This window comes from Anser anser, assembly GCF_964211835.1.
Source record: "Anser anser genome assembly, chromosome: 1".
Classification (NCBI taxonomy): Eukaryota; Metazoa; Chordata; class Aves; order Anseriformes; family Anatidae; genus Anser; species Anser anser.
The window spans coordinates 172228451-172300539 of NC_139720.1; the positions used below are offsets into that span (position 1 = coordinate 172228451).

The 72089-nt window shown below is 38.1% G+C and overlaps 1 long non-coding RNA gene across 3 annotated transcripts; it reads left to right on the forward strand.

Annotated features, from left to right (window-relative positions):
* The first annotated feature begins 29405 nt into the window (after nucleotides 1-29405).
* Nucleotides 29406-38613, forward strand: LOC310904413. Of its 3 annotated transcripts, none has more exons than XR_014588307.1 (6): nucleotides 29406-30053; nucleotides 30691-30859; nucleotides 31814-31884; nucleotides 35829-35982; nucleotides 36427-36518; nucleotides 37715-38613. It is a non-coding gene; the product is annotated as an uncharacterized lncRNA (long non-coding RNA). The 3 variants fall into 3 exon arrangements; XR_014588308.1 differs by lacking the exon at nucleotides 29406-30053 and adding an exon at nucleotides 30092-30356; XR_014588309.1 differs by lacking the exons at nucleotides 29406-30053; nucleotides 30691-30859 and adding an exon at nucleotides 31097-31257.
* The last annotated feature ends 33476 nt before the right edge of the window (nucleotides 38614-72089 follow it).

A 72089-nucleotide genomic window follows, 5' to 3' on the forward strand; every position in this document is an offset into this window, starting at 1 on the left:
GTGTTTAAGTGGCTGTCTGGTGAAATGATGGAAAAATCACAGGAATATAGTTCCTATAAATATGAGCAGTTATATAGATTGTGGAATGAGCTCAAGAAAGCAAAAGAGAGAATTAAAGGTCTTTTATGTTTTTGTTTTTAGAGTATCTTATAAAAGACTTTTTTTTTTTCATATAAGTTGTTCAAAAATCACTTCAGCACAGGTCTTATTAATCCTTATTTCTTTACAGAATAAATGAACCAATTTCAGTGTATTTATTTATTTTTTGACAAGAAGGCAAATAATTGATGCAAAGGTAGGATCAGATTTCTTGCAGACTTGTAATCTGAATGTGGTCCATGATTTTCTTCAGTGTATGCTTTACTTTATTTTAATCAAGTTTCCAATGCATTAGATTTAGTTTCACTTTATTCCAGGATTATGGAAAAACTATAAATAAATAAATAAATAAATAGAGCTGAAGGATATTGTTAAGGTCTAAAAAATGTAACCAAAAAAAAAAAAAAAAACAGCTTATGCTCACTTCTTCTACAGGAATTTGAAGTTACCACAACATCTTCTTTGGGGAGAGGCTAAGGAACCTTAAATCTTTTCTGTCTTTTTTTTTTTTTTTGTATTAAATTTAAAAGTATAATATTTTTGAAGACATACTATTCAAGTGAACCAATTCTACAGCTATGTTAAATTCTCCATGGTGAAAATAAAATCCATTGAAGCTGAAACCTTTACCCCCTTTTTCCTATTACAGATCAAAGGAAAGGATACCTTTTTATGTTTCCAATGCTTGTATTTTAACAAGAATTATAACCTCAATTTTAACACCTCTTTTTAAATGATTTGACCTAGTGCAGAAAACAGAAAACAATCAAAGCTTCTTCACTGTTTCTACTATCATTTCTTCATGTTGATATTTAGAATATTTTCATTGACAGTTCAAAAAATATTGGGATTAAATATAGCCATAAATCAAAGAGAGAATTTAGTTAAAGCAACAAAAGGAGGGCTTGATAACTAGGAAAAGAGACACCACATTAACTCCTCCCATTCCCCAAAATAAATGGCTAAAAATTATGAAAGTAGTAGGGACATTTTAACTGAAACATAACTAGGCAGGCAGGCAGGCAAAAGGCGGGGGGGGGGGGAAGGGGGAAGGAGAAAGAAAGAGAGAAAGAGGAAAGAGAGAGAGGAAAGAAACAGAGGAAGAGAGAGGAAGAGAGAAAGAGAGGAAGAGAGGAAGAGAGGAAGGAAGAGAGGAAGGAAGGAAAGGAAGGAAGGAAGGAAGGAAGGAAGGAAGGAAGGAAGGAAGGAAGGAAGGAAGGAAGGAAGGAAGGAAGGAAGGAAGGAAGGAAGGAAGGAAGGAAGGAAGGAAGGAAGGAAAGGGAGGGGAGGGAACAGGAGGGAAGGGAACGGGAGGGGAGGGCAGGGGAGGGGAGGGCAGGGGAGGGAAAGGAGGGGAGGGTTAAATCTCACCATATTTACCTGGCAGGTAGCAGCATGTAATGTATTGACAACTTTTTCTATACCAATGGATTAATGACTTCTCTTAAGCAAATATAACTGAAGACTTTCCTTTTAAACTGAATATGAGTTGGAGAAAATTTGCTGTGCTGGGGTCAGCTGAAGGGAAATTGCAAGCTACCTTTCAAGAATACCTTTGCAAAGCCGAGAGATTCTTCTCCCTTTTCTCTCTCCTTCCCTTCACCCTGGCTCTATATACTGTTTCCCTCAAGCTCTCTCTTATTTACATTTGTAGTCTCACTGAACCATGTGAACTAATTAAAACACTGGAAAACCTACCCGGTCAATTTAAAATAAAAAAATAAATAAAAGGGGGTGGGGAATATTTTTATGCTACATTACTGAGCTGAATCCATTCAGCAGAGAGTATGAGGAGGAGTGTGAGGAATTCCTGCTTATCTAACAGAAAAACAACCTAGCTGGGGTAGCAACAGACAAAGAGGAGAGCCAGGTATGAGCTAGCTGGGGAGGAGAATTATATAAGTTCAGGTGTAACATGCAATTTTAGCCTGTGGTATAATGAATAGAGAAAGATAATAATACACATAAAGATGTATAGGTCTTTTGCACTGGAAAAAATACTAAGTAGAGGAAGGAACTTTAACAAAGCTGCATGAAATAGTTTCAACCAAGTTTTGAGAGATGTTGGTAATATAGACTAAAATAGGATTAACATGTTGAGCTTAACTTGTATTTAACAAATAATTGCATATGTGGAAAAGAAGTTGAAAAGTACAAGGTAGTCTATAATTCTACTGACAGACAAAACTTAAAGTTTCTAAATAGTTGCATACTCCTAAAAAACAAAAACAGACAACCAAACAAACCAACCAAACAAACAAAACTGTTAGCAAAAATAAAATACAAAAAAAAAAATTGAAAAAAATCAATTTAATTTGCTAAATTAATATTATTTGCTAATGCAGGATTTTTGTAAAAACATTAACATAAACTTATTTTGTTTAGAAAGAATTACATTTAAAGGTGGATAGCGTAATGAGTTTTAGAAATAGTTTTCCTCCATATATTCTCTTTACACTTCTCTGACACCTGCTACTTTTTGCCATGAAAACAAGTGTTTGGGGCTTTTAATAGACTTCAGACATAAATATATGAATAGCATGGATTTTAGCTGAGCTGGGATCTGCAAGTTTTCATGTTTTTTTGTGATGTGAAAGACCATAGGTAATAGCCAATGAACTCTTAGGGGGAGCAGTTTATGATCTATACACTCTTCAAAGAGATCTATATCTTGTCCAACACCTGATGAATCTCATTTTAAAAGCTTTGAAAACTCCAGGTAAAGAGTTTAGAACTAAGATCCTTTCTTAATAATTAGCTATAAAAGGAAAGAAGTAAAATGAATAAAAATATGAAATAACAACTTGTTTAACAGATGGTACTACTAATTTGAAAGTTAGGAGCATACGGTAGCTCTCAACTGCCCCTCATTAGAAAAGACAGCCCTCATTTTAGACCTGAATCTCACACCAGCCCACTCAGACCTGCTGTTCTCACATATAATACTGTAAATTATTTACATCAGATAAGCTAAACCATGAAAACAGGACATGAAAAAAGGACATGAAAAAACTAATTTATTTGATAGAAAGACTGAATTTCCAAAACTGCATAGAACCCTGCAGTTTCTCTCTAGGCATGTAAGTGAGGGACAGATTTCCAAAAGAAATCAGAATTCACCAATTCCCATTACTCTTACTTTGAGGGATGTACACAGGGATCTGGTAACCTCTGATTGCATTTCGTGGGAGTGGGATTTAAATGTGCAGATACCTATGCCTGAGCTAATTACTACTGTATACTATGCACAATGGAAAGAGAAGGATATCTCTATGTCTACAAGTCAGCTGAACTGTTTTAGACTACTTCTTCAGGATGCTTTATCCTAGAAATACCTTTCTCTACAGTGAACAAGACATCTGTTGTGACTAGTTTAGATGAAAAAAAAAATTCACAGTGCAAACAAGCAAAACTAGATGAGGAGAATTCCAACATATATGACTATGTGGAAGCTGTGAGCATGTCTGAAAACCGGGCTTTCTTTTCCTTCTAGTAATCTATCCTAAATATATTTTTTCACGCTTGTCTAAAAAACATCATCTGTCTGTTCCTTATTTAATCATTTCATAATATATATATATATATATATAGTCTGATGCATCTTCTAACAAATTCAACAGAAAGGCTCCATGGAATTCAGGAGGAGTTCTGGGAAAAACTGTAGTATCTTTATAATATATTCACTTACTACACACACAGAATAGTCACCTGTCAGCAGTGATTACTACATTTGAAATTGAATTAAGACTGTGTATCAGCTTTCTAATTCATAAACATTCACAACTTCCTAAAATCATCATATTTTTTTTAGTCTGTCTCTTTACAAAATAAGGTTATATTTTTCTTATTTAAAATTTGAGCAAATTAGTCTTCTTGGACTTATGGCAGTAGGAAAATTTATGTAAAGTCATCATAAGATACTTTCCACTTTTGTGTATAGAGTTATGAGAATATGGCCTATTTCTTCAACAGGAGAAAAATGATTGAAGCCAGAAATTTGAAAAGTTATGCCTAAATAAGAGCATGCTTCAGGTTTTTAGAAATGAAACTGGATATGCAGTATAAAAGTTACAATAAGCTTAAAATTAAACTAGTCCTATGGTTGTGACAAAGCAACCAAGCATAATCTAAACATATAGATGAATGTACACACAAACTTTTTTTTTTGCTTTTTTTTCTTGTGTAGAAATCTAGTCAATAACATTGAATCAAGTATGCTGGAATTTTTAAGAGTGATATTTCATAGAATCATAGAGAATTGTAGAATGGTTTGAGTTGGAAGGGACCTTAAAGGTCATCTAATTCCAACCCCCCCTGCCATGAGCAGGGACACCTTCCAGGACACCTTCCACTAGACAGGTTGCTCAATACCCCATCCAGCCTGTCCCCAACTTCCAGGGATCGTGCACCCACATCTTCTCTGGGCAACCTGTTCCAGTGCCTCATCACCCTCATTGTGAAGAATTTCTTCCTAATATACAACCTAAATCTCTTTTAGTTTAAAGCTGTTACTCCTTATCCTATCACTACACTTCCTGACAAAGGGTCCCTCCCCATCTTTCCTCTAGGCCCCCTTTAGGTATTGGAAGGCTGCTAGAAGTTCTCTCTGGATTCTTCAGTTCTCTAGACTGAACAACCCCAAGTCTCTCAGCCTTTCTTTGTAGGACAAGTGCTCCATCTGACTATTGCTGTGGCCTTCCTCTCGACCTATTTTCTCCTATTCCTGTTTTGAAGCGCAATTTATCATGCATGGGCTGCAGCACGGGCTGTCAGTGTGAGGAGCTACCATCCTGTCTTGTACAGTGTTCATCTCCTCTGTTGCCAGAGCGCATCCAGCACTGCACTTTATCTGACTGTACTGTAAGAACTGAGCAGACTGATATATTTTCAAAATGACTTTTTCTTTCAGAAAATGCTTTGTGTCCACACTGTTCTTATATAGAAAGACATAAGTTTCAGTTAAAAGATGAAGATAAAAATTCTTAGGATATATTATAGAGTTGGTCCTTTCACCTTTAATAGCTTGATTCAAAGAGCAAGGTATTCATCTAATAATCAAAACAGATATTATTCATTTGCTTAGTGACATAGTGAAGCTGTTCAGTGCTTTCCATGACAAATATGAGTCCTCTGGCAAACTAAGATATTGTACTACATGGGCATATATAACATACCTAGCACTGATACTGTTGCAGCATATACTGCTAGGAGTCAAAACAACTGCAGTGGTAAAAAAAATATGGGATGCTGTAGAGATTAGCCTCAGGAAGCTGTAGGGATATAGTTGTGTTGTAAATTGCATAAGGATGGGGGAACACTGTGGGAACATTGCTGGGGTGATAAGGCAGGGGTGTGACTTAGTGAACACAAATCACCAATTTCCACACTTAATCCAATAAAAGAAGAGTGTAATAAGCATCTTACAGTACAAAAAGGTTAACCTAAATGACCTAAAACCTAAACCTAAATAACCTAAAAGTTAACCTAAATGAAAATTGCTACTTAATTCTTTATAATTTACACATTTTCCATACTATTCATATTATACTTTTTGCTTTTTTTTCCTTTTGTTTTCTATATAGTTCCAGTTATTTTTTCTAGTCACATCGGACTGTTATCTATTTGATTCTCTTCTATTTCACTCACATCTTCTTATAAGAATACCATTCTTCTCCCATGTTAATTTACTACATTTGGAATCAAATATTTGACCTTTTTGCACTTTTTTTTTTTGTATTTACACACTTTTTCAATTCTCTTATATATTTACACCTCTCTGCACCTTCTATTTTTCTAATAGCTTGATGATTTCTTACTTATGCATTCTTCCATTCACATTTTATCATCAATTGATTTTCTCTCTCCCATTCTATCTCTGGGTGCAGTAATATATGATGCACATTTTCTTCCCCAGCCAACTAACTTCTATCTTGTTCTTCTGTAGTGTTGCAATTACGTCAGAATCAAAATATTTTATTATTTTATAATTTTTAGCTATGTAATTATACATTTATATAATAATGTATATAGGAATATAAAAATATAAATAATTATATATTTTCATGTTTATATAATTATATATTTTATTTATAATTGAAATATTTGCTCCACTAACCTTTCTTTCTGTTCTATTTTCAGCATATACAGATAAAGTGCAAAATGCCTTTATATGAATGTTAGACATGGGGAAGAAAACAAAAAAAAAAAAAGAAGAAAGGAAAAAAAGATGTGTGGCAGTATCACAACAAAATGTGCTATAAAAGTATCATATAAATCCATTGTCAGAAATGAAAGAATAGAGAGGTTTTGTTTTGTTTTGTTTTGCTTCATTATATTTTTACTAAGTATGAGAAGAATCACAACATTCCAGAAAGTTGGGTGGTTCATGTGACAGGTTTTATTTGATAATGGATATAGAGCACAGAAGATGACCAAAAAAATAAAAACAACAACAACAAAAAAAGAGAGAAATAATTTAGCCAAGCAATTAAAAATAAATAAATTATGAGCATCTATTATGCTCTAAGTATTGCTCTCTTAGAAGTGCAGCAAATTTGTAACAAAGTTAGACCAATAAATTGGACATTTACTAATACCTCTTTGCTGCCACTGAAAATAACATCAACAAGCAATAGAGTCAGTGCTTGTAAAAAGAGAAGGAATATTGCTAACTAAAGCAATTCAAACTGCTTTTACATTGGTCATTCTGTAAAAGTGGTCTCAAACACACAGTGAAATCATGAAATATTTATATAGCTATTTTGTTATGAAGCCAAACCTATCCTTATGTACAAATTATAGAAAGAAGAGCACAGTGAAATTCAGAGGTAAAGAAAAAAAATAAGCATTGACAAAATTACTAGATATGCATGAAAGTAAAAGTTTTTAGCATTCTGTTGCTATGCTCCACAGGCAAATGACGAAAGTAAATTCTTGCTTATAACTGTTTTCTGAAATATTTATATTAATTATCAAGACTTCCCAAACAGTACTAGGAAAACAGTCTTTATCTAGTTAGTATTTACTGTAGAAAATTATTTTATTCAAAGACATTGTACTTTAAAATATAGGTCTGAAAAAGGAAGGATGGGTTGCATCATAAGATAAGAACATCCCTGTGGGGAAAAATAAATATCCATTTAATTCAGTATCCTGGCAGTTGCTTCACTGGCCAGTGGAGTGACTCTAATAAAAACAGAGCCTGTGTTCCTTCTACTCTTGCAACTTTCTGTAGTCACAAGCTTTGGGGCGTCCTGAGCTAAAGGGACATCCTGAGCATCTGGACCATCTCTGTATGTCCCAAAGTCATTGTCAAGGTAATTTGGATGATCATTGTTAAACCAAGCAGTGTTGAAAACCTTATTGTTTTTAAAGGTCATCTTAATTTTGTCACCTCGTGCATGTATAAACACCCTTTGTGACTTTTTAAGACATTCTTCTGGAAGTTTTTAGCTGTTCAGCCTTTGCTGTATGCCAAGGAGACTTACTTGGTTGTTTTATCTGGTAAATTATCCCCCCCTTTTTTTTTTTCCTTCTTTTTGTAATATTTAAGAGCTTTTTACTACAAGAACAAGAGAAATTCGCCAACTGCATAGGAAAAAAAACAACATTTATTTACAAACTATCTTTTACCATCAGAAGAGGATTCTGTGTTACATCCTTCATAACAAACTACTCCTATCTTGTTATTCTTTCTCATCATATTATCTTGTCTTATCCCTATGAGAACAGTTTGTTTCCTGTGTAGATCCATGTATGTTGTCCAGATACTGCAGCCATCTGGATTTGACACATTTTAGTGAAGTCTGTCACATAAATACAGTTTATGAAGTGTCTATCATGTCATTTCTGTTTTGTAGATGAACACTGAGCCAATGCAGAAAAATTACATGAATGAAATTCTGTTAGCATCTGAAGAATTCCATGCTCAGCTGCCTCCTGACAAATAATTCTTTAGCAAGATCACTGAATAAAACATGAAGAGTTTCTTCAGCTTGCTACTTTAAGACAAATAAGTCCTAAAATTTGGGGGAAGAAATATTGTAATCTTGAAAAAACAGTATTTCTATACTTCCAAAATGTTTGGCTGTAGTTGACCTATTTTTAAGTAAGCCACTTAACTAATTCTTGCATTGTCTGGTATATAATGTTTTAATTCCATATATACATATATATTTATATTCCATATATACATATAATTACATATAATTACAGATATGCTCATATATATTCATATAAGTACATATACATGCACATAGATGTAAACAAATGCATATCATCTGTATCTGTATTAATGTACATATATACATCTTTGTGTATATAAAATTTCCTCTTGGCTGTCGTATGATTCACTGAATCCCCAGCAATTGTATAAGCTAAAGTAGAATTGTCCAATTCCCTTCACTGAAGATAGATATAGTTGTGTCAGATATGGAGATGAGCAGGATGCCATTACTGTCAGACAGTGGCGGACTTGAGTTGTTGCCAGCAACACCACGGGCAAAGAAAGGACTGAAACAAGACCTGTTCTGCAAGCAACCTCCTCGCAAGAAAAGTCAGCAAGTTTTTTGCTGTCAGAAGCAGAAGAACTTCAGAATTCTAATATCTAGGAATAGAAGAACTTCAGAATTCTAATATCTAGGAGTTCACCGTGACTTTTTTTTTTTTTTCCAAGCAACACTGGTGTAAAATGAGATAATTAAGCCCACATAAATATTTCTCTTTACTATTATATTTGTCCACATATCCCACATATTTCAAGATTTAAGAGCCAATTATTTTCAGAAAGCTGTAATCCAAGAGGGGATTTTTGAGATACAATATTTATTAAAAGTGAATTTGTTACAATAGCATTACTTTTTAGTAATGAATATGCAATACAAACTCTTAACCACACACATATACATATACAATAATAAAAACACAGGCACATGCTGAGGGTAGAAAAGAGAATTTGTTAATTGCTTGTAGTTAAAAATGAGCTTGGGATATTCCATCTTGGGATATAACTGTATTCTTATCACAGGCATTCATTTTCCAAGAGTGGATCAAATGTAATAAAGACTTACAAAGGAACAAATGGTAAAATCAGATTCATAAAGTAAGTTACCTAAATAACCTAATAAATGACTTTGTGTCACTGGTGATATTCCATTGTAGTCTTTTTAATTAACTATCACATTCCTTTAAAGGCAATTATATTAAAAGTATTATTTCTCTGAGAACTACACAGAAAACACTGATCTGATTTTTTTCTTCATTCTTATTGTCACTCTGTTTCCAGTCAAATACAAGTCACCTGATAATGGAAAGAGAAGGTAGAACTGACTCCTTTGTATATGTTTTGCAGATATTGTATCTCATATATCAGTAACACAGATGTTTACCCAGATGTTTAATAAATATATGGTCCAGTCTATTAGTCTGTAAGTGTCTGGGCACAAGGTCTGTGTCCCATTCATCCATTTCTGTATTTTCCCTTTCTCACAATACATTCTGTGAATTCCTGTGAACTTCCTGTGAATAATTGCACTGCATAACTGAAAATTTATCTCAGCTCAAGCTAATTAAATCAACAGCAAGCCCTGTGCTTTGCACTAGCAATACTGCTGGTCATTGACTGACAGCAGTGGCTTTACGAAACACCACAGCATAAACCTTTGTATGGCAAGTTCTTTCTTTTTCCTTCCCTTCATCACAGGTGCTGATATTTTGGCTATATCTAGTGGGTGACAGTGATTCAGTCATGGTAATACCATGGAGTGTAAAAAGAAAGCAAAAAGGCATTGTCTGAGACCGAAAGCCCCTACTGAGACCTGTGGTGTCTAAACAAGTTTGCTGCAGCTAACTATTGGAAAAATTTAACCTTAACAACAAGAATAAAATGGTAAGTCTTAAAATCCCTTAGATAAATGCTTGTCCTGGTTTCAGTTAGGACAGAGTTACCTTTCCTCCTAGTAGCTGGTAGGGTGCTATGTTTTGGATTAGGATGAGAAGAGCGCTGATAACATGCTGATGTTTTAATTGTTGCAGAGCAGTGTTTACACCAAGCCAAGGACTTTTCGGCTTCTCGTTCTGTCCTGCCAGCGAGCAGGCTAGGGGTGCAGCAGGAGCTGGGAGGGGACAGACTCGGGACAGCTGACCCAAACTGGCCAAAGGGGTATTCCATACCATCTGACATCATGCTAAACTATATATATAGGGGTGGCTGGCCGGGGGGGGGGGGGGGGGGGGGGGGGGCAGCTGCTCGGGGATAGGCTGGGCATCGGTCAGCGGGTGGTGAGCAATTGCATCACTTGTTTCATACACATTATTATTAGCAATACTGTTATTATTGTTATTATTATTTTCCTGTCTTAATAAACTGTCTTTATCTCAACTCACAGGCTTCACTTTCCCGTTTCTCTCCCCCATCCCAGAGAGGGAGGGGGGAGGGTGAGCGAACGGCTGTGTGGTGTTTAGCTGCCGGCCTGGTTAAACCACAACAGTCCTTTTGGCGCCCAATGTGGGGCACGAAGGGTTGAGATAACAACAGATTTGACCAGAGTGTGTTAAACTAAAATTGGTATAAGTATTGGACCTGCTTAATAGTTGCTAGTCACAATGTTGATTGCCTTAATCTCAAGTCTGCTGTGCCTGTTTTCCAAATTGAGTTTTATGGTGCGTTACTTTCTGTATGTGCTCCCTGTCGTGCTGTTTATCCCTTCCAGGACCTGGTTTAAGATTGTTATGGTACTGTGCGGTGTAACGATGGCTTATGAAATGATGAGATTTCTGGTCATGACTCTAACCTGGTATTTGTACTCAGCACTGTCGTCGACTCTATACTTTGGAAACCATATCTCGGAAACTATTAGCAATTACACCTATTGCCTTTTTTCATCAGGGAGCCAGTCTGGAGGGGACAGGGGAAGATATTTTTTCCTACCTGTTCACTCTCCCTTTCTCCTTCACTACCCTCTTATCCCCTGAGCTAGTTACGATAGTTCTCCAAGATGCTGAATATCCTTGGGATACTCAGACGAGCATGTTCTTGTTGTTATGTCTCCTGAATGCACTTCAGGTTTTGTTTAAGGTTAAACAACTACTTCTCATCCGGAATCTTAAATCTTAAAGAACTAATCTCATCCGGAGATCTGTCTTGAGGCAGGATAGCTGCGAGTGGCAGGGAGTGTGGGAGGATATGGGTAGGTTTCTAGAGCAGTGGGCACCTCCAGTGTTTTGGACATTCACCCCTGAACAACTGCAAAATCCTAAAAAACTGGTAGAATGCTTGAAAAAAGGGTGTCATGACTCTGGCAGTTCCAAAGTGACACAAATCACTGTAGCGTGCTGGGGTCTGGCATGTGCCTATCGAGCTGCAATTGATGCTACTATCAACCTAGTGACAGACCCTGCAGCCACTCCAGCTCCTGCAGCCGTTCCAGTTCCTGCAGCAGTTCCAGTTCCAGCTGCTGCAACTGTTCCAGTTCCAGCTCCTGCAGCCACTCCAGTTCCAGCTTCTGCAGCCACTCCAGTTCCAGCTCCTGCAGCCGCTCCCACTCCTGTGTCTGGGTCAGAGAAATGAGCTGTAGCAGTGCAAGTTGACCCCGCAGAGGGTATTCCAACCCCTGTGGCAGACCCTGTGGCTGGGTCAGAGAAGCGAGCTGTAGCAGTGCAAGTTGCCCCTGTAGACAAGGTGAAAAAATGGTATAGAGACTCAGGTCGTTTAGAACGCAGACAGTCTTCTGCCAGGTCTAGGTATAGAGAAGACGAGGCTGGGCCATCAAATGTGCAGGAGGATGAAGATGAGGATGAGGATGTCGAAAAATCAACAGTAACTACCTGAACCCTATACCAGTGTGAGCTACGAGATGTGCGAAAAGATTTTGGTCGCTGTATAGGTGAGCAGCTTGTCACCTGGCTGCTCCGGTGCTGGGACACGGGAGCCAATTATGTGGAATTAGAGGGCAGGGAAGCCAGGCGGCTGGGATCCCTTGCTAGGGACGCAGGCATTGACAAAGCAATTGGAGATGGAGCACGATATCACAGCCTCTGGAGGCGTCTCCCGTCACCTGTGAAGGAAAGGTATCCCTTCAAGAACTTGTATGTCTACCAGGCAAGTGGACCACCATGGAGAAGGGAATTCAGTACCTGAGGGAATTAGCCGTATGGGAAGTAATTTATAAGGACCTAGACGCACAAATATCCACAGATCCAGATGAAGTCCAGTGTACACGACCCATGTGGCGGAAGTTTGTTTAGCTGCCAGCTGGGTTAAACCACAACAATGCTATATAAAGAATTGTAAGTGCCTATAAAGGCACTGTAATCATGATATTTTCCCCATAAATTTGAGGAATTCATTATCAATGAACTTTGAGTATGAAGTTCTAGAGATATAATGTATTGTTAGTCTTATATCGATATATTCAGAGGTTGCAAAGGAGAAATAAGAGAAAAATTGCATTCATTCCCAAATAGAACTACAGAAGAGATTTTTCATAGGCACAGAAAATTACTTTGAAATATGAAGTTTTCAAATTCAATTTTTTAACTGACAATAAAAATGTGACTCACGTAAAAATATTTTCTACCTAGAAATATTTGTATAGTAGCAATAATTAATAAGAATACATTATTTTATTTCTAATACATATATCTCCCAGGATCTTAAAACAAATGCAAGGTTTAACTTGAAAAAAAGTGTCTGAAAGAGAGAGAAGGCAACTAAGAGGATCAGGGTTATAAGGATCCTATCATTTCCAGCGGCCACAGATGTCTCAATAAATGTGAAATAATATTTCAGTAAAATAATCTGCATTAATCAATCAGGAGATAGTTTTCTCCTAAAATATTTTATTATAAACTGTCTAGTTTTAATGTCTACAGAAATAGCTCTGAATACTCCCAGAAAAATAAAAAGATGTCATTCCCAGAGCTTTTGAATATGTTTCAAGTTTCAGAGAAGAATGTACTTTCACCACAGTACTTGAATGTTTTTCCTCCAGGCGGAATTGTGGAGGTGGTTCCAGTCTCTGCATTCTCATACCACATCTCCACTGTTCCAGATGAGATGCATAGAAATTAAGAGCACATTATTCAAGTGATCACAATGGCCCTAATCTATTAATCCATAGGTAGCATGGATGTGGAAGCCATCCAACCAAAAAGACAAACACTTGACTAGTGTATAATAGAGAAGGAAGCAATTAGGCAAGGAGTTTGGAAAACTTTTTGTTTACTAAAATAGGGTCTGACAGTGGAGGAGAAATCAGTAGAAAGCTGGAGTGCACTAGAGCTAATAATAATAATAATATTTTTTTTTTTTAAAAAAGTGAAAAAAAAAAACAGAATAATGGATTGGCATCAAATATTTCATGAGTAAAGCAATGAGTTAAAACCACACACACAAACAAAGAAAAAACACTACAAATCCTTCAGACTGAGAAAATATTTGCCAAATAGAAAACTTTTCCATGTCTTCCTGCATAAATGGTCTATTTTTTGAAAATATATAAATAAATATATGGAAATGGGAAAGGAATGTCACTGGAAAAATGACATACTCAGAAAATGTACTACTCCCAAATATTTATGATCAGCCTATGCATAATTGCACAGAACTCCACGGTTCTTGTTAATCCAATTTTATTCGGATGATTAAGTATTTTGAAATAGCAAGGGAGATGCAGCAAAAGCAGACTATTGGTTATATTTTTGACATCTCTGTAAGAAAAGCAAGAACTGAAGGATAAAAGGACACCACAAAAGTTTGTGTGTGAAAAGATAGGAGGCTACTAATGCTTAGAGGGGGAGATCAAAAGGACAGAAGAAGTTGTACATACAGATTCAACTGTGGTGCAGAATCATAGGATGGCTTGGGTTGGAAGGGTCCTCAAAGATTATAGTTCCAACTCCCCTGTTATGAGTAGGGACGCTACCCACTAGATCAGGTTGCTCAGGGCCTCATCGAGCCTGGTCTTGAACACCTCCAGGGATGGGGCATCCACAACCTCTCTGGGCAACCTGTTCCAGTGCTTTCATTCTCTCAATGAAGAATTTCCAACTAACTGTCTCATCTAAATCTCCCCTCTTTTAGTTTAAAACCATTCCCTTTTCTTGTCATTATCTGATTGAGCAAGAGTTGCTCTTCATCTCTTTTATAAGCTCCCTTTAACTATTGAAAAGCTGCAATAATGTCACCCTGGAGCCGTTTCTTCTCCAGGCTGAGCAGCCCCAGCTCTCTCAGCCTTTCTTCATAGAAGAGGTGCTCCAGCCCTCTGATCAACTTCATGTCACTCCTCTGGATTCAGTCTAAGTGCGGTTAATGTCCTTCTTGTGCTGGGGACCCCAGATCTGGATGCAGTTCTACAGCTTGGGTCTTGCAAGAGCAGATCAGAGGGGGACAATCACCTCCCTCAACCTGCTGGTCACACTTCTTTTGATGCAGCCTAGAATGCAGTAGGTTTTCTGTGCTGCATGTGCACACCACTGGCTCATATCCACTTTTCATCCATTGCTCCTAGCAATGCTAAATCTTCAGCTGAGGATATGGTACCATTTGCTGCAACACCTGCAGGAAAGCCAATCTGATCTTCCCCCAAAGGAAGTTTCCTTGGGGTACCTGAGGACCACAAGGGAATCCAGAGGGAGACTTGCCACAGTACTTTGGTCCGTATAATGTTTTGTCTTACTGCTCCAGTGTTAATATACCAGCCTCTACTTAGCTCCCTGCAGGACTTAGAACATTTGCCTCAGATGGTTACTTTTTTCTCCCTCTGTCTTTATGGCAATCTTTAGGGAAATTAACTCAGACAAATATATTTTCTAGCATACTTTTCAGGGAACATGCTCCTCCTTCCTCTCCATCCCCTGCCTCCTTGCCTTTGCTTCAGTAACTATTAATACAGTTATATTGATGAAGCTAACTCTTACTTTTCATAAATTCCATCCCCTGGATTCCCCTATGTGCTGTCTGATGGAAATTTAGGCTACGTTACAGCACTGCTGGTGGGTTAGCATCTTGTTTTCTTGAGCAAAATTGCTACAATATCTCCAGTAAAACCCTTTGTCACAGCTGATGGAGGTAAGGGAGCAAGGGGAATACAAACATGCTGTAGTCTGCCTGAAGTGCAGAAACATCTGTTTGAGTCTTGAGTGGTTTGTTGGCTGAGTTCAGCAGGGGAGAATCTGGCAATTAATCTGAAGTGTCACTATATTCAATGGAAATTGTTGTAGAGGGATTCTGGGGACATAAAGGTAGCTCTGACAGCCAAAGATTGAATATGTTTTTGTGGTTTATTCATTCTTAAAGACTTTACTGCATTCAAATAGTAACCTTTTATTTAACTTTTTATTTAAGAATAAAGACTGCTTAGAGATATTCACCATAAATGGTGACTTATTTTATGGAAATAGATTTGTCAGGGTGGATAAGAAGATGCATACACCTAAAAATTCCTGTCTGTGGAAAAAGAGCTGTTATTAGTTCTTCTCTAAAGAAATCAAATAGAGATAATCAAATATACAATGCTTAGGGCAAAATGTGCCCTTTTGATACAAATTTCATTGAATTAATTGGTATACATAAACAAACAAACAAACAAAAAAGTAGATTTTTCCCTTTATGTTACTTTCCTTTCAATGATTTCACTTCTGCTCTTCTATCAGTTTGAAAACAAGACTCCACTCTGAGATCATCCTAAAGTCCCTGGACAAGTATAAAAACCTTCAAAATACTATTTTCAGGAGTATTGCCTAAACTGAAATCCAATAAATACTATGAAGTGCAGAAAATAATGTGTGGGTTATATATGAACAGAGCTTTCTCAGATTTCAGGTATATTGTTTTTCAGCTTGTTGTGTTTCAACCTGTTTTCAGGTTTGGAAGCTAGTATTTTATTTATGTCATTACAAAACAATGTTCCAAAAAACAGCTAGAACAGTAAAACTGATTTTGAAAGGTTTGGAACAGGCTTTAACAGACTTCCAGATTAGCTTAATTCCTGTTTTGTTTTTAATTTATATATATATGCATATATTTACCAATACTTTTGCTACTAAAGTTTACAGACTGGATTTTTCAACCAAGACATATACAAATTTGTCTTTTTACCCAGATTTGTAATAATCCTGAAAAATGCTGATTATAATGTGCTATTTTGATGGAGTGTATATTAATATCTGAGTTACTTATATTGCATTCTTATTCTATGAAGACTTTAAATTCCACCATGATATCACTGCAGAATTTTTTTTTCATTTTGTTTCTTCTGTCAAGAAATTCCAGAAGACTACAATTTCCTCTATCCAGTTACTTTGCAAAATCTTTTATGCTAATATAGTTAAAGCAATAATGATAAGCAGAAATCTCAACTTATTTGAAATGTTTAGGTGCCTGGAAAATGAGTGGAAGAAACTCTTTGTGGAATCCATTTAAAATTTGTGGAATAAGACCATTAAATTTTGCAGCTGGGAGAGTAAACATTTTTCATGTTTTATTTTCTATTTCAGTCCAGCTTGGATTGATATGTAGGTAACTTATCTACCAGCTGAAACATATTCCAGAAAAATAATTTGTGCAGAGTTCTTCTGAGAATTAATAGAAATTTACATTATGCAAACTTGTAATTTAATTTCAGATTTGTCCAAACCAACTTGTATAACAGATACTAAATTGTGGCCTGAAAACAGACATTAGTCGCGTTATAGGTGGTGTGGAATAAGAGTCATTTAGTAGAAAACTTAGAAGACTGAATCCTCTATTTCTTTCACACAGTTACAAGAAATAAAGATACTACATTTGTGTTGTCCTAAATTTTGAACATAAAGGAAATGAAATAGAGTAATTTGCAAACAAGAACTTATTCCCCTTGAAGAGAGACACTGGGTTGTGTCTTCTATTTTTTAGAAAAAGTGCCTTATGGATTATCTACTTATAACATAATTATCAGCTAATTTTAATGGAAAATGAAAACTATATTAAAAATACTTCCCCTAAGGAAATTCTTTACTAAATCATTCTTGAAATTGTTTTAAAATAGCATGAATTTCTTCTGCAACATGGTATTGGTTTGAAGTCATTGGATTTTCCTTGTGGCTACTTTAAAATCTCATTCATTACCATCCTAAATGAAGTTGTCAGTAGTTTAAATTATTAAACATTTGGGGAAAGCAGGGAGGGAGGGCAGGGGGAACAATATACCTGGCAGCCAACCAGGTCAGATATGCAACAGCCAGACAGACTCCAGAGCATAATGCCTTTATTGAGTTATTTTTAGCAGGCAGAGAAATTTGCAAAGCATCAGCCTTACATATCAATGTCCAAACACCAAGAAAACAAGGAAATGTATTTTAGAATCTGAAAACAGTTGTGGAAACGATGAGACAATGCATTTGTTCATATTCCAAATCTTCCTTCTAGCAAATTTATTCTCTCTCTCTCTCTCTCTCTTTTTTTTTTTTTTTTTTTTTAGGAAATATATGGTGTATGATCAACATGGAGAATTCTGGTAGACATCTGTAACTCTGTGTCTGATAATTATGAGGTAGCCCTGACTGAGTCATACTCAGATGTCATTACAAGTGCACTGATCATTAAAAGAAGGTTAAAAACTTTCAAGTGTTTTTGGATATATTTCCCTATTCGGATTGTGAGTCCATTCAGCTTGATACTTTACTCTCCTCTTGACTTCTTCATTGTGTCTATGCTTCCAGAAGTATGAAGTTTTCAAGGGCTTATCTTCTGTTTAAATAGGGATCTTTTAATTTACAGGGACAGCTTCTAAACCTGACATGTACCTCCCTGTTAGGGTAAACCCCAAAATTGACAGGTTTTACTAAGTCTAGCATGCCTCTGAAAGGTTTTATAAGACTAAAAGCCTCGGTACAATAGGAGCTGTACATTTGTCTGAAGGGTAAATCTTTCAGCTTGTACAGGTAACTACAAAAAAGAGGAAGGATTGTACATTTTACCTTCTGAAAGCAACAGATTTTTTTCTTTTGCTTTGTTTCTTGAATATCATTAATTTATCCATTTATCATTCATGATTTTTGTCACTCTTATTTATTTTTACTTATTCTTTTCCTAATAACTGTCCCTCCTTTTGATATAAACAGTATTCTTACTTTTATTAAACCTTTCTATATTGTTTTCCTTATCTTATTTCTGTAAACATTAAATGACTCAATGTCTCACTGTTTTATATGCCTCATTTGGATTTTGATCTACTCTAATTAAAGTCAGTAGAAATACTTCCAGAGGCTTTCACTGGATTCTGAATCAAGAAAGAATTGATTAATTAATTAATTAATTAATATATTAATGACATATCATTGAAATATCAGGTGCAAAAATGACTGAGAGTAGTGGTGTTTGGCAGGAATACTAAGCCTCTTTTGATATTGATAGATTTAAATCAACTTCTATAGCTTGAAATTTCATATTTAAAATTTGAATTTTCACATTTAAAATTGGAAACTCCTTTTGTTATGTGGAAGATGCATACAGACGTAAGTGTTTGATCAACTATCCTGAGAACATCTAAGGATAGTTATTTTCGGTCTTTAAAATGCAGAAAATAAAATATAAAAATAAAGTCCCCTATACTTTATATTTCCTTGGTTTGGAACAAAAATTAATGGATGTGTATATATGTATACAGTAAGAATATACTTGTATATACTTACATGATTTAGAAGCATTATTCTGCTGTGCCCACTATTTTTTTGACATAGCTTTTTAATTGTAGCTTATTAAAGTCTTCATCCTGGAATGCTTCTTCAAGCAAGGTCTCTGGGAATGTAGCTGCTCACATACCAGGGAGAGATCAAAACTTCCTACACATAATGGCTGCCTCTTTTACCCCCAGAAGTACAATTAAGATTAAATTCTCAATTATTAATAAATAAATAAATAAAAAACAACAACAAAACAAAACCCCAAACAAACAAACAAACAAAAGCCTTCCAGAGGCTGATCAATCTTGAATTTATTTTACATTCCTTCTTGGAAGCTAGCTGATAATTCTTGAAAAATTGGAACAGAGTATTCCACATTTCAAGACATATGACTTCTAAAAAACAAAGAGGTTAAATATCACTTATACAAATATAATTTAACCTGTGGACACCACCAGAGGACTTAAAATGGGATTAAATTTTTTTTATATATATATATATATAAATACATATATGAAACTTCCAAGGCTTTCCAAGCTATTACACCACCGTCCACTATTTTAAGATAAATAAGAATCTTTATTTAAGGGGGCAAGAACCTGCATGGATGAGCAAACACCTCATGGCAAAACTCAAACAGAGAAGAAAGTATATGAAATGTAGAAAAAAGGACAGGACACTTGGGAGGAATATAGGGACATTGTCAGAATATGCAGGGACATGACAAGGATAGACAAGGGACATTTGGAATTAAATCTGGCAAGGAATGTCATGGATAACAAGAAGGGCTTCTTCAAAAATATCAATAGCAAAATGAAAACTAGGGAAAATGTGGGCCCACTGCTGAATGCTGTGGATGCCCTGGTGATGAAGGATGCAGAGAAGGCAGAGTTACTGAATACTTTCTTTGCTTCAGTCTTCACTACTAAGATCAGCCCTCAGGAATCTCAGACCTTGGAGATAAGAGAAAAAGTATGAAGAAAGGAAGATTTTGCCTTGCTCGAGGAGGATCAGGTTAGAGATCATTCAGATAAACCTGACACACACAAATCCATGGGCCCAGACAGGATCCATGGAGAACAGGAGAGGTACCTGGGCACTGGAAGAAAGATAATGTCACTCCAGTCTTCAAAAAGGCCAAGAAGGAGGACCCAAGAAACCACAGGCCAGTCAGCCTCACTTCCGTCCCTGGAAAGGTGATGGAACAACTTGTCCTTGAGGTCATCTCCAAGCACGTGGAGAATAAGAAGATGATCAGGAGTAGTCAGCACAGCTTCACCAAGGGGAAATCATGCTTGATCAATCTGATAACCTTCTATGATGGGATGAGGGGACAGAAGTAGATGTTGTCTACCTTGACTTCAGCAAGGCTTTTGACACTGTCTCCTACAACATCCTCATATGTAAGCTCAAGAAATGTGGCTTGGATGAGCAGACAGTGAGGTGGATTGAGAATGTCTGGATGGCAGAGCTCAGTGTTGTGCTCAGCAATGTAGTCTAGTCGGAGGCCTGTAGCTATTGTTGTCCCCCAAGGGTAATGAATGGATACAGTCTTATTCAATATATTAATCAATGACCTGGATGATGGAATGAGGTGCACCCTCAGCAAGTTTGCTCATGACACAAAACTGGGAGGAGTGGCAGATTTACCAGAGGACTGTGTTGCCGTTCAGAGGGACCCTGACAGGCTGGAGAGCTGGGAGGAGAGGAATGTCATGAAGTTCGACAAAGGCAAGTGCAGAGTCCTGCACCTAGGGAGGAATAACCCCAAGCACTAGTACAGGCTGTGTGCTGACCTGCCAAAGAGCAGCTCTGTGGAGAAGGACCTGGGAGTCCTGGTGGACAGCAGGTTAACCATGAGTCAGGAATGTTCCTTTGTGGCAAAGAAGGCCGACGGTATCCTGGGGTTCATTAAGAACAGTGTTGCCAGCAGGTTGAGGGAGGTGATCCTCCCCCTCTACTCAGCCCTGGTGAGGCCACACCTGGAGTTTCATGTCCAGTTCTGGGCTCCCCAGTACAAGAGGGACATGAAGCTACTGAAGCGAGTCCAGCAGGGTTACTAACATGATTAGGTGATTGGAGCATCTCTCATACAAGGAGTGTATGAGAGAGCTGGGACTGCTTAGCTTGGAGAAGAGAAGATTGAGAGGGGATCTTATCAATGTCTTTTCAATGTATACAAATATCTGAGGGGAGGGTGTCAAGAGGATGGGGCCAGACACTTTGGTGGTGCCTGGTGACAGGGTGAGAAGCAATGAGCACAGACTGAAACATAGAAGGTTATATCTGAATATGAGAAAACACTTTTTTTCTGAGAAGGTGACAGCACTGGTACAGGTTGCCCAGAGAGGGTGTGGAGTCTCCTCTGGAGATATTCAAAACCCACCTGGGTGCAATTTTGTGCAACATGTTCTAGGTAACCTTACTTGGCAATCACAATCATTGGTCTTACACAACATATCAATACACATAGATGACCAATGAAGATGACAGGGAGAGAGAAAACTTCTTCAAATCTCGGTACATTATCTAATACAGAATGAGTCCTGATCTGCGTCTTTAGTAAAGCAACAAATTTCAAATTTGTCCCAGAAACAAAAGCAATTTACCAAAATTACTTTTGTTTGTTTGTTCCAATCTGTTTTGTTTTTCAAGATTTATGCAGGGTTTTATCCCAACACAAACCATACAGACATGAATTTTCATCATCTTAAGCTCCCTATAAGAAAATATTCACATATGTTTACATTTGAAATTATTATTTTTTAGCCATCATTTGATAAAATTGAAAATATGATTTCTGGAGTCCTCTCCTCTCCTCTCCTCTCCTCTCCTCTCCTCTCCTCTCCTCTCCTCTCCTCTCCTCTCCTCTCCTCTCCTCTCCTCTCCTCTCCTCTCCTCTCCTCTCCTCTCCTCTCCTCTCCTCTCCTCTCCTCTCCTCTCCTCTCCTCTCCTCTCCTCTCCTCTCCTCTCCTCTCCTCTCCTCTCCTCCCCTCCCCTCCCCTCCCCTCCCCTCCCCTCCCCTCCCCTCCTCTCCTTCTCCTTCTCCTTCTCCTTCTCCTTCTCCTTCTCCTTCTCCTTCTCCTTCTCCTTCTCCTTCTCCTTCTCCTTCTCCTTCTCCTTCTCCTTCTCCTTCTCCTTCTCCTTCTCCTTCTCCTTCTCCTTCTCCTTCTCCTTCTCCTTCTCCTTCTCCTTCTCCTTCTCCTTCTCCTTCTCCTTCTCCTTCTCCTTCTCCTTCTCCTTCTCCTTCTCCTTTCTTTCTTGCTTCCTTCCAAAAATTGTTCATTTTCTGTATAACCACTGAAAATATTTTCACCTACTTGTATTCTGAAGATGTTCTGTGGTAACAAAAAAAGAAAAAATCATTCTATGTTTCAACTTCACCACTCCATCGTCACTCTCTTCCACTGCTCCAGTGTGGAGTCCCTCCCACAGGATTCCATCCTTCCTGAACTGATCCTGCACAGGCTTTCCATGGACTGCAGTTCTTCAAGAACTGCTTCAGTATGGGTCTGTAGTACAGGGTAGAGTCCTTCAGAAATGGACTGCTCCAGCATTGGTCCCCCAAATGCAGCACCTTTTGCCAGACCACCTCTTCCCCTATGCACTTCTCTCCATTGGCTGCAGCTCCAGCCCAGGGCCTGCCCCTGTAGAGGCTCTCCATGGGCTGCAGCCTCCTCCAGGCCACATCCACTTGCTCCACCAAGGGCTCCTCCGTGGGCTGCAGTGTGGAGATCTGCTCCACCGTGGGACCCATGGGCTGCAGGAGGACAGCCTGCTCCACCAGGGGCCTCTCCACAGGCTGCGGGGGAACTTCTGATCCGGTGCCTGCAGCACCTCCTGCCCTCCTTCTGTACTGACCTTGGTGTCTGCAGGATTGTTTCTCTCACATTTTCTCACTCCTCTCACTTAGCTGCTGTTGTGCATCAGTTTTTTTCTCCCTTTCTTAAATCTGTTCCCACAGAGGCAGAAACATCATCTCTTACTGGCTCTAAGCCGGCTCTTATCTGACAAGGGACGGCTTCTGGACTATTTTCAATGAGGTGACCACTGAAACACTCCTCCCACTGCAAAAACCTTGCCATGTAAACCTAATGGAACAGCACAGATAGAGCAGCAATGCAAGGTAAGTTTTTCCAAAGTCAAATGTTTCTAGTATGAATCTCTGCACAGACAGCAGATTATTTCATGCCAGGTTAGCATAGTATAGACATACTTGATAAATGACATTTAGTTTTATGTGAAATTAACAATTTGATTAATTTATCTATACTTTCCCAAAATTAAGTATACTTGATACCTACCACAGAGCTCTTGTTTGCTGTTTTTAAAAAAATTATCGGTAATCACTGTATCTCAAAGTATACACTTTTGTATACAGCACAATATTAATATGTAAATTAAATAAACAAATAAATTCCATCTTCTGCAAAATATTCTGCTCTCAAATGTACAAAAAATGTGGCTCCTTGATGTCATATATGAATTACACTTTTCTTCAAATGAAAGCATGAATGAAACTAATGTGCTTATATTTTAATACATTTCCATCTGATATATTTCATCATTCAGTCTTGACTATCTTCAAACATAAAGAAACTTTGTCTAATAAAATGTTAGAAGTTGTAAAACAAGCATAATGTTGTCAGGTTTCAAGGTCCATTAAACAATAATAGTAAAAACAAATCTTTGTGATAATTCTCTCATCATGCTATAATGTTTACTTGTCTCTTTAGATGTTAACAGTAATTTTTGATCTTCTCAGTGGAACTCAGCTCAGTATCAGATGTTATTTTCCAGCTTAAAAGAAGCAAACAAACAAACAAACAAAAGCAAACAACAACAAAAAAAAACAGTAACAAAACCAAAATAAAGATATATTAAAAAAAAAATACAATGAAAAGATAATATTAGTGTTTTTATTACTCTTCTAGAGTTTAGGTTAAAGACCTTAGAACTACAATTAATTACTAGAAACAATCTGTCAGCAACTGGAAATGGATACATTTAATAAGAGGTTTTGTCAATACCCTTACTAGCCCTGGCAAGCATATTACTCCAAATACTTCAATTGGTTTAAAGTTTATAAAAAATATAGATTAGTAGAGGTTCCAAAATCTGATCAACAGAAAAAAAAAATATTTCAGATGATGCCTCTGAAAAGTACTGTCAAACACTACCAAAGTGGTTTCCTTTGGAAAACTTTCCCTCACTGTAAAGCAGTGGTTTATTTAAAGCTTGCCAGAAATTTTCAAATTTAATATATCAAAACTTTATTACTTTTTTCATAAAATCTTCTATCTATCCCTTAGTGAATTATCTGTATAATCTAATTAACCCAAGAGAGTTTCTATGGATTATTTTACATTTTTTAAAAAATGACATACTATGTTACCAGCTACCCTCTGCAGTTTGTTGACCCAGCTGGCAGATAAGCCCCTATCCAGTTGCTTGTTCACTCCCCTTAGCAGAGTGGGGGAGAGAATTGGAAGGGCAAAAGTGAGAACATTCCTGGGTCAAGAAAAGGACAATTTAACAAACAAAGGGAAAAAAATAAAATAACAAAATTGCAGAAGCAATCATATGGTATAAAGTATCCTTTTGTTCAGTTTCAGTCATCTGTCTTGGATGTGTCCCCTCTTGAGCTTCTCATGCACTCCCAGCCTCCTCCTTGTCAGGGCAGCAAGAGAAGAAGAAAATACCCTTGATTCTCTGTAGCCACTGCTTGACAATAGCTAAACCATTGGTATGCTACACAGTTTTCACTACAAATCCAAAACATAGCACTATATGCCTGCTATGAAGAAAGTCAACTCCAAAGCCATTCCCCATTCAAAATGATCAGGCATGCATTTCTGGGTCAACAAGGGATAATTTGCACCCTAAACTGAGAATTAAGCTCAGATGTATACCCTTGATTCAGTAGTGAAATATTTTATGTTGTCAAATGCTTAAAGAGACTTGTTTTGTTTCTTTTTCTACATATGGAAACATTATCATGAGAAAGAGACTATTTTTGCTATAACATTGCCAGGAGGCAAAGTTCTGCTTATTAACTATCAGCCACCATGCAATGGGAGTAAGTGTTAATAACTGTAAAAATCTCCTTTTGAGATGAGGGAGAATAAGTGTTTGTTGTTGTTGTTGTTGTTTTTCTCAGAAAATCTTAGTTTAATTAATTTTTAATGCATTTTGAACTATATATGTACTCAGAACATTAATAATCTTTTATGGAAATGTTGCCTTAAAATGAAAGAAACTTCTAAGTATGAAAGAATCATGGTTTATATTTCAAAAGTATTTTAAATTTTGGAATTTATCCATTTCCTTCTTCTAATCTCTGTACAGTCTAGTCAGTTTCTGTACATTCAAAATCATTAAAATAATCAATTTGGCATAATTATTTATATACATATATATATTTGGCATAATTATTTATGTTCATAAGTAGTTATTAATAAATTGCTAAGCACTCATCTTGCAGTCATTAGTAAAAAGTGTAATCCTCAAAAGAAACGTGCATATAACAGTCACAATTGCCTAGCACTTCATTAAGGGACTGGAAAACTGAATTTTAGGTAATGACCAAAGAGTCTATTCATCAGTTTTTGTTCTATGGGCACAGCTGGAATAGTTTTGGGACAATAAAAGATGGGGAAGACAGAATAAATGTCAAGACCAAGGTTGAAACATAAATTACCCCAAAGAGAGATTTAAATTAACCTGGCCTCTTATCTTGAATGTTTGGAGCAGAAGCAAGGAAGGATATAATTGCACTGGAGACTGACTACTTCTTATTTCCAGGAAAACATGAAAGTGACATAACATCTACAAAATCAGCAGATGATGTTGGAGTATTAACACCTAGATAAACACTAGTGATATTACTATTGCTATTGCTATTATTATTATTATTATTATTTTCTTGGTAAACACACTTTTGTTTTAAATGATTGGTTTTGCATTGTTCATGGTTTTTACTAATTTGAATGTAGAATGTAGAATGTAGATCAAGAAACGAGTTTAGTGTTTTTTTGTTTGTTTCTTTGTTTGTTTGTTTTATGGTAAGTTGCAAATAATTTACAATACCTCCTTCCTGCTCTTAAAAAAAATGGTCACAGTAAAATGATATTCCGTTGGCTGCATCTGTGACAGTGGTTCTTGCTGTGGTGTGTAGAAAAACAACCTCCTACAGCACCGCCATGTTAAAATACCATGGATGTGAAAGGGTGACACTTCTGCTTCAAACCAAACCAGAAACTGCTAAGCAGTACTTTTATGACACACACTGTATGAGGAGTCTAAAAGAACACAAAGAAGTCTATGTATAGGCAATGTTTATATAGGGGTATGAAGCAGCAAAAGAAAGGTGGGGTTGGTGAGGAAGAATGTATTTTTAAGGATTGTAACAATGTCTCTGTCTATAACATGTTTCTGTTAAGTCCTAATCAGTAGTGTATACTAGTTATCGTCTGTCTAGGAGTTTTATTTGTTTGTTTGTTTGTTTGTTTTGTCCATATTGAATTCTAAAATTACTCAGGAAGTATATGCACAGATATGCAATTGGATATCTGTGGATCTAAAAGTATGGTGTGACAGAAGAGCGGTATGATGCCAATAGGCAAGAATAACTACTATGGAGAAGTCAGCACTCTCCGTGGCAGTATGTTATCATTCTTTCCTCAGCAACAGAGAACAAGTCTGAACTATATATCCTACTGTAATCAGCAGATGACCCCAGCACCTGAAAGTGGTCCATAGCATTGGAGATTGCTTCTCTTCCATGAAACAGGGAAATGGTGTTGATCACTGTTGAAAAATAACAGAGAATTTAAAATTCATTAAAATAAAATTGTGTGAGCATGTCTGTACAAAAGGATTTTTCTGAGCAGATTCAACCCAGTGAATCACATCTAGTTTACAGTTACATTTACCACTCTTCCAGAAGTGGTCTTTTTCTTTCTAGTCTGCTCACAGATCATCTTGATTTTTTGATTCAGTGCATTTAGTGAAACAATAGGACGGGAAACATCAATAACATAAAGATGCCATAAAACAGAGACAAATGTATTTTGCTTCAAGCTTCAAGAATCCCATAGTGTATGGACCTGCTGAATATGAAGCTGGAGATTAAATCATCTTTCAGTCTGCCCCAAATTCCTGCCCTGCTTGAGATCAAATCATCACTTCTTGAAATTTCTCATCACACATCAAAGCATAAGCGTAAACCATCTGGCTTTCACTATCGTGTGTTCTTCCTCTACTTCCCCTGCTGCAGTTTTGGGAAAAAACAAAAGCAAAGCACCTTCCATAAATGTATTATCCTCAGAAAACAAAACAAAACAAAACAATACACACACACACACACACAAAGAAAGAAAGAAAGAAAGAGAAAGAAAAATTAAAGAAATTAGGAACCTCCTTCTGTTTCATATCTATATTTCTACCTTGTGATTTTAGTTTACAACAGCCTGCTTGTAGGCAATTTTCCAAATCAGAAAGATGACACTAACAACAGACTGAAATTTCTAGTAAATCACCTCTTGTAAAAAGAAACGAAAACATATCAGATATTAAATTCTTACAAGTACACCAATATTTCACTGTTAGAAATCAATTTAGTTTGTATGATAGTGCCTAAATATAAATTTTCTGCATTTTCCACTAAAATGTTTATTACTACCCAACAATCCTGAATGTTTATGAAAATATTTTCTAAACCTGAGTACTATTTATGTCTTTTTCTGCCTTTGACATTAGTTAACTTCATTTCATGATTATTTGTGCAAGAAAAAAAAAAAAAAAAAAAGCCAAGAAAAAGCTAAAGTTCTGAGCCCAACAAGAAATGAGTTGCACAGGCTGTGCATCCTCTAGCCAGCAGTTTCAATTAACACAGCCAAGGGCAAAAGTAATATTTTGCAGTTAAAGCTGCAAAACTGATGGCTGTACACTTACAGTCAACACACCTGCAAATCTTTTCCCAAAGTGCCTGAGCTTCCATTTGGAAGTACAGTCATTACTCCGTGTTAATAATTAGCTACAAAGAATATGTTTTAATGGACTTAATTTAAAGTTGTGTTTGGTTTGTTTGTTTGCTTGTTTTAACACAGTTGATTTTTTTTTTCTCTCTTTCTATATATTTCCTTCCTGCTTGCCTGCCTTCCTTCCTGGCTGCCTTCCTGTATTCTTTCCTGCCTTTTTCTGTCTTTCCATGTTTCTGTCATTCCATACTCTCCCCACTTTCTCCTTCCTCACTTCCTTTTTAGTTTTTCTTGTCTCTGGCCTCCAGTGTTATGCTTGGAGTGATCAAATATCATTATTTGTTTCATGAAGTAAGTATAACACCCTCATATCCCCCCCCCCCCCCCCCCCCCCCCCCCCCAAGAAATGTCTGAACTGGTAACAGGTTAAATTAAGGGATAGAGCAAATCATTTTTATGTTTGATAGCTGTTGCTTATGTAAACAGTCCCTTAACATTTTTCACAGTGTATATAAAGAGTAGTGACAATTGAAAGACATGTTATGTTCAGTGTTTTACCACCTCAGTGCAAATTAAATAATAATAACATATTAAAAAAAAAAAAAAAAGCCTACTCTGCATGCAGAGTCAGTGATGCTGAATTTGAAACTGGAGAAACAGCTCAATTTTTTATTCACTTGTGATGGCTATTTTGCAGATTCTATACAGATTTGTTTTGTTTTGTTTTCTGTGTGTGATATTTACAGTTGCAGTTCAGTTTGTGGAGCTGCATGTGCCAGAAATGTGTTCGCTATTTAAATGTCAATTATATTACCCTTCACTATATCAGAAATATTAAATTTGGGATTGGGAGGGAGGGGTACAGATTTGTATGTGATAGGCTAGCTGTCTTATGCAAAGATCTCCATGGATACTGGAAGTTTTTTTTCAGGTCCAATAGATGAAAAATACTCATTCATACTGAAAATGTGAAACATGAAGGAACTCTTCTGTGAAGAAAGTCTGAGAGAGCTGCAACCCTTCACCATAGAATAGAGAAGGCTCAGGGAGATCAATGTATATAAATACTTGAAGAGAGAGTGCAAAGAGGATTAAGTCAGGCTGTTTTCAATGGTGCTCAGTGCCAGGACAAGAAGCAAGGGACACAAACTGGAACACCAGAGGCTCCATCTGAACATCAGGAAGCACTTCTTTACTGTGCAGGTGATGAAGCATTTTCTCTGGTTGCCCAGAGATGCAACGAAGTCTTCCTCGTTGGAGATCTTCAAAAGACATCTTGACATGTGTTGTGGTTTAACGTGGCTGGTAGCTCAGCACCACACAGCCATTTGTTCACCCTTTTCCCCCAGTGGGATGGGGGAAAAATTGAGAAGAAAAAAAAAATAAAAGCTTTTGAGTTGAGATAAAGATAGTTTATTAGGTCAGAAAAGAAATAATAATAATAATAATAATAATAGCAATAAAAATAATGTGTACAAAACAAGTGATGCACAATGCAACTGCTCACCACCTGCTGACTGATGTCCATTCTGCACCATCCCATCCCCAAGCAGTGGTCCTCCACACCCCAGCCAGCTACCCCATATTAATTGTTCAACATGACACTATATTGTATGGAATATCCCTTTGGTCAGATGGGGTCAACAGTCCTGGTTCTGTCCCATCCCAACTCCTTGTGCAACACCAGCCTTCTCACTGGCAGGGCAGAATGGGAAGCGGAAAAGTCCTTGGCTCTGTGTAAGTACTGTTCTGCAACAATTAAAACATCAGCATTGTTATCAACATTATTCTCATGCTAAATCCTAAACACAGCAACATAGCAGCTATTAGGAGGAAAATTAACTCTCTCTTAGACAAAAACAGGACAATATTGTTCTGGGGCAATATGCTGCAGATGTCCTTGATTAAGCAGTGGGGTTAGGCCAGATAACTTCCATTAGTCCCTTCCAACCTCAGCTGTTCCGTGGTTCTGGGACTCTGGGAAAATTGACTTCAGATAACTTTGTTTTAGTCTTTTCATTGTTTTTCTTGTTTGTTGTTTATTTGTTTTTCCTTCTGCATGCAGTACCAGGAGGTGCTGAAGCATTTCCTGCTGCTAATTTTGGAAACACCACTTGAATACTTTCAGTGTTATTTATTGTTCAATCTTACATGAACAATGACATAAAACTCCACTTTCTCCCCTAGTGTTAATTTTCTTTTTTTTTTTTTCTGTTCTTGTACTACTCTTAGCATAGTATTATTATTTTAAATACATAAAAAAAGTGCTTTTGTAACAAGATGGAATTGTGCTGCCAACCTTGTTATTAGTAGGTATGAACTGTCACAGCTCTGAGTACAAAATAGTTTAGAAAATGCACCACTTCAAGATGTACATGACAACCTTCCTTGACCCAGGAAAGCTTCTACATCGTTTATACAATACATTTGAAATGTCTTGTTGCAAATATATGGGGTCAATTGTCTTCCAGCCATAATTTTTTCTAGTTTCACTGTATTCAAGGAGGCTACAGTGGTTGAAACACTAGCCCAGAGACATCAGTTAGAAGCTTAAAAATATGTCTAGATTATATCTCTACTAATTATACTAATGATGGCTGGTTGATCTATTATGAGGTATGGAATTCTGAGAATTAACACGCAAGGAAATTTCATTGCATTATATTTCTCATTTATTTGTAAAGTATAATTTTATTTTATTGCTTTATGATTGTTCATAATAACTTGCAAATGTTCTGTAGTATATTTTGCAAAAGTAATGAAGTGTCAATAACATAGAAGTACAGTACTACATTTTGCCATTAAATCAGTATTAGAAAAATACTTCATTTTGAAAGTGAATTTTTAAAAATTATGGCTTTGTAAAATATAATATAAACCTTCCTGTTATTAATGAGAGAAACTTGTCTTTTCTCTTGTTGTTGTTGTTTTTTGGTCATCTAAACAACAGGATTACTCCTTTATCATATCTTGGCTACTGCAAAGAGAGTCAAATGGAGCTCATTGGAGGGAAGACCACAGAGGAGTGGTCAGAACACAACATAGCCCATATCCTTATAATTTTTTTTTCCTCTTGTTCTCAGTGTCACAAATGTTTGTAGACTTGGACATAAATTCAGGTAATCAACAGTTTGTGGAATAACAGTCAAAATAAGTCTAGACCTTGATAGGTTGCTTAGCCATTTACTAAATACAGCAAAATGCTGTAGCTACATAATGAAAAAACACTATGAAATGCTAAGTTTCTCATCTCAGGGAAAATTGATTAGTTAGTTAGTTTGTTTTGCTTGCTTGTTTTTGTTGTTGTTGTTGTTCTTTTGTTTCTTTTTTTTTTTTTTTTTTTTTTTAAGGGACAACTGGCATTATTCAGGACACCTGCCTCTGAGTTCATACCACCCAGGTTTAGAAATGTAATTAACTTATGTAAGTTAAGAGTGAAGATGTCCTAGCTTTCTGTTCAAGCTTTGCTTGTATTCCCCATTAAATCTTCCACTTCAACGCTTTGTTCTGAGTTAAGGTAACCTTAGTGAAGTTGATAGATATAATGTCTCTCATTCAGATAAAGTGTGAAAAAACTTCCAGCTTGCCTACATCCTTTATAGAATAGACAGCTGAAATTGTAAGATCTTCTGCCTGTAAAAAGGTACACACAGGTCTTGAGTAAGAGTTATCTGTTGTTTTCCTGTACCTTACTAAAAAGAGAGGCTTACTGTGACTTGGTGATAAAACCAGACATATGGGACTGGCTGGATTAAAGCCCTGAATGTGAGGAAAAAATAGCAAGTTCCAAAGAAAATACAGAGGGAAGCAATATACAAGGATACAAAGCCACAAAGTATTGTTTTCGGGGTCACTTTAACACAGAGCATTTGGAACTAAGTGTCAGAGCTATGTGTAAAAAGCTATAAATTGTGAGAAAGGAAAATGGAAAGAGCAGTAGATATATATATATATTTTTTTCTTTTCTCATAGATTCTAGCTTTTTGTGCCCCTGGGTTCAGGGGAAGAAAATTTTGTATATTTTTTAAAATAATGTTGGGTCATCTGACTCTACAGCAGTGTTTCTTTTTCAGGTAAATACTCAAGAAGATCAATGACATTGCTTCATACTGGTTAGTCACTTAAATTTAAAAACAGCTTAGAGGTAAGCTGGAGACAGGACTGTTGTTTTTCTCCTTTTTCATAATATTCTTAACACTCAAGACTATAGAAATCTGGCTATCGGCTCTTCAGGAGGGACAGGCAGCACAGAAGGGGTGGTGGCGTGGCTCTCTACATTAGAGAATCTTTTGATGTTGTGGAACTCCAGGCTGGGAATGATAAGGTTGAATCCCTGTGGGTTAGGATCCGCGGGAAGGCCGGCAAGGCTAGCATCCTGGTGGGGGTCTGTTATAGACCGCCGAACCAGGATGAGGAGACGGATGAGGAGTTTTATAGGCAACTGACAGAAGTTGCAAAATCGTCGGCGCTTGTCCTCGTGGGGGACTTCAACTTCCCGGACATATCCTGGAAACACAACACGGCACAGAGAAAGCAGTCTAGGAGGTTTCTGGAGAGCGTGGGAGATAGCTTCCTGACGCAGCTGGTCAGTGAACCTACCAGGGGTGATGCCCCGCTAGACCTTCTCTTCACAAACAGAGAAGGACTGGTGGGAGATGTGGTGGTCGGAAGCTGTCTGGGGCAGAGTGACCACGAAATGGTAGAGTTCTCTATTCTTGGCGAGGCCAGGAAGGGGACCAGTAAAACTGCTGTCTTGGACTTCCGGAGGGCTGACTTTGAGCTGCTCAGGACGCTGGTTGGCCGAGTCCCTTGGGAGGCGGTTCTGAAGGGCAGAGGAGTCCAGGAAGGCTGGGCGCTCCTCAAGAAGGAAATCGTGATGGCACAGGAGCGGTCCGTCCCCACGTGCCCAAAGATGAGCCGGCGTGGAAGAAGACCGGCCTGGCTCAACAGAGAGTTGCGGCTGGAGCTTAGCAGAAAAAAGAGGGTTTATAATCTTTGGAAAAAAGGGCGGGCCACTGAGGAGGACTACAAGGATGTAGCGAGGCTGTGCAGGGAGAAAATTAGAAAGGCCAAAGCTCATCTGGAGCTCAATCTGGCTACTGCCGTTAAAGACAACAAAAAATCCTTTTACAAATACATCAACGCGAAACGGAGGACTAGGGAGAATCTCCATCCTTTACTGGATGCGAGGGGAAACCTAGTTACTAAGGATGAGGAAAAGGCTGAGGTGCTTAATGCCGCCTTTGCCTCAGTCTTTAGCGGCAATACCGGTTGTTCTCCGGACACCCAGTGCCCTGAGCTGGTGGAAGGGGATGGGGAGCTGGATGTGGCCTTCGCTATCCATGAGGAAATGGTTGGCGACCTGCTACGGAGCTTGGATGTGCGCAAGTCGATGGGGCCGGATGGGATCCACCCAAGGGTACTGAGAGAACTGGCGGAGGAGCTGGCTGAGCCGCTTTCCATCATTTATCGGCAGTCCTGGCTATCGGGGGAGGTCCCGGTTGACTGGCGGCTAGCCAATGTGACGCCTATCTATAAGAAGGGCCGCAGGGCAGACCCGGGGAACTATAGGCCTGTCAGTTTGACCTCAGTGCCGGGGAAGCTCATGGAGCAGATTATCTTGAGGGTCATCACGCGGCACTTGCAGGGCAAGCAGGCGATCAGGCCCAGTCAGCATGGGTTTATGAAAGGCAGGTCCTGCTTGACGAACCTGATCTCCTTCTATGACCAAGTGACGCGCTTGGTGGATGAGGGAAAGGCTGTGGACGTGGTCTACCTTGACCTCAGTAAGGCTTTTGACACCGTTCCCCACAACATTCTCCTCGAGAAACTGGCTGCTCGGGGCTTGGACTGGCGTACGCTTCGCTGGGTTAGAAACTGGCTGGATGGCCGGGCCCAGAGAGTTGTGGTGAATGGAGTCAAATCTGGTTGGAGGCCGGTCACTAGTGGAGTCCCCCAGGGCTCGGTACTGGGGCCGGTCCTCTTTAATATCTTTATTGATGATCTGGATGAGGGCGTCCAGTGCACCCTCAGTAAGTTTGCAGATGACACCAAGCTAAGTGCGTGTGTCGATCTGCTCGAGGGCAGGAAGGCTCTGCAGGAGGATCTGGATAGGCTGGAGCGATGGGCTGGGGTCAACTGCATGAAGTTCAACAAGGCCAAGTGCCGGGTCCTGCACCTGGGCTGCAACAACCCCAAGCAGAGCTACAGGCTGGGAGATGAGTGGCTGGAAAGCTGCCTGGCCGAGAAGGACCTGGGAGTATTGGTGGATAGTCGGCTGAATATGAGCCAGCAGTGTGCTCAGGTGGCCAAGAAGGCCAACGGCATCCTGGCCTGTATAAGAAGCAGTGTGGCCAGCAGGTCGAGGGAAGTGATTGTGCCCCTGTACTCGGCTCTGGTGAGGCCGCACCTCGAGTACTGTGTTCAGTTTTGGGCCCCTCGCTACAGGAAGGACATGGACGTGCTCGAGCGAGTCCAGAGAAGGGCGACCAAGCTGGTGAGGGGTCTGGAGAACAAGTCTTACGAGGAGCGGCTGAGGGAGCTGGGCTTGTTCAGCCTGGAGAAGAGGAGGCTCAGGGGCGACCTCATCGCTCTCTACAGTTACCTGAAAGGAGGCTGTAGAGAGGTGGGGGTTGGTCTATTCTCCCACGTGCCTGGTGACAGGACGAGGGGGAATGGGCTAAAGTTGCGACAGGGGAGTTTTAGGTTGGATGTTAGGAAGTACTTCTTTACCGAAAGGGTTATTAAGCATTGGAACGGGCTGCCCAGGGAGGTGGTGGAGTCACCATCCCTGGAGGTCTTTAAAAGACGTTTAGATGTAGAGCTTAGGGATATGGTTTAGTGGAGTACTTAGTGTTAGGTCGGAGGTTGGACTCGATGATCTTGAGGTCTCTTCCAACCTAGAGAAATCTGTGAATCTGTGAAATCGAAAAGTGTATCACTCCCTGGCAATAAGTTAGTGCCCCTCTTTGTCACGAAGACACTGAAGAGATGTTTGAAGGCCAGATTGCTTTAATGTAAGATATATAGTTTTATAGCAGATGTGTCAAGTATATTGAATTGTCTTATTGTGGTAGCATCATTATATTAGCATAAAAGAAAGGGGGAAAAAAAGCACTGAAGATTAATTAATGCTTTCTTTCCTGCCTTTTTATACATTAAACCAGAAAGAAACTTTTTTTTTTTTTTTTTTTTTTTTTTTTTTTTTGGTTTATGTGCAGAGAGAGAGAGAGAAAATATATAGGAAGACTATTAAATGCTTCACACACTGAGATATCTTCACTAAGATTCTGACCCAAAGTCAGTTTAAAACACCTAGAATGTTTCACTGATTTTGGTGGGATTTCCATCAAAACTTAGTTCTGAGACAGATGAACATCTGAAAAACAGATGAAGAAATTAAAGTTAGACCTATTACTTTTCCTGTTGTTGTTTTTGATTTTATTTTAAATTTTTACATGGTTGAAAAAAGAGGAGTAAAAAAAAATTCAATCTTGTATTAAATTTCCTTACGGATGAGAGTAAGCTTGGGACTAACTCGGCATATGTAATAAAACGAAGGTGGCAAATATATTTCTAAAATATGTGAAATTAAATCATAGAATTATCTTTATCTTAGTGTGCAATATGAAAGTAATATGAGATACATTATTAATAAAGGCAATGCAAAGCAACTAAGGACATGTTGTAGGCAGTGCCATGTAAATAATGACCACTTGAAATACATTGTTGGCTATGATTTGGAAAAGAACACAGACACAGAACAGAAAGATTTTAATAATTTCCACCAAAAATATATCCACATTTATATCTTTTAAAAAATCACATTGACTTATGTTTTCATCTCCTTTCGGTTATTTTGAAAACTTCAAATTTTTTTCTTTTTTTACTTTTTTTTCTTATAAATATGATATATAAACATCCAGTTACCATGACAATAACCTCATTAGAAACCTTGCTTAAATATTTGATTTTGTGAGTTAACTCTGCTAACTTTCAAGGGCACAGACTGACCTCGCATGCTGACTTGCCACATTCAGACTTGCCTTCTAACCTTCCACAATTTCATTTGTCCTGTTGCCTTTCCAGAAATACCACTGATAAATCACTGCTGCACAGTGTGTTGAAGAAAGCCGTCTTTTCTGCCATGTGTACCTGCTTGTATTCACCCTGATAAACAGTATATTAGACTGCTGTTACTTCTGTCTATTACATTATCTACTACATTTCTCAGGCTGGGGAGGTAAACATCCTTTTATTTATTTATTTACCTATTTGTTTATTTATTTATTTGTTTTTACTTAAGCTTTATGCATATAACTACTTGTCTTTTAAGACAGAGAACTGAAAGCAATGTAGGAATTAATGTAAACATGCATTACAGCAGGTGGAAGTATATGTATCAGGTGATATATGTCAATTATGGAAAACATTTGCTTCAGGGAAAAGAAAGAGCCATATCAAGTGGTCCATGCAGAAAATTTCCTTGATGGTGCTGGGTTGATTCTATATATGTGTATACACATGGTCTTGGTCATTTCTGCTGGAAAGAAGCTTTCAAGTTCTGTGGAGATGTATTATAACAATAAGTAGGCTTTTAAAGGTAACCACAGGCTTTTTGTTTGCTTGTTTGTTTTCTTTTCCCCTTTTTATTTATTTTATTTTGTTTAACCCTCCTGATCCATAGGATGAACTGGAATCTCTAACTCCTTTAGCTGACCTCCGGTGTGATGACCTTAGGCTCTCTTAAACTTCCATTGGAAAATAGTCATTTTCAAGGTGAGATTTCAGCTGATGTATTTCTGAGTACTATGTTAGAATGCTGCAGCAATTCACATCATTCTAATATAGTACTCAGAAATACACATGATGAAGATACTGCCCCCTTATTCTAAGCCTAGAGCAGAGTATGCACACAATAATTCCAGGGATCCAAATAGACTTGCATGTCCCTCACTACTTCTGGAAGCCTCCTTTTTCTTTTCTATGTCCCACATGTTTAGCAAAATATCATTAACATTCATTTGTCAATAAATAAGAAATCAATCTTTCTTTCACATCTTCCATTTTTGATCCTAGTGAAACCTTCTAAAAATGATAATACGACACTAATGGAGTTTTCCTGTTACCAGTTCAGGCTGGCATCTTATGCAGCACTTAAGTACCTGAATGCACATCCATTAGTCACCTTGAATTCATGTTGGATTTGTGTTCTCCATTAACCTACAAAGCATTCTCCTTTTTCCTCTGAACAAATGTTATTAAACAGAGTTTCAGAAAACATGCCTCAAATGCACTGTCCATAGTAACAGAGTCTGTACTCAGGTTCACAGTGGTAATATGAGATGTGAAAACCACAAACCATACATCTTTTATAAAAGTCACCTGCCTAAGAGCTAGGCAATAAGAATTTCTATATATGTGAAAAGATAAGAGCCATTGTGCCAAAAGAACTTGATATTTTTTAACCTAATTTATGTAAGTTATTAACCTAACTTATTATATATATATAACAACCTATGCCACCTATCCACTTTCACTGTAAGTAGAATGGAATGATAATGGACAAAATAAATTTAGTGTATAGAGGAAAGTGAATTGAAACATAAAATCTAACAAATATGAAAAGTATGAAAGAATTAATGTCTTTTTTTTTCCTTTTATAAGAATAAACCATAGTAAAAGGTGTCTTTCCCTCTGTAAGTGATAAATGCCAAACACATTATTTATTTTGTACCTTCTTCCTTCCACTTCAAAGTACCTTCTTCCTTCCCCTTTTACAAAATACTGCAGTAGCTGTTTCCCTCATTTTTTTCCTACTGCAATATCACTCTTCTGTTTTCTCACATCATTCCTTTTACATAGTAAGGATAATTATCATGTATGAATATAAATTATGTATGTATAACAAAAACCCCAAAGATTATGAGTAGAGGAAGACATCAATTCTGTATTTTTTTCTCGATGCTGGATAGGTGGCAAATATGAATTCATCTCAATATGTTAACTATAAAAGACTCTCATAGAAGACATCAGAGTATGACAAGAAGGCACTTCAGTCTCAAAAAAGACACCAAAAGAGCCATACAAGGATTAAATACTTTTTGAATATAAACAAGTTTATTACTGAAGTAACAATTATTGCATATATCAAAACAATTAAATAAAGGTTACAGTACAAATGCATCAAAGAAAAAGTTAACTTATTTTGGTGGAGTACTATGGTGAAAACACATTTTAATGGAGAATGTTTATCAGTTCCTGAGTTTTATTCTATGAAGTTGCTCTATCCCCCATGACAATTGCTGCTGAGTGTCATGAACATTTTGTGTGATATTCAAGCTGGAGAAAAAATATATGTGCAGAAACAGGTGCCTCTGTAAAATAACAAATTGCTTGTTATAAATCTTATAATAATATTTATGTATGTGCACATGCTGTATACATATGTACATGTGCATGTGCATATATTTGCAAATTTTAATACAAAGATCTTGATACTTTGAAAACAAATATGAAGATAGAGTACACCCTTCAAGTATTTACAATCTGCAAAGCAGACCAGAAATCCCTTCATCAGTGTGAGTAACTCACACATAACCAATCTCATTAGTCTTGGTAGAGATATCTGTATATGCAAATGGTACTCCAAGTGAGTCAAGACTTGTCTTCATGGCATTAAACATGTTCCTGTCTTGTCATCTGTGCTACATTTTAGAAGAGATGGAATTCATTTTTTTTCTTAGTCTTTGAAAAGAAAAAATAACATAACATTTAAAAAATAAATGTTATTGTCTCCATTGTCAAAACTTTTTCATTTAAGTCAATATGTTAAATACTTTTAATGTATAATATCATCATAAATAACATTGTTATGCTCATGACCAGCTGTTTTGTTTGTATTTTTGAATTCATAGTCCTTAGACAATATTGAGTTAGAAGAGATCTGTCGGGGAAATAAAAAAAAAAAAAGCTGAACATTTATTAAATTTCACTAATGAGGTGATATCAAAGGGAAACAAAAACAGATAATGTCCATCTTATTAGTATTTCTTCATAATTTAAGTGTCTCTGAATTAGGCTGGTGTTAGGAATGGAATTTGAAAGTCAGACCATTTAAGTTCACTAGTCCTAATTCTGTCTAATTACTGTGTGATTTGAAGTAGCTCACAGGACAGCTGTATTGAGTTCATATTTATAGAGCCAAGATAACGCTTTTCATGTACCATACAGGGTAATCATCACATTTTTACTATTTAGTCTGCATCAAATGCTTTGAGATCCTACATGAAAATAGCTATGTTTATAGAAATTTTGGAAATATTGGAAATTTTTGTGGTTTGGTGTTTATTAATTTTTTATTTATTCCTAATTTTGAGTTCAGGATTATCCCGTTATAGAATATGAAGCAACTATACAGTTATATGTTTCACAAATATTTGGAAGTTTGGATTTGAAAGAGCTTTACATAAGTATCCAACACTTAAAAAGATAAAAGATTTAAATAAGGTTTGAGAATAATACATATGTTATTGCTCATCTGTTTTGATCAGAAGAAAATTTCAGGAAATGAAAGAAAGCTCAGTTTTAAAGATTTCCCATATTTCTTCACAAGCTACAATTTTATTTTGAATAAAAATAAATAGTATAATATGAATAGTATTGTTTATATATTTTAGTATTTAGTATATATTTTAGTATTTTAGAGCAACTGTGATAACCAGTAACTGTCCAAAAACATTAGATTTGCGTTAAAGAAACCCCAATGATATTAGAGTATAATAAACATTTGCAACAGTAATTGAACAATTTGAAAATAAGGGTTACACAAAGAAAAGACCTTTCTCCTAATGCTGACTTTTAGTATTGTCTTTACTCTTCTCAAGATAAAAATGTGTTTCTGGTATTTACATTATAGTTCATAACTTGCATTCAGTTTGTACAAGTATAAGAGGGCTATAGTAACATTTATTAAGATAACTAATGAATATAAGGAAAAGTCATATCATTTCAGTATGATAGTACTTCAAAACAGCTATTTGGAAAACAAAATACACTGTTAATACCTATAACAATATCGTATTCCTTTAAATTGCTTTCAATGCAAAACTGATTTACTTTAAAATTATTTTTAAATAACAAGGTCAGTATAACAACAGTAAACTAAGAAAGAAATGTTTAAAGATTTTATTTAATACAAAAAAAAAGAATATCTGTGAGTATTCCCGTGCATTTTTTCCATTAATAAGTAAATAAATACTTTCTATAAAACATATTTCCTTGGGGAAAAAAAAAAAAATCACTTAAAGAAAGCAAAATAGCTTGGATCTGATCATTCCCATGTATATTTGAGATCTAAAGACTACTTCCCTCCTCTTGGGTAAAATGTTTCTGGAGTTCAGAAATCTGACAACATTCTCCCTGTCTTACTCATTAACACCTATGTTTTCTACCTAGGTAAAAAGTGTCTAATTACAGGTCTTCTAATAAAAATAAATAAACAAAGAAACAAATAAATAAATAGAAAGCACAAACAGTCATTCTATTCTTCTTTTGAAATCATTGGGATATAAAGGAACCTCCAGAAGCTTTGCAGGGTAAAATCTGCATTACCTTCTGGAGGTATTAAGCCCAGTCCATTGACTGCTAATATAATAATACTCCTAAATTTGCATGCCATAAATATGCATACAAAGTTAGATAAGATTAGTCTAGACCTACTTTGCCTTTTATGTCATCACTCCAATCCATTCCATTGTTGTTGCTTTTCTTTTTCTTTTTCTTTTTCTTTCTTTTCTTTTTCTTTCTCTTTCTTTCTTTCTTTCTTTCTTTCTTTCTTTCTTTCTTTTTCTTTCTTTCTTTCTTTCTTTCTTTCTTTCTTTCTTTCTTTCTTTCTTTCTTTCTTTCTTTCTTTCTTTCTTTCTTTCTCTTTCTTTCTTTTTCTTCCTTCCTTCCTTCCTTCCTTCCTTCCTTCCTTCCTTCCTTCCTTCCTTCCTTCCTTCCTTCCTTCCTTCCTTCCTTCCTTCCTTCCTTCCTTCCTTCCTTCCTTCCCTCCCTCCCTCCCTCCCTCCCTCCTTCCTTCCTTCCTTCCTTCCTTCCTTCCTTCCTTCCTTCCTTCTCTTTCTTCGTTTCTTCCTTTCTCTTTCTTTCTTTCTCTTTCTCTCTCTCTCTCTCTCTCTCTCTCTTTTTAATAAAATGATATCAATCATATAGAACATTCAATAAAGATTCCTAGCTCTGTTATATTGGGAGTATCAGGACTCTATGGACTGTTATTGCACAGACTGCAACCAAAACCCAAACGAGTTTGTTTATGCTACAAAAATATTCACAAAAATTATTATTTCCAACTGTCAGTCCTAAAATGCTAACTTTCATATATTATCCTTTTAATCACATTTCAACAAATTCCATCAATTTGCATTTTTATTTCCAAGTGTATTGTTTTTTGACTACTGTACAATGACAATTATTCCCACCACATTGGTAGGGAAATGGTTTGAAACATTTAAAGACCTGAAGCATCTTTAATCATGATGCTAAGCATCAGCACATGTTTTATTAACTCTGCATTTGAGGGGGCTGTATCCATCTGTAGTGGGATAGAACTGGAAAAGAAATATCACATCTAAGATACCTGTTCAGCAATCAACTCTACATGAATATAACCTCAAGAAATTCCACCGAAGTCAATGGTACCCTTGTGTTAGTTAACTGAAACACCTTAAGTATGCTCATAATTAAGTATATTTATACTAAGCTTGTCTACTGGACCAAGACCAGATACTCCACCACTTTAGGGATCAAGGTCATAATGAGTCTATGACAGGAAACCTAAAAACCTTTGTTACCCTATGTTTATCTGCAAGGCAAATGAAATGGAGAGAATGGCAATGCACATCAAAGCCTCAGCAAGTCTTTCTTCTTTGGAATTTGCCAAATAGTTCTTCTTTAAAAGAAGCTTTTAAAAGATCTTCCGTCTCTTTCTTATAGAAACTAAAAGATTCAAAGCAATTTCCTGAGCAGCCTCCAGTTTTTGGATTGGCTGAACAATTTATATATATATCGCAATCAGAAATTTGAACTTTCTTGCTACCCATCATCTGTGATTATGGGCATGTTAAAATGGCAAGAATCTTCATACACAGTTGGCTAGACTTCTACCAGAAAGCTGTAAATTTATTTCTATGTGGCCTTTGAGAAAGCACTTTAATTGATTCTTCTTGCTTGTTGTTGTTTTCAAACATGCATCGCTGAAAGAGTTTTCTGGCTTTAACAATAAAAGTAATTGTTGAGTAGGAAAGGGGGAAATAAAAGATGAAGTCAAATTTTGTGGGGGAAAAATAGTATTGTGTTTGAGGTCATACTTTTAAAGAAATTGAATGTCAAGTATTTTAGTGCATGGTGAGCTCAAAACCAGAAAAGATAAAAAAAAAAAAAAAAAAAAAAACTTTGTCCATAGTGACACATTTGAAAACTCAATTACTATTATATAGCATTTGGGCTGAAAGGCTTACTAAAACACTGGGTTTAAGTGGTTTGCTTTTTTCTGTTAGCTTTTTTTTTTTTTTTTTTTAAGCACAGCAATTGACAAAAGGATGAATTGCTGAATCTTTGCCAAATCTATTAAAATCGTTGGTGGATTTTTAAACTTATGATCTGGACTTGGGCACATAAACAGTGGGACAGAAAGCCATTTATGGACCCATGGTATATGTGAATTAAATATTGTTTAGAAAAAGTGGAGAGATGAAAACCTCAATTCTACCATCCTTACAGAAAAAGAATTATAAAAATAAATAAATAAATAAACAGCAAAAAAGTGTTTATTACAATGACTATATGTGCATGTCTACAGACTGTAAATCAGTGTAAAATAGTTGAAGCTTCCATGTGTTCATGCAATTAGTTTTAGTTAAAAACATTATATGGTTGCATCAATTCAAACTTTAATTTAAAAAAGAAAAATATGTATGTATTTATCTTGATGAAAATTGCCTTGACTTCAGTCTCAGGAGAAATTTTTACAGATTTCATTTTTTTAAGTACAAGATTCCTACCAGTTCAGTTAGGCCAATAGCTGAAATTAAGGCTACTTCTGAGTATAAATAAGGAGCTTCACTTACACGCTACATATTTAGATTTTTTTTAAAGCAATTGCACTCTGAAACCTCAAAATACATCTATAATTATATAGACATCTATTATTATTATAAGCAGTGCTCATAAATCACACTTTATTCTACCTCACTTCTAATGTCACTTCAGGGAATAAATATCACACATTCAAGGGTCTATAATAAAGAATCACTAGCAATAAACAATTGTGTTCATTTAAAATCATCTGTCCACCTGGTTTCCCCTTGAATTTTATGTTGTTTTTATGTCTGCTTGACAAGTAAACTTCATTCCTTACAAATATGATCTGTTGAAAGAACAATTACTCCAACCTAGTCTTATAAACAAGAATACATAAAGTTATATCTCCTGGTCTGTAATTTATGAGAAAGAGGTTTACAAAGTAATGTTTGGCCTTCATACTCTGTACAGGCATGAGCTGTTTCAGGTACATATAAAAATAGTTAGATGTTGATACATAATAAATAATTTTCTGCTTTTATGCACCTTGCCTTGTATTCTTATTTAGTATTTCCATTTGTGCAAGAAGACCTTACTTGAGGTCAGGTCCCTATCATGTTTGTCTCTGTACAAACATGTACAAAGAGATAGTTCTTTGCTCAGGAGTTTATATTATAAACACATACAGAGTAAAGGCATACTTCCAGACAGAACAGCTTGTACCTTGGGCTAAGAAAACATCAACAGCAAAAGAAAACAGAAGCAAAGTCTGAGAGTGCATATTTCTGTCACTAGCAAATGCAATCATATTGAGAGCAATATGACTGTAACCTTTGCATCGAAGCCAAGATCATGTCTAAAGATGAGGACACAGAAAAAAAAATACTGCAGGGCAGATCCTCAGATGGCGTAAATTATTGTTTCTTTGATGAAGTAACTGAAATATGACTTTTCTTTTTTTTTTTTTTTTTTTTTTTTAATCAGCTGAGAGTCTGCCCCCAGTATTTTGGGTTTGAAATAGGAAGACAAACACTAATCACACTAGGAACTTCTCTGACTGAATGTTTCAGCATTATTGAATCTATCACAGGTACACAAAGCAAAACAGCATTGAAAAGCCCAAACACATCCCCCTTTTCTTTTCATTAGGAATAGCAGAAAGATCACACCCAGTGCATAGAAACACTTTGATGGTCTCTGTATGAGGTGGCCAAAATAAATCCTAAGGCTGCCTTAAACTTTGTTCAGCAGCATTTTTCTTATATGCTTGACTTAAAGTATGAGTTCCAGTGTAATCAACAGAATATTACTGTGTTTACAGGCTGGGGATATCTTTAGATGTTATGCTAAAATGGATCTTCTAGAAGGAACTTCAAAGCTGCTGCTAAAAGTTTAGAGATTGCCTAGCTTTCCCAATACAATGATAACCAACTAGTTACATTTCCATATCACAGAACTCTGCTGTTTATTTTGTGTATGCTTTACATTCAAGTGGAAGATTAAAGTAGGAATAATAAAGTAAAGACCTAAGAAAAGGCAACCGTACAAAGTTTGCCCAGTCAACCACCTTCATCAGAACCAGTGCCACAAAGAATGTATGAAGGGTGTTAGTAATTGGAGACTACTTGCTGAGAGGCATTGAGACACCCATTTGCCTTCCAGATAATCTCTTCAGAGAGGTCTGCTGCCTGCCTGGGGCCTGTATTCATGACATTACGAAGAGGCTACTAAACCTTCTAGGGCCAGAAGACTACCACTTATTCCTACTCTTTCACGTAGGATCAAATGAGGTTACAACAAAGAGATTCTGAAACATCAAAAGATCCCTTGGAAAGATGCTGAAGGGATCAGGAGCTCAAGTAGTGTTCTCCATCCTCCCAGTTGGAGTCTGGAACCCGAGAAAAAGGAGATGAATGGACCAAGTGAACTACTGACTGCGTGGCTGGTGCCATGCTCAAGGTTTTGGATTCTACAGCCTTGGACTCACTTTTGAGAGACCGGGCATGCTGATACTGGATAGTCCTCACCTGACCAGGTGGGGTAAGAGTGTTCTGGGTGATAAGCTGGCTATTTATCCCTGCTGGATATATACCCAGCAGGGGAATAGTTTGTACCTCTGATGGAAGTAAACCTGGGAACATTGCCACTTTAGGAAACAGAGAAATACTTGTGGATTGTCCCAAAGCAATTAAGAAGGATTCCTCTAAGAAGGTGATGTGACCAATAGACCAGCTGAAGTGCCTCAACACCCATGCACAAAACACGGGAAACAAGCAGGAAGAGTTAGAAACCATGGTGCATTTGGAAAACTATAACGTAATTGCTATCGCAGAAATGTAGTGGGATCCATCATATAACTGGAACACGAGTAGAGGGCTACAAGCTCTTCAGAAGAGATAGGGAGGGAAGGAGGGGCAGGGGTGTTGTCCTCTATGTTAGTGAATGGACTGGTTGTGAAGAAATGCCTCTGAGAAACAGCTACAGACAGGTTGAGAGCTTGTGGGTGAAAGTTAAGGACTCGATCAATAAAGGGCACCTTGTGGTTGGGGTCTACCATAGGCTGCCTGACCAAAGGGAGTTGACCAAGTTGAAGCCTTTTTGCTTCAACTACAAGTGTCACACTCGCATGCTGTGATCTTGATGGACTTCAGCCACCCGGATGTCTGCCGGAAAAGCTACCCAGCAGGCTGTAAGCAATCCAGGAGACTCTTAGAGTGCATTGAGGATAACTTCCTGGTCCAGGTATTAGACAAACCTACCAGAGGAAAAGCATTACTGGACCTAGTGCTTACCAGTACAGACACAGTCTGGGCTGCAGTGGCCATGCCATGGTGGCCATGCTCAGCACCCTCGAGTGGATCCCATCCGGCCCCATGGACTTGTGACAGTCCAGGTGGAGAAGCAGGTACCAGCAAACCTCCCCCTGCAAGGGAGGAGCTCTTTGGGAGCATCCCTCGAGAGATGCTGCCCAAAATACGTCCCATGCAACCTCCAGGAGGAAGCACGGTCTCCACTTCTCCCCATTTTCCTGTGGAGACCTTATAAAGCCTTACCAGTACCTAAAGTTGGCTGCAGGAAAGCTGGGGAGGGACTCTTTTTCAGAGCTGGGGGAACAGGACAAGGGGCACTGGCTGGAGACTGGCAGGGGGGAGGCTTAGGGGAGGCGTTGGGAAGAAATTCTTCCCTCTGGGGTCATTTTGCCATTGAAAAAAAAATATATATATACTGCTCTGACACTGATACTCCTCTGCTGATGACATTCTCCTCACGCTGGAGGGAAGCGCGGTGATTTCAATGCAAAAATGGAGTGAGTTGAAGTCTGGTCTCTGGGACAGATAATGCATAAACCAGAGTCGCCGCACAGAAACCCAGCCCTGCTGCTCGGCTGGACATGATGGAAGCTGCGGGGTCTCAGGAAGTAGTTCCACGTGAACTGTGAGGGGGTTCTTCTGCTCCTCATCCCAGACTTCCAGGTCGGGAGGCTGGTTACTCTGAGGATAAGTGGTCTGGCTAGTAAAGACAGATGGAAAGAAGACATTAAGAACCTCAGCCTTTTCCTTACCCTCAGTAGTCATGTTCTTCTTTGCGTCCATTACAGGATGGAGATTCTCCTTGGTCCTCCTCTTGCCATTAATATATTTGTTAAAACATTTTTTTATCCTTAACTATAGTGGCCTGGTTGAACTCATGCTGGGCTTTTGGATTTTCTCTCTGCATATGCTGGTTACTTCCTTGTACTTTCCCCGAGTTGCTTGCTCCTTCTTCCACTGGACATAAACTCTCTTTTTCTCCTGGACACTCAGCAAATTTTCCCTGTTTAGCCATTCTGGTCTTCTTCCCCGCCAGCTCATCTTATGGCACGCAGGGACAGCCTGCTTCTGCACCTTTAAAACTTCTTTCTTGAGGAGTGTCCAGACTTTCTGGACCCCTCTGCACTTCAGGACTGACTCCCAAGGGACCCTCCCTACTGTGTTCAGTGTCCTGAACTATTCAAAGTCTGCCCTCCGGAATTCCAAGGTAGCAGTTTTACTGACCCCTCTCCTGACTTCGCCAAGAACAGAAAACTACAATTTTGTGGTCACTCTGCCCAAGACAGCTCCCGACTACCACATCTCCCACCAGTCCTTCTCTGTTCATGAACTGCAGGTCTAGTGGGGCTCCCCCCCGGCAGGCTCACTAACTAGATGAGTCAGGAAACTATCTTCTACACACTCCAAGAAATTCCTAGACTGCTTCCTCAGGGCTGTATTGTATTGCCAACATATGTCTGGGAAGTTAAAGTCCCCCACAAGAACAAGTGCTGATGATTGTGTGACTTCCACCAGCTGCTTGCAGAATGCCTCATCCACCTCTTCATCCTGGTTTGGCGGTCTATAACAGACCTCCACCAGGATGTCCACCTTGTTGGCCAATCCCCTGATCCTTATCCACAGAGACTTGACCGTATCATTCCCAGCCATGATCTCAACAACATGGAAACATTCTCTAACATAGACAACCATGTCTCCAACCCTCCTTTGTTGCCTGTCCCTTCTGAAGAGCTTTTAGCCATCCATTTCAGAACTCCAGTCATCGGAGTGGTCCCACCACATTTCAGTGATGGAACTAGGTCATAGCTTGCCTGCCACACAGTGGTTTCCAGCTCCTCCTGTTTGTTGCCCATGCTGCGTACAATGGTGTAGATGCGCTTCAGTTGCTCCATTGCCCTTACCCCCAACCCTGGCATTGCTCTCCAAGGCTCATATTTATCCAGCCTCATTTCATCCCCATCCTCCTTTGTACCTAGCGTAAAGCCTTCTCAACAAGTCCTGCCAGCTTCTGGGCCAGGATCTGTTTCCCCCTTTGAGATAGGTGGGACCCATCTGTAGCTGGCCAGGTGCCAAGTACACTGCTCCATGGTCATAAATAAATAAATAAATAAATAAATAAATAAATAAATAAATAAATAAATAATCCTGCAATGGCACCAGCCTCTCAGCCATGTATTTATCATCTGGGCTTTCCAGGTCTGCTCAGTATCCCTCCCTGCCACTGAAAGGATAGAGGAAAACACCATCACTCCATCCACTAACTGACCCAATCACCTGAAGTCCCTTTTGATAGCCTTCAGGCTTCTCTTAGTGACTTCATTGCTGCCAGATTGAATTATCTATAAGGGTTAATAATCAGAGGGGTGAACCAGGCCAAGAAGTTTCCTGATAATGTCCCTGACCCGGGCCCCAGGTAAGCAGCAGACTTTCCTAAGGGTATGGACTGGAGGACGTATGGTGTCCTCTGTTTCCCTCAGAAGGGAGTCACCTATGACAATTACTTTTTCCTTCTTGGTGGAGGAAGTCCTGAGGTGTGTAGTCGACTTCCTTGCCCCAGACCACCTCCTGGGTGGACCTTCCCCCACATCCTCACCAACTCATTCCTCAAGTTCTAGAGGCTCAAACCTGTTGCATAAGGGCACCTGGGGAGGTGAGGTGGGTAGGGAGGGGGCTCATCTGCAATGCCAAGCAGGGATCTGTTTCCATTCCTCTTCATTTCTGAGTTCCCCTCCCTCTGCCTGACAGCTACAGGGCAGGGGATCCATCACTATTTGGGGTGTATCACCCCGGTGCCTTTTTCTCAAACATGGCAGGAAGTTTATCCACCTATTCATACTCCCTGATGGTTTTAATCTCTCCACCTCCTCCTTGAGCTCTGCCACCAGGCTGATCAGCTCCTCCACTTGCTCTCACCTCACGCAGGTGGTATCTCTGCCACCCTCCATTGACAGCAATAGGCTTAGGCACTCCCTGCAGCTAGAGACCAGAACAGACGTATTTTTAGGCAGGCACTTGGTCTGGGTTGCCACAGTCTTTTCGGCGACAGCCTTCTGCCTGGTGGAGACTGTGTCTAGATTTGCCATGTGGGAGGCAGAAAATAGGTGAGCTGGTCTCCAGAGTGGGGAGGGGTACTCTGCCCTCCCTGCACACCCTGCCATGCTGCGCTCCTGGTCACTCGTGATCCCCAGGGGCTGTCTTTGTACGACAGAGGAGGGGTGCTCCTAGCTCTGTTCAAGCCTCATCAGCTGCCCTTGCAAGGGCTGCCAGGTCCTGGTGGCTCCCTCGGTTGCCTCAAAGGGGCCGCCATGTAGGGAACCCCCCGCATGACTGACGTGCTCCCCCGCTCTGCTGCAGAATGCATCTGCCGTGAAGCCAATTGCCTTCTTCATTCACTGTCCTTGATTAACAATCTACCAAATTGTATTCATGAACATTATGAATACCAGAAAATTTCAGCCTCTAGTTTTTCATAGAATTTTCAGCAAAATTACGATACATATATGTATAAGTAATTATGCATGCGTATACATAGTAGATATTAATATTAACAGTATTTCTTTTCCTCAGCCCTCAGTATTCCTGAAATTTAACTTGATTTCTTTTCTAGATGAGTAGAAGAGGAAGGGAAGATCAATAAATTAATTAAAAAAAAAAAAGTTAATATACATGTATATTATATGAAATTATTTTCTAATATGTTCATACAATCTCAACTCACAGTTGTCCAGCCCCTGCAGCTCCACTGAACAAATGTCATCCCACATCTCTGAAATGTTCTGTTTATTACAATAGGGTACCTATCATCAGTCCGCAGAGGCAAATACACAGATAGACATTGCCACAGTTTTTCAAAAATGTATGTTCTAGAGCTATTCAAAGAACCATACCAAAACCCAAGCAATCAACCAACCAAACAACAACAACAGCAAGTAAAACTAGTGAAAAAAAAGTTAACATTTAGCTCAGTACTGCAATCATCATGCAGTAATAGTCCAAGGCATTGCTCCCAGGTTGTCCTGTCCCTGTGCTTGGCCCTAGAAGACAAGCTGGAATGGCCAAATTTAGCAGCCAAAATAGCTGGGTATGTATATGTTCCTTGCCACTCCATGGATGTTTCAGACAGATTGCACCTGAATGCCCATTGCCGTATCTCAGAGGCTGTGACTTTTGCTAGCAAATAAATGTCTCACTTAATTTCTTTCTTTTATTTTTTTCTTTGATATCATTCTTTCAGTCTACTGAAGTCCCAGAGTCCACAGGGCACAATCTATGCAGCTGTGAGTGACAACGACAGAATCAACTTCCAATTTACAAGAATGCTTCTCTTTTCCAGAACTAGCTTTCTTCTTCTGTTACCATGACATTCACGATTACTTGAACTGAAACTGCTTCCAACTTGAAACACATTGTCTTTTGTGAGAGATCTTCTCATTTCACTATAGCCAGTATTTGGTGACCTTAAAGACTTGCTGCAAAGCTCATCAGTTTGTTGAAGTTTTTGTTTTTGTTTTTTAATATATATATATATATATTTGATTGGCAGGACTGTTTGAAAAACTGATTAAAATTACCTACGAGTGGACTGAGGACCTGTTGTTTCCATGGAAAGATATTGCAGTGGACACAAAAGAAAAGGAAAGGGTGATTCCTAAACTTCTTTAACTTTCTTTTGTTGCTTTTTTCTTTTAAAAAGTTTAAGACACGTTTTAATGTATCTACAGAGTTTGGAATAGGCACTATGAACAAATCTAAACTAACAGACACCAGCATTTTAGAACAGCCTTATAAATGTCCATCTCAAAATGTCTTTGTTTTCTTGTCTTTGTCTTAACCAAGAGGTCTTTTTATCCTTGAATATTCTAAATTGAAATACTTCGACTTCAGAGTTTTAAATTAATATCACTTGACCTAGCAAGTCAGCCTCTTGCTTCATCAAAGACTTCACCCCTGTAGCAAAACAAGATGCCCGTATAGTCTCTTTCAGAAGAATAAAACTCCAAGACACAATTTCATGGTACAAGAGAGTAAGTGTAATTTTCAGTTCTGGGAGAAGAGACTTCTCAGATCATATTTACAGCTCCTTCTGATATATTTTCTTCTTTTTCTTGGGATTTTACAATCCCTGGTGCATTTTGCACTCTTAAAATAAGGAAAAGACTGTCTCCCTGAATTTATTCTCAAGTACGAGTGAACCATGTGAGTCAGTTTTGAAGGCTGTGTTCATCACAGTGTTATTTTAATCTTCTTCTGTTACTGTTTTGGGGAAGGATTACAGTTTTAATTTAACACCTACTTCTTTCTTATACTTGATTTCAATTCCAAACTCATCCAGGAAGAGTCTCCCTTACCCAAATATGTAATCGGATATCGGCTCCGGGGCAGACGCGTTCTGCAGCGGAGCGGGGGATCGAGACAGGCAGGGCTTTTTTTTTCAACATCGAGGCCACTTGAAGCAGCCAAGGGAGCCGCCAGGACCCAGCAGCCCTCACGAGGAAGGCTGATGAGGCGTAGGTGGAGCCAATAGTGCCCCCTCCCTGGCCTTTCATAAGCAGCTCCTAGGGAGTGCGAGCGACCAGGAGCGCAGAGAAAAGGGTGGGCAAACAGGGCGTGGCGTGTCAGAAGGGTGGGGCGTGGCAGTTCACGCAGGCAAGGCAAGCAGGGAGGTCCCCTTGCTGCTCTTTTGCAACGGTCTTTCTCTTTGGTAATTGTAACCTGCCTGCGAGGAACCTGGCCATGATAACAACCAGGCAGAAAACCATGGCCTCCACATTTCTTGAGGCCTCTCCAGCCACAGTCACCGATGTGGCTCCTCAGACGGAGGGCTCGGGAAAACACGCAGCCATCCAGGTCTTGGGCTGCAGGGTGTGCCCGAGTCTTCTGTTGGTATCTGACAGCAGCAGCAAGGGCTATGCCTGTGGGAGGTGTGCCCAGGTTGAAGAGCTGCTCAGCCAGGTAGTGGAGCTTTGGGAGGAGGTGAGCAGGCTCAGAAGCATCAGGGAGTCAGAGAGGGAAATTGACTGGTGGAGGTGTACTCTGCCCTCTCTGAGACAGACTCACGAGCCTGCCATAGTACAAATGTCTCCTGCTACGCAGAAGACAAAAGTTCCCTCATCCCACCAGGCAGCAGGAGGAGACCTAGGCCAAGGCGGGGAATGGAGGCAGGTTCCTGTTCAGGGTGGTAGGCGAGCCCTGTCCCTGCCCACCTCACCTTCCCATCTACCCTTATATAACAGGTATGAGGGTCTAGAACACGACAGTCAGAACAACGAAGTAGACGAAAGCCCGTCCTAGTTGGACAGGATGCCTAAGGCAAGGCAACCTACTCCCCGCATTGCTACATCAGCTGTCAAAAAAGAAAGAAGGGTTATTGTCAGGGGGGACTCCGTTCTGAAAGGGACAGAGGGCCCAATATGCCGACCGGACCCAACCCACAGGGAAGTCTGTTGTCTCCCTGGGGCTCGGGTGAGAGACTTTGCTAAGAAAGTCAAGCGCCTGGTATGGCCCACCGACTACTAGCTGCTACTGGTCTTTCAGGCTGGTAATGACGAGGTAGCAACGAGAAGTCTGAGAGTGATCAAAAGGGACTTTAGGGCTTTGGGGTGACTACTTAAAGGATCAGGGGCACAGGTTGTGTTTGCCTCTGTCCTTCCGATAGGGGGGATCGATGCTGACAAGCAGACTCATCACATTAACACATGGCTTCGGGACTGGTGCAATGGGCAGACTTTCAGGTTTTTCAATCACGGGAAGGTCTACGCGACACCAGGCCTTCTGGCACCAGATGGGATGTGTCTCTCTCAGAGAGGGGTGAGGATTTTTGCTCAGGAGTTGGCAGGGCTGATAGATGACAAACTCCCAACCGACCCTGGATGTGTGCAGGATTTTCTGCTCCACCTGGATCCATACAAGTCCATGGGTCCGGATTGGATTCATCCCAGGGTGCTTAAAGAGCTGGCTGATGTGATCGCGAGATCTCTCTCAATTATTTTTCAATGGTCTTGGGAATCTGGAGAACCCAACATGGGTTCATGAGGGGTAGGTCCTGCCTAACAAATTTGATTTCCTTTTATGATAAGATCACCCATCTAGTCGATCAAGGGAAACCAGCTGATGTGATCTTTTTGGACTTCAGCAAAGCTTTTGACACGGTTTCCCATAGGATCCTACTGGACAAAATGTCCAGCATACAGCTAAACAAAAACATCATACGATGGGTGAGCAATTGGCTGATGGGCAGGGCTCAAAGGGTTGTGGTAAATGGGGCCACATCTGGCTGGTGGATGGTCACTAGTGGGGTCCCTCAAGGCTCCATTTTAGGGCCAGTCGTCTTCAATGTTTTTATAAATGATTTGGATGTAGGACTAGAAGGTGTTTTGAGCAAATTTGCCAATGACACCAAACTTGGAGGAGTTGTAGACTCAGACGAGGGTGGAAAGGCCTTGCAGAGAGATCTGGACAGATTGGAGAGCTGGGCGATCACCAACCACATGAAGTTTAACAAAAGCAAGTGCCGGGTCCTGCACCTGGGACGGGGCAACCCTGGCTATACGTACAGACTGGGCAACAAGACGCTGGAGAGCAGCCCTGCAGAGAGGGATCTGGGGGTTGTGGTTGTGGTTGACAGCAAGTTGAATATGAGCCAGCAGTGTGCCCCGGCAGCCAGGAGGGCCAACTGTATCCTGGGATGCATCAAGCATGGCATTGCTAGTTGGTTGAGGGAAGTGATTGTCCCGCTCTACTCTGCGCTGGTGCAGCCTCACCTCGAGTACTGTGTGCAGTTCTGGGCACCACAGTACAAAAAGGACATTAAACTGTTGGAGAGTGTCCAGAGGAGGGCTAGAAAGGTGGTGAAGGGCCTAGAGGGGAAGACATATGAGGAGCGGCTGAGGTCACTTGGCCTGTTCAGCCTGGAGAAGAGGAGGCTGAGGGGGGACCTCATCGCGGTCTACAAGTTCCTTGCGAGGGGGAGTGGAGAGGCAGGTGACCTATTCTGCGTAATCACCAGTGACAGGACCCGCGGGAACAGTGTTAAGCTGAGGCAGGGGAAGTTTAGGCTAGACATCAGGAAGAGGTTCTTCACCGAGAGGGTGGTCACACACTGGAACAGGCTCCCCAGTGAAGTAGTCACTGCACCAAGCCTGTCTGAATTTAAGAAGAGATTGGACTGTGCACTTAGCCACATGGTCTAAACTTTTGGGTAGACCTGTGTGGTGCCAGGAGTTGGACTTGATGATCCTTATGGGTCCCTTCCAACTCGGGATATTCTATGATCTAATATCACTCTGTAATACACTATATTCAGATAAGAGATAAGGAATGCATAACAAAGGTAAATTTTTGAGACTTTTTAATAACCTAAGAGGAGTATCTTAAATATTTAGCATGATGCCAAATTTATCCAGTAGCATAGTAGCTTTGTATTTTCACTTTGCAGATTTATTTTGCAAAACTAAGGTCAATGTTAATCCTTCCCAGCTATCCATTGTTCCTCTAAAATATGTTTGCATAAAACCCCTTCTAGATTCTGCTCATCTTTCCATTATTTTGTCTTATTGAATTCAGAGAATAAAGGCAAATACTGTAACAGTAGTACACAGAGAACATGCAGCTAAAACTAAATCTCACCAGTTGTATGTGTCTTATCTAAGTGGAATAAATAGACCGGAAGTTCAAAGTTCCATCCGTCTGCATAAAAAGTTTTCAACTTCTTTTTCTTTTTTTTTTTTTTTTTTTTTTTTGTTTTGTTTTGTTTTTTAATTCCATAGTATCCTACCATAAATTTAATTGGGCATTAAACGTTAATCTTCAGTCAGTGAGAAATGACTGTTACATGGAAAAATTCTCCTCTCATTGAGGAAAGAAGTAAGAATTATCTTGACTTCAGAGGAAGGAAGGAAGATAAAGCATTAGAAATTCTGCAATCCTCACTTCAAAGTTTCACAAAGATTCATTTTTTCTATTCAAGGTTTCATGACCTGGATGGTTTTGTAATCAAGATATTATTTAGTAGCTGTATCATGATACTCATTTTAAATTCCTCCAAGGATTTAACCATGTGAAGTTTAGTAGAAGTCCACTGTGGGTGGTAATGACGTCTTGTGTCCAAAGAACAGGAATTTAACAGAGTAACCATGAATCAAGACAACATGCTCAGCTGTTGAAATTAAATTAGTTATGCAGGTAATCAATGGAGATGCAGCCTTTTATATCAAGCAGGCATGTGTTTCTTTTGTATCTTATTTCTAGTTTTATTATGAAGTTTTTGTGTAATGTTCTGCCATTTACTCTGTATTCCTTATCTTTAAATCACAGAATCACAGAATCGTAGGGGTTGGAAGGGACCTCAAAAGATCATAGGGTCCAACCCCCCTGCCAAAGCAGGTTTCTTAGAGCAGGCTGCCTAGGTAGGCATCCAGACGGGCCTCGAATATCTCCAGAGAAGAAGACTCCACAACCTCCCTGGGCAGCCTGTTCCAGTGCTCCGTCACCCTCACCGTGAAGAATTTCTTTCGCATGTTGTTGCAGAACTTTCTGTGCTCAGTTTTGTGGCCATTACCCCTTGTATTGTCCCCACAAACTACTGAAAAGAGGTTGGCCAAATCCCTCTGTCTCCCACACTTCAGGTATTTATACACATTGATAAGACTTCAAGTATTTATAAACATTGATAATAGTGTGGATAATATTTATTTCACATAAATACTGTGAAACTTTGTAACATTTGTAAGCTCATCGGAGAGTGAAAAGTGTGAACTATTATTTTTCATTATGCCATGAGATATTTTCATCTCGTTCTCTGATAATGTCATATGGCTGCCTAATAACTTTCTCTAGGTTGAAAGTCTGAATATATATCTTTACAGCTGTTTCAGCTGTAAGCTGTTAGAGCTTCTTACCAGCTGTTTCATGTAGAATCAATAAGAAGAAAAATCCTTCTAAATCTTTAATTATATATATATATATATTATTTTTTCTTCCAATGAAAAACATCTGAAAGCCAAAGTGAAATTTATGCATCAATATTAGGGAATAAAACAGATTTAGAGGTTGACACCTATTTCAAAAGCAGACAGTTCCAGACTCAGAAAATGTGAAGTACTTGAAATAGGTGTAGTACAGATAAATCTGAAGGAGAAGGAGAAGGAGAAGGAGAAGGAGAAGGAGAAGGAGAAGGAGAAGGAGAAGGAGAAGGAGAAGGAGAAGGAGAAGGAGAAGGAGAAGGAGAAGGAGAAGGAGAAGGAGAAGGAGAAGGAGAAGGAGAAAGAAGGAGAAGGAGAAGGAGAAGGAGAAGGAGAAAGAAGGAGAAGGAGAAGGAGAAGGAGAAGGAGAAGGAGAAGGAGAAGGAGAAGGAGAAGGAGAAGGAGAAGGAGAAGGAGAAGGAGAAGGAGAAGGAGAAGGAGAAGGAGAAGGAGAAAGAAGGAGAAGGAGAAGGAGAAGGAGAAGGAGAAGGAGAAGGAGAAGGAGAAGGAGAAGGAGAAGGAGAAGGAGAAGGAGAAGGAGAAGGAGAAGGAGAAGGAGAAGGAGAAGGAGAAGGAGAAGGAGAAGGAGAAGGAGAAGGAGAAGGAGAAGGAGAAGGAGAAGGAGAAAGAAGGAGAAGGAGAAGGAGAAGGAGAAGGAGAAGGAGAAGGAGAAGGAGAAGGAGAAGGAGAAGGAGAAGGAGAAGGAGAAGGAGAAGGAGAAGGAGAAGGAGAAGGAGAAGGAGAAAGAAGGAGAAGGAGAAGGAGAAGGAGAAGGAGAAGGAGAAGGAGAAGGAGAAGGAGAAGGAGAGAAAATACAGTGTAGATAGACAACAGAGAAAATACATCTAATTGCCTATTCATTTGCTATTTTTCCTTCCCTCCTTCTTGTATGGTAAAAGACTTTTAATGCCTTGTGCAGATCCAGGATATTCTGTCTATGGGTACTATTGCAGTGATCATCTCACTACTTAAATAAAAAATAATAACTCAAAATATATTTTAAATTAATAATTTATAACAACTCCCTTATTCTGTGAAGGATTTTAAAAAAGACTACTAACATAAAGAGGCTGTTCTACCATTGTACACAGTACATACAAAGTTGTTACTTTGAATTTGCATATCTAAAGCTTTAAAATTTAATTTGTTTTAATAAATAGATTCTGTACTGGTAGTTTGTACTGATAGATACTTATCTTCTCACCACACTGTTATCTTTTTAGATGGTCTGATTTGATGTTAACCTCAATTCCTTCCTTCCATACACTAGTATGTTTTCCCCTTTTTAAGATGTAGAATATTGTATATTTTTTAAACGGTTCTCATAATTATGATCAAGCAGGGTTTCTCTAAAACTGTAGTGCTATTTTTATATTGGTTCTAGGAACAGCATCCCAGGAGTGGGCTTGATCTTTGTCCGTTCATCATATACTCATATGGTAGCAAAAAGGTGTGGTGAAACTAGTCTCAAGTCACTATGCTTTTGTAGACCGCATTAAAGAAGAAACATACATGACATTTATGCTTTTGATATTTACTACATAGACATTGTGCAAGAAAGAATGATAGAATGATTGATAGAATGATTGATAGAATGATAGAATCATAGAATCATAGAATGGCTTGGGTTGGAAGGGACCTCAAAGATCATCTAGTTCCAACTCCCCTGCCACAGGCAGGGTTGCCACCCACTAGATCAGGTTGCTCAGGGCCTCATCTAACCCGGTCTGGAACACCTCCAGGGATGGAGCATCCAAAACTTCTCTGGGCAACCTGTTCTAGTGTTTCACTACCCTTTGAGTGAAGAATTTCCTCCTAACCTCTATTCTAAATCTCCCCTCTTTTAGTTTAAAACCATTCCCCCTTGTCCTGTCATTATCCAATTGTGCAAAGAGTTGTTTTGCATCTTTTTTGTATGCCCCCTTTAAGTACTGAAAAGCCGCAATGATGTCATCCCAGAGCTTCTTAAAGGCTGAACACCCACCTTGTCTTCTTAAAGGCTGAACAGCCCCAGCTCTCTCAGCCTTTCTCTGTAGGAGAGATGATCCAGCCCCTTGCCCGTCTTTGTTGCCCTCCTCTGGACCCATTCTAAAAGCTCCACATCCTTCTTGTGCTGGGGGCCCCAGGCCTGGATGCAATACTCCAGGTGGGGCATCACAAGGGCAGAGTAGAGATGGGACAGTTACCTCCCTTGACCTGCTGGCCACTCCTCTTTTGATGCAACCCAGGATGCAGTTTACCTTCTGGGATGCAATCACACACTGCTGGTTCATGTCAAGGTTTTCATCCACCAGGACCCCCAAGTCCTTCTCTTCAGGGCTACTCCCAATGAGTTCTTTTCCCAGTCTTGTACTCATGTCTGGGATTGCCCCAGCCCAGGTGTAGCACCTTGCACTTGGACTTGTTAAACCTCATTTGGTTCACGTGGGCCTTCTTCTCAAGCTTTCCCAAGTCCTTTTGGATGGCATCCCTTCCTTCTATTGTAACAACTGCACCACTCAGCTTGGTGTCATCTGCAAACTTGCTGAGGGTGTACTTGATCCCACTCTCTATGTCTTTGATAAAGATATTAAACAGTACAGGTCCCAGGACTGACCCCTGAGGTACACAACTTGTCCCCGGTCTCCACTTGGTATAGAGCCATTGACCATTACTCTCTGGGTGCGACCTTCAAGCCAAATCCTTATCCATTGAATGGTCCACCCATTAAATCCATCTCTCTCCAATTTAAAGACCAGGATGTCATGTGGGACCATGTCAAAGGCCTTGTAGAATTCCAGATAGATGACATCGGTCAGTCTTCCTTTGTCAAGCAGGCCACCAGATTGGTCAGGCATGTTTATCATTGGTGAAGTCATGCTGGCTGTCTCAGATCACCTCTTTGTCTTGCATGTGCCTTGACATTGCTTCCAGGAGGATCTTTTCCATGATCTTGTCAGACACAAAGGAATATGATTTAACCTGTTGGGCAGAGCTATATAAACTTTATTAATAATGTTTTTCTCAAAGCAACCAGGCAGAGTTAACCCAAGGTTCTTCTTCTGACAGACCTTGCTGTTCAGACAAAGACTATGCATATTCTTCTGTGGCACAGATATTCCTTTATTTCTGAGAAGAAAATACTTGCTCTATATGCTATAATTATATCTAAGTTACAATTTTCCTTTTAGCTTTCTTTTTTAGATCTTCATGTTTTTCTGAAAGCTTTATATTTCATGTTAACATTTGTTAGGAATGACATACACTTGCATCTAAACCTTTTTTGAAGAGAGTGATTCAAAATTATTTCCCTTAATATTTTCCATTCTAATAAGGATAGACTAAGGGTAGATGGGGGAGAGTTAAAAATCTACTTTATGCATTTAAAACAGGGTGCATAGAATCCTATTAGAATGGTATGGGAAAGAGAAGCAGAATGTTACCTGGAAAAAACAACTGATTAGAAACTTAAATTAGATTAAAATATATATTTATCATCCTCTTGAGAAAAGACATATTCTGAAAGTCTGTTGTACATCTGGCCTTAATATATACTACTCAAATGAAAAAATTTCGATGGAATCCAAAGAACTTTTCTCCAGACTCTTTTAGGTACAAATATATATATATATATATAAATAGTACAAAAAGATCTTAAACACTTATTTTGTAGTGCGCAAAAAGGATTGTTCTCTGAAACCTTGAGGTCTTCATCCAAAGGTGAATATTAGATGGATGCACTGAAAGAGCATCTCCTATAGTCCAGGAGAATTTCCTGCTTTTTCATATCTATGGTGCAATTAGGCTCAGTCATCTATTGAGGTCCTTCTAAAGATACATACCTTGGACTGACAATTTATATGCACAACTCTCACATTTGCAAACATGAATATATTCATATTTCAATTCAGTAGCTTAAACAGTAACATCTTGCACTATTTGAGAAAACCTACGGTATCTGAGGCAACCACCTGGATCTAGTAGATATGATTCAAGTATATCAGGAATTCCATGCGCTCCTGAAGTGGAAAGTAGGATACGGTCAGGATGAACTCTTTGAAACATTAAGATCCCTATTGACATGTTTATGGTTTTTTCTTCTTTATTGGAAAGAAAACAAACAAAAACAATTGAGAGACTAATAATCCTAGTAAAATATAAACTCATATAGTGAGAAATGGGAGACACATAATTAGACTGTCATATGTAAATATCAAACTAAACCTCAAAGTTATTACTTTGGTATAACATCGGTGTTATATATTAACTTACAATGTTTTGTTTGCTATTTTATTTTAAAATAAATAAAGAAATAAATCTTCATGACCTTCTGGCTGTAGCAGTTGTACGGCATTATAAATATTGATATTTATAAAATACTGGGTACATATGAAATTTTTGGTTTTTATATTCATTATCATTTCTCAGTCTAATAAGTAGATATTAGGCATAGACATCTTCACATGACTTTTAATTTCCTATTTACTTTAGTGAAACTGCATTTTTTACTAAATAAAGAGTTGGGAAGTTATTTTAGACACCTTCATTCCCTTGTCTTAAAAAAAAAAAAAAAAATCAGGACACGTTATCATCCTATTACTTAAAGAATTTCTGATATGTTGCAGCAATGTCTTTCACAGTCACACCTTGAAATGGTCATTCACGCTTTTGTTATCTCAAGATTAGATTACTGCAATTCCCTACTGGCTGCTTGCCCAACAGGATGCTTCATACACTCCAGCTGGTGCAGAAAACAGCTGCCAGGTTTTTGTTGTAAAAGGGACAATCCAAACATATTTCACCCTTTTTGAAATCTTTGCCCAGATTGTTGGCTAAACAACATATTGATTATCAAATAGTCCTTCCCATTTTGCAGCAGAAACATGATTTTCATCTAACACACTCTATCAGTATTGTATTTTATTTTAAGTCCATGCCTACAAAGCAAGATCCAATAAGGAAAACATTCAGGTTGTCCCAAGGTCAACTTACAAATTTTATTGAGGTCCTATGCAGTATCAGTTGCACTATTTTTTCCCACTTAGCATAAATGATCCTGAGTATTGGTATAGATTTTAGTAGAACTACTCATTTAACTAACCATAATGTCACCGGTTTTCACCAGTTGAGAATCTGGTCCTTGATTTCAATATCCTTTTTTATTACCTTTTATGTTTTATCAAACTAATTACAAAGAAACCATCAGTCCCAGGAAATAATCCTTAACTCTAAGCCATGTCCGTACAGTTCTAGCATTGGGTCTCCTGCACTGGGCTGTACTCACATCCTTACACATCCCTTAGCATAGATTTTCTCTGAGTCCACCATGAAGACCCAAATGTTCATTATTTATATATTTATTTATTTATTTTCTTTACTGCCTGGAATTTCAGTTAAAATGATAATGAAGACCATGTGGCCCCCAGAAGAGTAGCTTTTTTTGCAATATGAGACTGAGTGCACTGAAAATATGGCATGACTTGTAGTGACTGTGTAGTTGTGCAGGGGTAGTTAAAAGCACAAGACATGATATTTCAGCTAGATGGCTGAGAAGTACTTCTGGATCTGTGCATGTTTTATCCTGAACTTCTTCTAAGAAAAAGAATCTTAATTATGTCATTGACATCACAGTGGACCCCACTGGATGTGGATGCTGACATGCTGTCAGTTGTTGAAATGTTTTAGCTACTAAAATATACAGATTATGCACAAGAGGATTTTGTTTCTTTCTATTGTTAGTTTGTTTGTTTTAATAAGTTAGTTTATGAACTTTGTTGTTGTTCATTTTTGGCACTTTAAATAGGAGTAGTTGCATGGTCTGTAAATCTGATCTTATTGTTACTTTAAATTTCTGTGGCTCACTAAAACTGTCCTTTTTTTTTCATGATGATCTGCATTCCCCCAGTTAGTACGTGAAAAAGAAGAATAAATTTGGTACCCCTGCAAGCACTTCATTTTGTTTGTGGTGTGATTAGCCAGGAAGTCTTTTCAGGAGAAGATTATACTTGTTTGCTTCAAAACAGATTTTTAAAGAAAAAATCTCAGCAATAAATTAAAATGACAATTTTTACACAGTTCATTGCACAATTTTACAATATCTAGCACTGCAGGTTTACAGAATCTCAGATTCTGAATAGATATTCAGAAAAGGACAAAGCAGATTGTTGATTCTTTTCAACAAAGTATATGAAAATATATTAAAGAAATGACACCTACTGCTAATAGCATTCATTTCTCTAGGCAAATTACCAATATCAGAGTTTTATTTTCATCCCATGAAACTCCCATTCCATTTAATATTCACAATAAATTAGGCTGTGTTTTTCTTTAAAATTATTATAGTGATTTTGAATTATAGAAGTAGGCAGGCTTTTCACTATTTTCTTCATACTGGCAATAGAGTCTTCCCCCCGGCAAGAAAAAAGGAAATTTCTTTCTGATTCTTATTCTGGGCTTGGCTTTTTTGGGAAAGGGCGGGGGGGGGGGGGGGGGGGGGGGGGAGGAGGAAATAATAATGAGAGAGCCAATGTTTTTCTTTCTGAACATTCTTCTCAATAATTTAAGCCAAAATGTATTTTATTAGTAATGAAAGTAAAAAGTAGAATTTCTACTAAAAGGTAATAAATGATACTTAATTAGGCAAAGGAAAATATTTAATTGATAACATAAATTGAGAACAAAACATGGTAGGAAATTTTTATGCTTACCAGAAATTGTAAAAGTGGTATATATACTGTGTAATTTTTAAAACATTCTCTGTGTGTGCTTGTATGCATATGTGTGTACTAAAAACCTTACCTAGAGAATGCTGCAAATACAGTGTTTCTTTTTTTCTAGAACTATTTTAATAGAACTATTACATATGTACTCAATGCATTCCTAAATTCAACAAACATAAAATGCAATGAACATAGATGTTACTTTAACCTCATTTCACAAGTAAAAAGGTTCAAGCTGAAACATGTCTATAACATCAGTTTGTACATATATGTGTATGATTTGTGTATGTTTGTACATGTATGTGTATGAAGAATTCAGAAAACTAAAACCTTTTTGGAGGAGGAGCAACCTTTCTCTTAGTGGAAGGGGGCCTCATAGTTTTGGAGTTTTTCTTCCCAAGAAGAAAATTAAGAAAATTTTAATTAAAAGTGAGTTTAAAGAAATCAATTCAACCAGCAGAAGGCCAACTGCATTCTGGGCTGCATCAAAAGAGGAGTGGCCAGTAGATCAAGGGGGGTGATTGTCCTCTGCCCTTGTGAAGCCCCACTTAGAGTACTGACTCCAGGTCTGGGGCCCTCAGCACAAGAAGGATGTTAATCTGTTAGAGCAGGTCCAGAGAAGGACCACAAAGATGGACAAGGGGCTGGATCACCTCTCCTGCAGAGAAAGGCTGAGGGAGCTGGGGCTGTTCAGCCTACAGAAGAGAAGGCTCTGGGGTGACCTTATTGAAACCTTTCAGTACTTGAAGGGGGCTTAAAAAAATGATGAAGAGCAACTCTTTGCTCAATCAGATATTGACAGGATGAGGAAGAATAGTTTTAAACTAAAAGAGGGGAGATTTAGAATAGAGGTTAGGATTTAGAATAGAGGTTAGGTCTTCACTCAGATGGTAGTGAAGCACTAGAACAGGTTGCCCAGAGAGTTTGTGGATGCCCCATCCCTGGAAGTGTTCAAGACCAGGTTAGATGAGACCCTGAGCAACCTGATCTAGTGGGTGGTGTCCCTGCCTGTGGCAGGGGAGTTGGAACTAGATGATCTTTGAAGTCCCTTCCAACCCAAGCCATTCTATGATTCTTTGAACTATGGATTATTTACTATTTTCCACCTCACAATTAAATAATATATAGGACTATAACTGAAATTATGTCAGGTGCTCATCACCTTGCACTAGGCAACCTAATCCCATATTTACCTTTAATTGTGCTCTAAAACTATTATTTTCAATATTCTCAAACAGGCCTTCTGTGCCAAAGGAAGCTAACTAAAGAGTATCTAGATACTGCATATGTACAGAAGATTATTTAATAATACATGAAGATTGACTGAAGTCAATTTATTTACATTTTTATCTTTTATTATTTAGAATTTTTCAAACAAAAACAAGAACAGGGTTTATGAAGGCAAAAATAAGATGACATTATACTTACAGTCTTTCAAAGTAGAGTTTAAAATGCTGTGAATTAGCTGTGGCTACATTGGAACATCTGGAAAGCTGAAAGTCATACACTATTAAACAGTTCTATTAGTTGTATCAGCTATTAGACACGCACTTTGTTTTGTTGCACTGACCTTTTACCAGTACTCTTAGCTGTCTTTGTGATATTCCTTCATAAAGCAAATCACTTGTCAACAAAATGAAATTAAGGGAAGTACAATAGCGCTGACTTAAGCTTCATTTTAAGAATGAGGTGTTTTTTTTTGTTTTGTTTTTGTTTGGTTGGTTGGTTTGTTTTATTTTGGCAAAAGGAACCTTATATTTTTCACCATTTTATCTCTTTGAGCTATTAGTATTTTTAAGACATGCTGTTTACAATAAGCCTTTTGATTAGCTGAATGTAGCTAACAGAAAGTTTTGCTTGTTTCAAAACACATTGTGAAATACTCAGAATTTAAGTGCATTGATTTCTCACATCATGTAAAACTAAAGTTCTCGTCTTTCAGAAAACCAGTTTCTGGCCTTCTGCACCCACATAGAACTCAGCACCCCTGTATATAACGTAGCTGATCCACAGCAATGTAGTTTAGCTTTAAGCAGCAAACACTGAAGTCACCTTTTTTGGGTACATTTACTGTCTCCTGAGCTCAGTCAGAGATTTCATGCTATACTTCAGAGGATTTAAATTAACTCTTTGGCTGTTTGCTGAAAAAATGTTGTGCCTGCACCAACAGGTTCAACCACAAGTAGAGGTTCTGGACTGATCAATATCTGTAAAGAGTATGGAACAGGCATAGTGACTGCTGTGATATCCAGAAAGTTTCCAGGTATAGAGGTGTGAGAGTAAAGACCAGGATATAGGCTGTTAGTGTGCCCTCTGAGATAGGACTCATCCTTGGAAATGAAGCATACTTTTGAAAACACTCTGTATTAGTTGTTGATGACACACTCTCCTCTGTAAGTATGTTTCTGTATGACATATCAGAGATAAGGAATATGGAAGAAACTATTAGACACAAAGAGTGTTTCTCTACTGTTAATAATGATCTGGAATAAACTTTTATGTGGGAGATTTTGTAATGACACTCTTCTCATGATACAGCTATTTCTAACTATTCTTTTGTTGCAAGCATCCTTCTAAGAAGTAGGTACACATCACAGTGTCAAAACTTAAGGTCAGTATATCAACGTAGTGTTCATTAATTAAAATCAGCTGTATTAAATACAAGCTAAAATTGAGACTTTTCAAAACTGGCGAAATATTGCAACCTGTATTGCATAGAGGAATTTAACAGCACCTTATGTTACTGAGCACGAATGGAAATGTATCTGTGTTTTCACTATCTTGAATGCTTCATTAACAGATGTGATGATGTGGGAGGATGAACAGACAACCCTGATTTTCACTTATATCCAAGGAATATCTCTAAAAAGTAGAGTTCCAACACTTGTCTGGGTCTCAGTGTACAGACTCATAGTAGTGTTGACATCTGCTGGATTTTTCCACACCTAATTGAATTCCATAGTAGCTAAAGCCAACCAATCAAAAACTGTACAGAAAGAATATGAATGCTTTATAAGATAAAATCTAAACTTATTAGAGCATTACTGTCAAACTTTCAAAGGCAAAGCAGATGTCCTAGAAGATAATTTACTGTGAGTGAGCATGAGGAGAGAAAGCCAAATCTCTTTCATTATAGCAACAATTCATTTTTCATGTTTTCCATGAAGATGAGAACTACGGCTGTTAAAAATAATAATAATAATAATAATAATCTTTACATACCTTCAAAGTAATTTTTATATCCATCTTTCCCACCCACTTCTTTTTATTTTGTAATCAATCCATTTTAATTAAGTAGTTATGTACCATTACACTTCATTACTATTTCTTGCACCCAGATTGAGGCAATATCAAACACGAATATAGACTTGGGGGATGAATGGATTCAGAGCAGCCAGGTGGAGAAGGACTAGTGGAAGAAAATTTGGACATGAGATGGTAATGCATGCTTGCAGCTGCAAAAAACAATCATATCCTAGGCTGCATCATAAGAAACATGGCCAGCGGACTGATTCTCCCCTTCACTCATGAAATAGCACAAGGAAGACATAGACCTGTTAGAGTGGGTCCAGAGTAGGGCCACAAAGATGATTAGAGAACTGAAGCACCTCTCCTATGAAGACAGGCTAAGAGAGCTGGGGTTGTTCAGCATGGAGAAGAGAAGGCTTTGGGGAGACCTTGTAACTTTTTTCCTGTACGTAAAGGGGGCCTACAGGAAAGATGGGGAGAGACTCTTTATCGGGCAGTGTAGTGAATAGGACAAAGGAGTTTTAACTAAATAGTTTAAATTTAGGATAGGACAAGGCTTTAAACTAAAAGAGGGTAGGAATTCAGCAGGAATTTTTTACTCTGAGGGTGCCAAGACACTGAACAGGTTGCCCAGAGAAGTTATGGATGCCTCATCCTTGGAAGTGATCAAGGTCAGGCTGGATGGGTCTTTGAAAAACCTGATCTAGTGGAAGGTCTCCCGGTCAGTGGCATGGGAACTAGATCTTTAAGGTTCCTTCAAACACAAACCATTCTATGCTTCTATGACGCTATAACAAGCTGTTTGATATTTTCTGTAGGTGCATGTAGTGCGGAGCATTGATGAATGTTAATAATTTATTTTTTTGGGGGGGGGGGGGGCAGGTTATGCTTAAGAAAGGAAAACTTATTTGAAAAAAAAAAATACATCCTCTTTGTAAAATACAGGGTTTTCTGAGAATAAATCTATTTTCCTTCAAAAATCTAGTCTGCTTTGTATGAGTGGGCTAAGCATTCAACAGAACCATGTGTTGATGGCCCATATAGCTAGATACTGTCTAGATGCAAACTTCCTAAATGCAAAAGAAAGAAGTTATTATTGATTCTCCATAATCCTAACCATGAGCAATTATGATGAACACTACAATGGAAGAAGTACTAAAAATACATTTGCTTCTTTTTTGTTTGTTTGTTTTGTTTTGATTTGTTTTTGTTTCTTTAATATATAATGTAGTTAACCATGCTGTAAGGTGTCAAGGTACATGATGAATTTTGCATTCTTTGAAGTCTCTGAATCAATACATATCTTTCTCACAGATATTTTGAAGTCGTTAGTTTGCTTACAGAAAGAAGTTCTATGAAACTTATTACTCAACTGGACAGATTAAATTTCCATAATTCCATATCCTTATGCCTGAAAACATAATTCTAAAGACAAAGTCTGTAGGTTAAAAACAAAAACAAAACAAAACAAAACAAAATAGTATTTTAGAAGAGCTGTTAAAGACAACTTAAAACAACATTTTTAATCCTTAATCAATATCCCCCAAAGAATGAGTGAAGTAACAGAAACAAAACGATCTGAATAGTCAGTTGTCCTGGAATCCTTTCTTGTTTCTGACACAACATAGAATTCTTATCTTCATGGGGATTTATGAACATATGTTGTGAAATCATAAAATCATAGAATCATTAAGGTTAGAAAAGACAAGATCATTAGGTCCAACTGTCACCCTACTACCAGTCACTCATTAGACCATGTTCCTAAGTACCAGGTCCAACCTTTAAATGGTTTACAATCAAGGAATTATATAAGTTCTATTCCTTTATGCTGAATACACTGAAACATTTAAGTCTTCCATTAGTCATTAATATGTAAAATAATTTAGGCTTGAATTTATACACTAAATCCTATATTTTAGATATATTGTTTGCATTTCTTAATTTAGTGAATGACTTACCTTTTAATTTGCATCTTCTCTGACAAATGCTTTATACAAATGCTTTATACACCCGATTAGTTTTGTTAGGTAACTTAGGAAAGTCATGCAGATGTTCTTTTTTTCCCTGTTGTATTAAATGAAAACTTCAAGTCAAAAAGATGATAATAACATTTGCATATCTTTGTAAAATTATTTGCATGCATTTTTATTTTGCATTGTTGATAGATTTTAGCTGGTAATGATACACAGTGTTCAGTTCTCAGCATAATTGCATTTTATGAAATATTGATGCATTATCGTATACAGATTGCATTCTAGGCAAACAAGAAAGAGGTTTAATTAAGCACTAGATATATTTTGAAATAATACTGGTTTACTTTCAGATTTCATTTACAGATACAATAATTATTTTTTTGTTCATACAGTAGTAAAATATTATTGCATATATTATAGTACAATGTTAAAACAAAGGTAAGATATAAGGCACATTGAATTTATTTGCATTGCTAACATCTAAGAAACCTAATGGTTCCAGTGATTTTTCTGGTTTTTACCAAGTTTCTTTGTTTACCAGTCTTTGTAACAGCACCATAATCTCACATTTAGAAATACAGAAAGGAATAATAAATTATATTCCAAATAAACCCAAAATGTAAATGACAAGCATAACAGATATAAAAGCAGGAAGAAGGGTTTTGTAGCTCAAATAAATAAGAGCTAGTTCTCTGTCTGTAACTTTCATGAGTCATCATGCATAATTCATGTTAGCAATTTAACAAGTCTTTCTTGATCCCTGTTTAAAAAGTATTGTGGATGTAGAGCCATAGGTTAGTTAGTCTGTAAAGTTCTTATTAGCATTTGATCATGATCCGTCAACACATCTTATGTTACCAACTAAAGCTAATGCATTTAAGTATGCAAGTGTGCAGATATATAGGTAGACAGAGGTATGTGTGTGTGCCTGTGTGTATCTGTATATAGATATCCCAATACCCCAATATTTATAAAAATTCTGATATCCTGATGTCCCAATAAACTCTCTACTCATTAAAAATCTAACAAGAATGCAACATTTGATCAAACTGCTAGAGTCCACCATCTATGCAATAATGCCTTGTGTGTGTACTGATAATGTTTAACGGGAAGATATATATATATTTTTCATATATTTAGTTCAAAACAGATAGTCTCAAAGCATACAATGGCACTCCCCAAAGTGCTCAGAGAGATTCTTCTCAGGTATTTTATTTCAATTCTGTCAGTCAACTAAAGGCATATTCTGAAATTACTACCTTCTTTCCTAATTTAAAACTGAGTTCTGACAAGCTGTTTGGCAGCTGCAACACCAATATTTTCCCTAATGACCTGGAAATTTAGGAAAATTTTAATAGTTATATAAACATCTCACTACTTCACCTGAAAGAACAAAAATCAGCACAGAAAAGTCACAGGAATCATGCTAAATTGAAACTGACATATTTTAGCAACATTTAAAGAGAAAAAATACTTAAAATCAAATTATAGCTGCTCTTCTTTATAGAATTTCTCATTTTTTAGTTACTTGGAATTAGCTTTGAACAGTAAAAATGTTAAGGCTTTTTAAAGTAAGAATCCATATCCATTCCATAATTTATTTTGTAGTTCATGAAGCTATTCAAAATTCCGCACTCTCTCTCCAGTTTCCTTACCTTCATATTTTGTTGTCACTGTCAGCTATTGCACTACTGCTTCTGAGCAGTTTTACTTTAGAATTGTATTCCATAAATAATATTTTATTTTATTATTGAAGGACAGCTAAGAATAATATATATGATTTGTGTATTGCACATGCTGAAACATATTACAAAAAGACATTTTTGGATGCTTTCAAATATTGATTTAAATGCTAATATTGAATTGGAACCTTGTGTAGGAACAAAGAATCCAAACTGCATGTAGTCTCATGTTTAAAGCTTTTTGAGAGAGTCTGCAGCGTGAATTAAGCAAACTTTACACATGGGATTTGTTTCAAAGGAAACTACCTCTTTCAACTTCAAAACAGAGTTTGGTTTCACTCCTTGTTCAATTTTGTAAGAAAAATGGTTTCTTGGTTTCAAATCAAGTAGTACAGAATACTCCAAATCTCTTTTCAACACTACAGACTGCAATTTTTGTTTAAATACCAACAAAAGTTATCAGAATTGAAACATGGTAAAATATGATTTTGTGTGGTCACATACATATAGATTTTCTGCATGCAGTTATGCAGGTGACAGGGTATGCTTCTGTATCCTAAGGTCATTTTATTGTTGTTGTTGTTGTTTAAAGAATTTAGATTTTTAAATAATATCAAGTTTTGTCTTTGTCTTATACAGGCATTAAGTAGAAAGTAAAAATACAATAGGTTTCCACTGGCAAGAACTTGTCACAATGCCTAATTAACAATGTAGAATTTTCCCAGTGTATATGACTGTTCTGATGGCAACGGCAAAAAAAAAAAAAAAAAGACAATGTCCATCAGGTATATCTCAAATTATTAAAAAAGATGTTACCATTTTCTTACACATACTTATATCCACATTGAAAAAGTCACACTAAAGAAATGAAACATTCTCCCGACACATTTTCCTTGCATAGTAATAAACTTATTTTTCCCTCCTAAATAATAATAAAAAAACTAAATTTTGTAATAAGTTGTTTCCAATAAAATGATTGCATGAATCATTTGTAATTGACATAGCAAGACAATACCTTTGTAAATTCTAATAATTTGGTGAAAATAACAAATATGTTATAAACATAGAAATCAAAACTCTTCAATATTTTCATATTTATTTTTCCAACTATTAATAAGGTTATGAAATATAACATACAGCGTAAGACACATATATGATGTATAGTAGCTATATTCTACCTGTTGATTGAATTTTAATTCATCATTTTATTTGCTTGTTGTGAGGCTAAAAGGAACAAACTTTATGCACAATTATTAAACTAGTTCCTAAACAATGCAATTAACTGCATACTATCTTCAAGTCACATGATTTTCAAAATGGTGGATTTTCTGTCACCTGCTTACAAACTGTCAATGAAATTATGAAAAGACAACAGGAATAATGGTTTAATACAACTAGATAAAATATTTTTGTTTCAAATTCAAAGTCCAATAACCATGAGACTTTGATCTAATAGATGAGGTGTAATTACAAGTGTAGTGGTTATTAGTCAATCTTATTTCTTTCAATTTATTATCAAATCCAAATAAAATTAGTTGGAGAAACAGCAAGAAACAGTGAATTTGAATTTGTAATGTGGTAATACAGATTTGTGTAAGGGGCGGAAGGGAAACCCGTGAACCAAGCAATAAATAAAACTGAAATGGGTTTTGATTTGGTCTGTAATTGAAGTGACAAGAAGAATAAAATTTAATGTTGACAAATATAAAGTAATGCACAGAGTTCAAAATTCATAAATCGGTCACAGAATGAATTCAACTGAACTACAGTATGACCTCCAAGTGACCTCAGAGCTACTTGAGATTTCTGCCTCTGTATGTCTAGGCATTACAAAGAAGTAACTTAAAGATGGAAAAAGACAAAGCTAAAATACACAGTTTAATAGTTTAACACAGAATATAGGGTCTATTTTCTTTCTTTTCTTTTATCTTTTTTTTTTTTTCCATATCAGTCTTATGAACTTGAGGTATTTTAAACAAGAGTATCACTGCACAAAGATCTACCTACAGTGGAAGGTACACTTAAGTTTTGCTGAAACATAAGAAGCAAGAGTTACAAAAAAAATTATTTATTACAGAACAAAGACAGAGAGTCCATGCTTCCAATAAATTTTATTTCACTCTGCTGTTTTAGTCATAAGCTTTTATTTCTATGATCACTTAGTCCTGTATCTTGGAAAGCTAACTGTAATCCTGCTGAAGTAAGATAAGAGGCGATCGGCTCCGGGGCAGACATGTTCTGCAGCGCAGCGGGGGATCAAGGCTGGCAGGGCTTTTTTTCCGGCATTGAGGCAGCTGAGGGAGCCACCAGGGCCTGTCAGCCTTCGCGAGGGATGTTGACAAGGCATGGGAAGAGCCAGCAGAGTCCCCTCCCCGACCATACAAAGGCAGCCCCTAGGGAGCAGGAGTCACCCGGAGCGTGGCAGCCAGGGCTGGCAAACAGGGCATGGTGCGTCAGTTGGTCAAGGCAAGGTGTGTCAGTCAGGGCATGGTGAGGCAGTCAGGGCAGGGTGCATCAGTCAGGGCGGAGAGCTTCAGTTTCCTTGGCAGGTCGCGCAGGCAGGGCAAGCAGGGAGGGAGCCCTCACCACTCTTTTCCAATGGTCTTCCCAACAGTGGTTGTAACCTGCTCGTGAAGAGCCTGGCCATGGTATCCACCAGGCAGAAAACCATGGCCTTGGCATCTCTTGCGGCCTCTCCAGCCACAGTCACCGATGTGGCTACCCAGACAGAGGTCTCAGAGAAACACACGGCCGTCCAGGCTGCAGGGTGTGCCCGAGTCTTCTGTCAGTGTCTGACAGCAGAAGTGGGTATGCCTGTGGGACGTGTGCCCAGGTTGAAGAACTGCTCAACATGGTCCCGGAGCTTCGGGACGAGGTGGGTAGGCTGAGGAGCATCAGGG